Source organism: Eschrichtius robustus, chromosome 20 (assembly GCF_028021215.1).
Source record: "Eschrichtius robustus isolate mEscRob2 chromosome 20, mEscRob2.pri, whole genome shotgun sequence".
In the NCBI taxonomy this organism is placed as follows: domain Eukaryota; kingdom Metazoa; phylum Chordata; class Mammalia; order Artiodactyla; family Eschrichtiidae; genus Eschrichtius; species Eschrichtius robustus.
The window spans coordinates 24,906,036-24,976,220 of NC_090843.1; the positions used below are offsets into that span (position 1 = coordinate 24,906,036).

Below are 70,185 nucleotides of genomic sequence, written 5' to 3' on the forward strand. Positions count from 1 at the left end.
GGGCTGGATTCCCTGAATTATTTGCAGCCCCTGTCCTCAATCCCCCTGCTGCTTGAGTGCCAGGTGCGCGCACGCGTGCATGGGTGTGTGTGTGTGTGTTGACTATGCCCTCACTGCCCTCTGTACTTCCCTTAGCCTGGCACTTACCACACAAGTGGCTGGTCATTGTCTGGACTCTGTTAGCCCACAGGGTCTGCCTAGGTCACCTTGATATCCCCAGGATCTAACACAGAGCAGGGGCTCTACAAATGTTCGTTGGATGGAGAAGTCCAGTTCCTTCTGGGGTTTTCCTTCTCCTCTCCCTCCCGCTCCCCCTTCCACTAGGTGAGTTGAGGCCTTTCCACCCCAAGGAGCTCACTTCTCCCAGGGGAGGACTGGACTGGGGCAGTAGGTGTGGCCTCTCCCAAGGTGAGCAGGGGCTCTCCCTGGGCTGAAGGTGGGCAAAGGGGGCTGTGAAGTGCCTGGCTCCCTCCAGAACTGGGCCAGGAGAGAGTTTGCTGTGAGGATCACTCAGACTTTGATCATTCCCTGTATTAGCATCTTCTGGTTTCACACTGGAGTGTCTGAAAATATGGATATTACTAGAACATTCCAGAGCTAGAACCCGATAGCCAGTTAGTGGTAGAGGAGGATGCAGTGCCTCTCGTTCAGTGCTGGAAGAGTCAGGTGGGAGAGAAGAGAAAGCTGAGCAATCACCCCCTCGGCTCCAGAAGTCATGACATGAACATACCTCACAGCCAAGGCCCAGGTTTCTGTACCAACTTTAATCTCTGGATGCTCATGATATGGGGGATGGTAAGAGCTTGGGGGGCTGCCAGTCAGATTGGTTATAAATATGAGCATTTCTATTCGACAGAGACAGCTGTGAGGAGCTAAACTGCTGGGCTCACCCCACCTATTTGGGGGCATCTCTACCTACACTTGTCCCCATTCTCCCCAAAGTGTTACCCTGCTGGGTTCCAGAGAGTGTGTGCATGTGGATTTGTTTAGGTATTAGGGATAGGAATCAGACTCTTAATAAATACTCATTGAACTAGATGGGTAATTGGATCCATTATCTACTCATAGTGGGTAGACATGGGGAAAAGAGGGGCTTTTTTAGGAAGAGAGTAAAAATTACCCATAGGTGCACAAAACTACTCCATCCCATCTACCTCATAGGATGGTGAGTAGGTGTATCAGTTATGGGGGTAAAAATCAGGAAAAATCAGTGGGTGGGTCTCGATGGTGGTCAACTTGAAGACTCTGGATGTCCACTTCACTTCTGCTTTTACTCACCAGTGGGTTGGGCAGGGCCCAAGGCACACAAAGAGAAAAAACACTCAGTGTTTGTTGCTGGTTGAACCCCAGGCTGTGGTGGGACTGCAGTCCTTTCAAGGAGTGGCAAGACTGGGGGTCCTGGGAAGTCTGAACTCCAGCCAGTGAGTCTCTCTCCAGAGCCTCTGACCAGCTGGAGGGAAGGTGTCCAGTCCTTGGTGGTGGTGGGGGGCAATGGCCAAGGCTGTTTGGGTTATGAGGCAAGGAGGAAAGGACTCCACCCCATCCGTTTTCTCCTCTAGCTCCTCATCCTCCTGAGAAAACCCATCTGGATCTGGCTTCCTCCTGGCCCAGAAGGGGTGCAGGTGGGCTGGGTCCTGCCTGGGCGCTATAGGAGGGCTGGGAGCCTGACCTGCTCTTCCCCAGATTCACATCATCTGAGGTGGAGCCAGGACATCAGGGGAGTGATGCTGATACCAGGCTCCGAAGTTGTTGCCATAGCCACTGGTGGGCAGGGCCCCTGCCTTGGGTAGATCCCAGAGGGATGGAAGGGGTGGGGAACAGGGAGACAGGGAGGGGGACCTCCCAGGGAAGTCCCCTTCCTGTCCCCCAGAGTTCTGCTTCAGGAGCTTCTTGTACTTGGAACGTTTGTTCTGAAACCAGATCTTTACCTATGGGGAGAAAAGGGGAAAGAATGGAAGGTCAGGAGGAGTGTGCCTGTGGAAGGGAGTGACCAAGGGAAAGGGACCCAGCGGGAAGGAGCCGTCCTGGGAGAAGAGCAGAAGTTGGGAACATTTGCTCCAGGCCTCCCTAAGCCCCCGAAGGCCCTGAGTGCCTGCATCTGAGTTAGAATCCAGTTCTCCCAGTCTGGGTACCCTCCTCTACCCCCTGAATCACCCCCCTACCTCCCCCGCACCCCCCACACACCTTTTAACACATTCCCCCAATTTACTGGGGGCCAGCTAGAACTGTGAAAACAGGGCTTGGGGACTCATCAGTCATTCACACCTGCAGGTGAGTTCCCAGAGAACACACTTGGGGAGGGTTAGCATGCAGGAAGGATGGGACTGGCCCCACCTGTGTCTGGGTGAGGCCAAGCTGCGCGGCCAGCTGGGCCCTCTCGGGCAGAGCCAGGTACTGCGTGTGCTGGAAACGCTGGTTCAGGTGCTGCAGCTGCAGACTCGAATAGATGGTCCTCGGCTTCCGGAGCTTCTTGGTCGAGGCCTGCGGGCGCCGCTCTGAGGGCTCCGGGGACAGCGGCGGCTTCTCCGAGTCTGGGGGGCGGCCCGAGACGGTGTGTGCACGCATAGAGGGGCTGACGCGCCGTCTCACGGCTCATCTGCATCTCGTTTGCATTCCGGCCACGGATTAGCAAAAACTCGGGCTTGGGGCTCGGCCCTTCTCTACCTTCCGCTCCACCCTCCTTTCAAACCCCACACGTCCACTGTGTGCCACGTGGGACTAGCCGCAGTTCTTGCCCTCAGGGAGCTCCCACTCTTAACGGTCCTGTGACCCTAAGGGGGACAGCGCCACTGGCCGGAGCGAGGGTCGGGACGGCGCCCAGCGGCGGGATGACAGAGTTCAGCCGCATGCGGTGGCGCCAGCTTGGGGCGGGGCGGGGAAGAAGGGCTGGGTCGAGGGCTGGGCTGAGGCCAGGAGAGCACGGGGGAAGGGCGTTCCGGGCGGGGTGGGGGGAACTCAAAAGCATTGTTCGGAGACCCGAGACAGTGTCTGCGTGGCAGCCTCCCCGCTGCCGGAAGAGGGGTGGTCAGAGGGGCCCGGCAGAGTGGGCCTTGAACGCCAGGATGAGCACCCCTCCCAGCTTCAGAGTATGGAAAGTGCCCCAGGGTTTGTCATCACCTCCCCTATTGTAAGGGCCTCCCTCTCCTGAGGCACATCCTGCAGAAAAGTGACCATCTCTTCCCTCCCCCAAGGCTGGCTGGCTAGAGTAGTCGGCTTTCAGGGGCCCTAGAAGCCCGGTGGTGCAAGGCAGCCCCCTCCTCCGCCCGGCCGCACCCACGGAGGGGTTCCCGGCTAGCACGGAAGGTGACCGGGGTTCGGAGAGCGCGCAGCGCCGGCAGCCCAGGCCCTCTGGGTCGCTGCTGGATCGCGCTCGCGGTGCCGCCGCGGGAGATCTGGCCACCTCCTGCCTCCCGGCCCAGCCTCTCGAGGAATCTCGGTCCGGGAAGAGCTCGGCCCCGGGATGGGGGTGGGCGAGGGGTTCCCCTCTTCCGATCCGGGCGGCCCCAACTACGCCACTCTACGGGGACATCGGGACCATTCGTGTAGAGAGCAGTGTTGGGGAGGACGGAGCGGCCGAAATGCCCGCGGGCTTAGGGTTCGTTGCATTCCTCGCGGGGCTGCCGGCCGACCTCAGCCGACAGAGCGCTGCGCCCGGGTGCCCAGACGCAGCGGGGGTCCGACCGCGTCCCCCACCCCCACCCCCGTCCCCTTCCTCCGGTCGGGCTCACCCCACACTTCAGGTTCCACGCCCTCGACCGGCCGCGGTGACCCTGTGCCTTCACCTCCCCCGCATCCCTCACCCGTGGCCTCAGGCGCTGCGGGCTTCTCAGATCCGCCCCCCTCGACCCCCGCCTCAGCCAATTCCCAGAAAAACCGTTGGGTTTCCGCTCCCGCCCGCGCCTGTCGGGCCTCCCCTGCTTAGACCCGGCTGCTCGCCGCCCCGGCGACCACTCCCGCCTCTCTGGCTGCGTGAAACAATTCGGACCGTGAGGCAGAGCTAGCAGGGAGCCTGCCCCAGCTGCTAAACTCTCAAAGCCCTCCGCGCCCTAACTCTACCAGCAGACCACCCGCCACCCCCCCGCCCTTCCCAGTTCCTTTCCCGACAGCTGCTTTCTCCACACCAGTTGCAGAAGTCACGACTGGATCTGCCCAGGTCTTGATTCAGGAGCCCAAGGGCCTCCCTTGAACCATAGCGGCACCTGCCTGCTCATCAGGGTGGTGGCACGCAGCTCACTTGGAGCCAAACCTCTCCCTGAGGCTGGGGTGGACAAGAGTGGCGGCAAAAGGAAGACCCCCAAGCCCTCTCTCACGTCCCAATCATTTAATCTAGAGTGAGCCCAATCCCCCAGTTTCAGTAGGTAAATGCTATAATCTAATCTAAGGACATGTGTGGTTTTCGTTGGATCCGGGGAAGCTTTGTAAAGAAAAGGAACCCTCCACTCTCTTGTCCTTAAACCAAGAAAAGGGAAGGCAAGAGTGTAGAAGACAGGATTGAAAATACCAACCCCAATTCCAAGAATTCTCTTAAGGACAAAGTTATCTTATTCCCACATTCCCACCCCACTAAACAGACACACACGCACACACAAATGTACCACATTAGCATATACTGAAGAGAAGAGGCCAAGGGATTCGTTTTTTAGAAACTAGATCATTTGTAGAAACACCCCCCCCCCCAACTGCTCCTCTTCCAACCACAGACCCAGAAGCGGGAAAGAGGCAGCCCCAGTTCTAGCACAGAAGGCAGTTAACTTTTGGGGGCTTTGAGGAAGTTCCCTAAAATCCTCTTTTCTGGCTTCATGCAGTGAAAGCCAATTCGCAAGGGCCAAGCCTGGAAAACAGGCTGTGTCCTTGACCCATGCACACCCTTTCTTTGGACCTCAGTTTGCCCATCTGTACATTAAGAAGCTCCTAAATCTCTAGGGTCACTTCTGGCTCTGATGTTTATGAGCTCATGTGTCTCAGCAGAGTAACAAGGGAAGGGAGGGAGACATCTTGGTCCTGGCTGACTCCAGCTAAGTCACCCAGTGGATGTGCATCCTTAGAGGAAACTGTGCCAAGGACAATTGTGGGGGTAATTAGGTGGGGACAGGGAGTGCAGGGGAACTGAGCTCTAAACCCAAGCCACTACAGATGGATGGATGTACTGTGTTGCATGGGTACAGCCTGTGCAAGGCCCAGGAACAGGAAGACAGGCCAGCTCCCTGGCTTCTTTGAGGCCTTCCAGTGAGCACTTTCTTAGGAGCTCAAAGTTGCTCCAGGCAATGTAACTGGGGCCTGAGCTACCCCAAAGGCAAGGGGTGGAGATAACAGGAATGGCCAGTTCCTTTGGCTGGAAGGCTGAGATCTACTATGAGAGACTGCCTGACCCACCTGTGGCTACATTCTTAGAACGATGGGTAGTAGGATTTAGCCCCAGATTCTACCAGGTCAGCTTTTGGTCTCGGTCTGGCACATTCGGGCGCCAACTGGGGAGAGGGGGAGGGGCCCCGAATAAACCCCCACTTCTACTGCCCTCCAGCTGGGACCTGATTTCTACTTATCAGGCTGTGGCTTGAGCACTGATTTCTGAGACTAGAACGTGGAGAGGGGCGACATGGAGGAGAGAAGGAGTGCATGATGGAGAGAATCCTAGGGAAGGGGCTAGGCACCTACACGCACATCTGGATTGTTTCAGTTTTCCGTTATAAGTAGGTACACAAGCCCGCTGCTCCAAGGGGGTGGGGTAGGGAGCCCTGCCACCCGCCTTCACACAACTGCAAATCGAAACCAGGTCGGTCTTGAAAGGAGACCTAGATCAACTCGCCCCCGCCCCTCCCCCCTGTCTCCCGCCCCATCCCTTCGCCCTCCCCCCAACCCCAGATCCCGTGGAATCTGAGTAAGGTCTGAATCCTGCCAGCTGCTCCCAGCCAGGCGAGGGCGAAGTTCAGGGGCTCACTGGAGCAGGACCCCGGAGGTGGGAAGAGCCGCTGCGGCCGGACTTACCTGGCTCCCGCTCTTGATGAGACGGCTGAGACGGCGCCGTGGGTAGCTGGCAGGGCAGGTAGGAGTCTCCGGGGGTCGCCGGCCCAGTGTAGGGATAGGGCAGGACGTGGCCATACGGCCCAGAATAGGGCAAATCGGAGGCGGCTGCGGTTGCAGGGGACAGGCCAAGCTGGTAGGCAGCCACTACCGATGGGACGGGGGCGATGTCCGGGAAGATGGCTTTGGAGGCGTCCGGGCCAGGGAGGGGGCAGGGCAAAGAGGTCATTGCGGCCGGGGCCGGGGCCGAAGGGCCTAGGCCATGGCCCCACACGGGGTCCGCTCCCTCCGCCAACTCTCTCTTTTCGGAGCCTCGGGCGTTGGAGCCGGATGAGCCCCCCAATCAGCCTCCCCCACACTTATCCCGAGGAAAGTGTCTCTCTGCGCCTCATCCAGCGGAGAGCGCGCGCCTGGGAAAGGGGTTCCGGGGGGTGCCCCCCATGGCTTCCCCCCCCTAAATCCATGGGCCCCCCCCTCGGCTCGCTCTTGGCTTCGGTTCCCGGTACCCGACGGGGGTCCCCGCCCACTTAAACGCCGCGGATTGGCTACCACAAGCGGTGACCTCATGGAGGACTGCAGCCGGGGCCCGCCCCTCCAGGGTAGCCCTGGGTAGGGAAATTCAGAACCAGGAGATGGGAGGAGAGCAGTGCGCACGGCCCAGGCCCAGCCATCTCGGGATCCGCTCCGAGAGGGATGCCGGGGTTGCAGGGCGTTTGGGGCAGTCCGATCATAACCGCAGAAACGCAAGGAAGTTGACAGGGCCGCGATGCCTTGGCGGAGGCGCTGCGGCTGCGGGGGCGCAAGGAACCTGCGGTCGCGCTCTCCGACTCTGGGGGATCTGCGCGGCGGTTGTGATCCCGCCGCCACGGACCTGCAGAGGAGTCGAGACCAGCCAGCCAGCCCCGCAGCTTATTCAGCGCGTCGGAATGCGTCGCTGCCGAGCGCTGGCAGTTTGTTGGTAAACAGACGCCGGGTCGGAGGCGGTACCGCCCGGCGCCCAGCCGGCCTGCACGCGCGCGGCGCGCACACCCCCGCGGGGCGCCCTTGGCCTGGCACGCCGCGACCGCCGCGACTGCGCCTCACCGCCCCCGTCCTCGCTTCCGCTTCCGGCAGGGGCCAGGGTTTGGTTGCGACACCGCAGCTCCGCAGGCCCCCGAGGCCGAAGGAGGGGTCCGCCGTCTGGGCTTCTGCCAGTGCGGCGCCCCGCCTTTCCTGGCGCCGCGTGAGGCTGAAGCCTCGCACGAAGCCGGACAAAATCCGAAAGTGGGAGGCAAGTCCAGTTTGATGGCTCCTCGGAGGGCGTAGGAAATACGGCAAGCCGGGCTCCGTGGCCGAATCTTCCAGTCTGTGTGCAGGGCTTTCCTCTAAGATCTTGGTGGGTGGGTGTCTCTGTGGCCACAGATACACAACTACACGGAGACTCCATTCAAATACAACAGATACACTAGCGTTTACCAGCACACAGGTGTCTACAACGATGTTCACATTAGCATCCCTCCATGAACAGAGGTTCATTTATGGATCTGCAAATGCAGAGCATAGACTGTGATGTGTACACACCTACACACCCAAAGATGAATAGCAACACCCCTGAATAAAAGCACTATGGTTGTCTTACACAGACCCACAACAGACCCAAACTGTCGGTGCACACTCTAAAATACAGAAAACCCAACTATATAAACAGTTATGTACTTGTATGCATCTTATGAGACACCAGTCCACACACATTTAGGCTGCTCCATGTTAGCGGAGAGACAGTTACCCCGCCCAGAAACCTGTCAGTCCTCACAGATTCCCCAGCATACTCATATACAAACCCTCTGTCACTTGAATGTGCAGACAATTTATGTTTGTACACACATGTGCTCTCGTTATCAGGGTGCAGAGTGAAGGCAGCAGTCTTAGAATTGGGGAGTAGGAGAGGACAACAATCAGAGAAAGAGGGAAGCTTAGAAGAGTAAGAGAAGGCACTGGGGGGTGGGGGTAGCCAGGAGAGACAGAAAGATTTGAAGGGGTGTGCAGTCAAGTGTCCTGAGGGAAGGAAGAGCAAGTCGGCATCAAATCAGATGCCCTGCTGGCACGTATAGAGATGAATTTTTCCAAGAAAACACTCCTCTGGCACCTGGCTCTGAGTTCTCTCACCTGAAGTCTTGGAGCTTCAGGAGAAGGAACTCTGTGAGGGAGCCCCCTCCCTGGATAGCTGGAACCCACTTCCCTCTCATCCAACAGCGTGTGCAGGGTTTGCATGGTTGAGAAATGCTATTTCCACGTGGGGTCACCTTTCCCCCTTTGTTACCCAACTCTAGCCGTGCCACCACCACCTCCTTAGAGCCGGGGCTAAGAACTTACAGGGATATCACCTTCCAAATCTTCCTTCCTGCCACCACCATTTTCCTCTGGAGAGAGGTAGCCACACAACAGTACCCCGTGATGGGTTTCAAGGACTGCATTTCAGCATGCACCAAAGAAAGAATGCTCTTTGAGGTGGGGTGGGCTGTCAGGGAAGCTTTCACAACAGAGGAGCTTTTGAGGTGGAACTTAAAGTTTGGGTTGCAGGACTCTTCCTCCCAGGGCGATGTACACAGAGTCCTTTCCATGCTAGACCTAGCGAGAAAGGGCAGGGTCGGCTTTTCCAGAGGCCCCTAAAGCAGTGACTTTGGGCATCCTCCAAAGCCAGGCAGCCCATAGTGAGAGCATCTCCTAAGCTCAGGGGGCTTTGCTGAACTCATGCAGGATCTTCACGTCCATGCACCAGTAGGAAACATCCTGCAGCCTTCTAGAATTTATGAAGCACTCACAACATACAAGCCTTGTGTGTCTTCACCAAAAACCTGTGGAGTACTGTTATTATCCCCAGTTTACAGATGAGGAAATCCCTGCTTCCATCACCACCTCCCTCTTCAGGGCTCCCTCTTCCCACATGCTGGAGGGTGTGGGGCTGCGATACCTCTTTGGGAAACTTCGTGGTCTCCTCAGATGCGGAATCCCCAGGGAGGGGTCCCCTCCAACAGGTGCCACATCTCACCAACTTTGGAGCCTGGAGGCACAGTGGGGAAAGGTGGAAGGGATAGGCACGGGGGCTGGGAAGGGCTGTAAATCTGCGTTTGATCAGAAGGAAGGGAGGGCTAGACTGAGAGGCCTGAGGCCTGGGTTCCCATCCCAGCTCAGCCGCGAGCTGGCTGGCTGTGATAGCCTGGGTCAGCCATTTACAGTCTCTCAGACTTATTTTATCCAATAAAATGAGGGAGCTGCGCTTAGGACCTCCAAGCCATTGTCATTTGCTTTAGAATGAATTGCAAAAACCAAAATCCCAAAACGTAATAAAACCAAGATGAAGGAGTTGGAGGAGGGGAGGAAGGAAGGCAGGCAAAACATAGGAACTAACTCTCTCCTGTAACTACCAATACCTCAGCCCACTGCTTGTCACAAAAGCCAGAGGTGGCTCTCCCAGCTCTTTCTCATGCGGGTCATCTCCCTTAGCGAAAGGGGCCAGCTTGGAGAACCCCAGCACCGAAGTGAGGGACTGGGAGCCGACAGCGGGGTCCCGAGTGGGGGACACAGCGCCGCCGAGGTCTGGGGAGTGAGCCGAGGCTCGTGAGTGGACGTGAAAGATCCACGTGGTGCACGGTGGTTTGCAGGCTCTTCGCAGCCGCCCGGCAAACGCAATCCCACCCGATCCGGTATTGATTCTTGGCTCAGAATAAGCGCCCAAGGCGGTGGGACATATGCCTCACTTGCAGTCCCCCCGAATTCGGACTCTGCCCTGAAAACGGGAACTCCATCTGAACGAGTGCCCCTTCCCGACACCCCAAACACCTGGTGGGTGCAGGGCTCACAGCACAGTCCCTGGACTCGGTACCGGACGGACCGCGCGCTTCTGAGCAAAGTGGGGGGCGTTTGCGACGGGAGCCGGGCGTCGGGTGGGTCTGCAACCTGGTGCAGGCTCTCCACGCAGCACCTGTGTGGATCTGCCCTGGGGAGTGGTTTCCATCGCGACCCCGGTCCAAGGCCCTTGGCGGCCATTGCAGGATTATCAGCTCCCTTTCTCCTTCATCCCACCCACTGACCCCCAAAGGAAATTTTAGTTTAGTTTCGTCTGTTCTCCGTGGAATTTAAGTACGATTTGTCGGGGCTTTCGTAGTAACTCGGTTTGGGGAAACTTTGCGAATAATTCGGTTTGGCGGGGATGGGGGGGATGAGGAATCCTCCCTCCGCTGGGCGGGGAGCGAGGTGGTTAAAGACCCACCCTCTGTGAGGCTCGCGAGTCCCGCCACACACATACTCGGATTTGACTCTCCCTGAAATGTGGATGAATTATTGTCTCTTTTCTTCTTCGTGATGGAGCAGTGAATGAGCGCTGGCGCGGGCGGGGCGGCATGCTGGCTCCTAAGGTCACTGCCCGCCCCGCCGCGCTCCGGGTGCGCTCACCTCCACGCTCCCGAGAGTTGTCTCTGCGAGTGTCGTCCCCGCCTCATTTTCCAGATCACCTGGGAGAAGCTCCCAGGAAGGGGGAGGGGGAGGCCTTGGGGTCAGCGCCACCTCGAGATCCGGGCATCGCTGGGCAGGCGGGCTCCACACGAGGGTCTCCGGCTGGCTCGGTCTTCAGCCACTCTCCCCACGTCTTTGCTTTATTTCCAAATTTCACACCTGCTCCGGGAAACGTCTTCAACTGGGGTTTGACTGAGACGTTTAAAGTACACACATATATGAAGTCACTAAACTCATAAAAAACAAAACAAAACCATGAACCACTCTTGGACCAAATAACTCCCTCCCCCCCCCCAAAAAAAGAAAACGGTTAACAAAAAAAAAAAAAAAAAAATGGGGAGGTTTTGAAGATGCGTTAGAGGCGCTGCCCTCAGCGATGAAGGAGCCACGCTCCTGGCTTTGGCCCCGGCCCCGCGCGGGAGCGGGAAACGGCCTGCTGGAGAGAGCGGGAGTTCTGGGCGGATGTCCCAGCCCCGGGCTCGTCGGGCGGACAGACGGCGGGACGGCGCGCCGGATGCCCGCGGGGAGCGCGGAGAGCTGGCGGGAGACCCCAAGGCCAACCCGGCTGCTACGAATTCGCGCGCCCGGAAAGAAGGCAGCTCGGCCGGTTTCTCCAGACCTTTCCAGATCCCTGTACAGAAACTAGGGCGTTCCGCCAGTCTCCGTCACCCGGCCCCGGAGGGAAGCCGCTGGTAGGACGTGGCTGGAGGGGGAACGAGCCTCTAGAGAGCACCGACGAAGAGGGTGCGTGCAGGGGCTCACACGGACACACACTCCCATAACCCAACAGCCGCAGCGCTCACCCCGCGGGCCACCACGCCACACCCGCAACACACACCACATCACGCCCACCACACAGGCACACGCATGTTACTCAGTCCCATCCCTCTGGACCCCCTGGATCTGGCGGAAGGTCTAAGCGGTGGGGTTATTGGTTTCACTTTCTGACTCCGGGACTAGATCCTTTTCAGGTCCGGAGTGTTTTTCTCTCATAAGAAAAGGGTAGGTCCTGTCCCCGCGTCTCATCTGGGCTGCCGAGTCAGGGAGAAGGGGGACAGCCTTACCTCGGCTGGGCCCGGCCTGGGAGAATGAGGGGGATATTGCCTTGGGGGGTGGAGCGGGACCGCCACGCGGTCGCGGCAGTCGCACCCGCACCCCCAAAGTGAGAGAAATAATCACAAGTACCAAAAATACCACCCCCAAACCAAACTCCGCAGCCTGGGTACCACCGCACTAGGCTCCGGGTGTCAGGCCTGGTGTGGGGGGAGGGTGGACGAGGTGGGAGGGTGAGAAGCAGCTCAGTCCCTCCCCCACTCTTCCCGGCTCTTCCAAACCCTGCCCCACCCGCCACAGCTAAGGGGAGCAGGGGCGCGACGCCGAGAGGAGGAGCCCGGCCCACTCCCATCTGTTCAAGGACGGGGAGGGGGCTCGCGCAGCTACTTCCGCCCACATCTACCCTCGTCGTCAATCACCCTCATTAATTCCCGTTGGAAAAGGATCACACACTAGAGACTCATCAACTGCTGCCTGGAAAAGGCCGGAGGACACAGAAGTGGGCAGAGAGGGGGAAGGGTTTGTTCTTGCGGGATGGGGTGGGGGCTGCGCTGGTCGTGGCCTCCAAGGGGAGCTGAACTGAGCTGACTTATCCTTTCCATCTTCTGGGACCAGTTTGCCCCTCCTCTCCCCTCCCCTCCCCTGAAGACTCCTCTCAGCTTGTGATCTGACCAGCACCTGTCCTGGCCCCACCTTGGCTGAAGGGTGGCTCTGAAACTCTGTGGGAGACAAGCCCTCCCCAGCCCAAGTTCTGGTTGGAAAGTGCCCCAGAACTAGTGGGGAGGAGGAAGCTCAGCCCACTCCCCAACTACCCGCCAACCCAATAGGGCACCACTGCCTTAGTTGCTTTCCACTGGAAAGGGGTGGGGGAGGGCCAAGTAGTGGTTTTCTGGCTGTGGGAGACACAGGGGGATCCAGATGGAGGCACTGTTCCTGAAAATGCATCTAAGGAACCTTCCGGAGCCTTTGGGGGATAAGGCGAGCTTGGGTTATCTGAGGCCCTTTATCTTCGGTAACACAATAATGATGATAATAACAGTGAACACTTACGTGTTTTCTTATTCCAGGCACTATGCTAAGCCCTTACATGCATCATTTTATTTATCACACAGATTCTGTGAGGTAAGTATCCATATTATCCCCACTTTACAGAGGAGGAAATTGAGGCACAAAATGGTTGAGTAACTTGTCCAAGCTAGAATTGTAACCCAGGTCAGCTTGTTCCCTTAACTACCATGGAGTTGTCTTACCTGAAGAAGCACCATTCAGCAAGGGCAAGAAGAAGGGCCGAGGAGGGAGAGGGGAATCCAGGAGATGAATGCCCTCTGTGGAATGGTGGTAGGAGAAGTAATAATGTCAATAATGGCTGAGAGTTATTGTGGGCTTGTACACTATGCTTTAACATGCCTTTCCTCATTGAAATCTTCAAACAACCCTGCAAGGGAGTCCTATTACTATCCCTCATTTTACAGAAGAGGAGACTGAGGCACAGAAAAGATATGTGTAGGGTCTACGCCACTTGGTTGGAAGGCAAGGAAGAGATTCCACACTGTGGAGAGCCTCCACCGCCACCAACCAAGAGCTTACGATGGGCCTGTGGACAGAGGGGAGGACCGAGATGGGAGCCGAGGGGCTTCCCAGGAGCAGCTTGGGTATGAAGTAGGCTGGGAAGGGAAGAGTCAGGTGGCAGAGAGCCCATTTAGGAGGCTGTTGCAAATAGGTTGTGTGTGAAGTGAGGAGGGTGGACCCAGAGGCTTGGTGGCAGAGGCGATGGAAAGGAGGGGACGTGTGAGAAGGGTTGCTCTAAGACAAACTTTGCTGGGCCTGGTGACTGTACCGGAAGAGAGTAGAAGCAAGCATGACTGTGAATTTCCAGGCCTGGGCAACCAGAGGAGCCTGGGGAAGAAGCCATGTGTTTAGTTCAGAGATTCAGACATTTGATGGGTTGATGGACCGTGGACCGACATTCTAGGTTTGGGTGCTCCAGTGGGCAGCCAGCCATTCTGGTTTCCCTCCGTGCCCCTGCACAGGTGTATTTCCCCAGGGCCCTGCCAGGGTGCACGGGTGAAACTTGCATATATGCAGATGTATGCAAATGAGAGTAACCCAGCCTGGACCCAGAACCTAGAGCCAGGGGAGGAGGAGGGCTGCCCTAGCCCTGACTCACCCTCTGACATGCTGCCTGGAATGCCACCTCCCCAGCTGGGCTTCCTCCAACTTGGGGAACTTGCTCCTGGAATCATCCTAAGCTCAGGCCCAGAAGATCACAAGCCCAGAAGACTGGGGGTGCTGAGGTTGGGGACTGTCTAAATCAGAGTAAGTCTTTATTCTGAGCCCTCTTTGCCAAATGGCGGCAGGAGGGGAGAAGACAGGAAAAATACCTGGATAATATGACCTTTATAAGCATAAACGCACATGGCAGTCCCTAAAGCATTTTCACATATATAACTTCCTTGGGGCCTCATAGTAACTTGTGAGGTAGGTCGTTTATTAGGCCCATTTTACAGATGAAGACACTGAGGCCCATGTCGTGAAGTGCCTTGCCAGGGAAAACCTGGCTAGTGTGTACAGAGCTGGATTTCCAGTCCAGGCCTCTGACTCAGTGCTCTTTGTACTGCTCAAGGTTTGGTGCTGTGCTGAGGGAAGGGGAAGCTAATTCTGGAGTCTGAGGCTTCTTTGGGGACCTGCTGACCCTCAAGTATCCAGATAGCCTCTAAATCCTCTCAGTCCTCAAGAAGTTCTCATTGAGGAACTAACTCCTTGTTAGTAAGCTTTCGTCTTTAGACCTGAGGTCACACCCCTCCTGTCTGGCTGGACCACGTACCCCACTTCCAGCTCCTGCAATTCAGTACACTCTTTTTAAGCACTTACTAGGTACAGCTCTGGGAAGGGCGTTGTGGGAGGTCAGCCTAGACTCCATCCAATAGTGAATTTGGCAACTTCTGTGTATTAAAATGGTGATTAGAAATACAAAGAAGAGTGAATTAAAATACACATATGCACACAGAGTTAAGGAATACTTACAAACTAGGTACCCAGGTCCAGAAATAGGACTCTGCTAGCTCCCCAGGAACCCCAATGAGTGACCCTTCTGAATTATAATCCTCTCCTCCACCTGGGTATTCCAGGTTTCTTGTTATTCACTTCCCTGCTTTTGCTTAGTTTCATCACCCATATCTGCTTACTTTCACCTGTTTATGAACTTGACATGAATGGAATCACACTGTATATACGAGTCTTGCTTCTCTCAGTTGACAGTTCGTAGATTCTGAGACATCCTCCCGACTTCCCCATACTGTAACCACTCCTCTGGCAGCATTGCACCTCTCAGATGCTCTCGGGTGGGCTTGCTGCATGAGGGCGGGGATGGGGTCTTTTGCCTCCGGGAACACAGTATCCAGCACAGGCCCAGGCACATAATTAATGCTCGGTATGCAGGCACTGAATGAATAAGTGAAGATGAGTGAAATGGTGTACCTCTGTTTACATTAATGAGAAATCCCAGGGGCAGGGATGATATAGGAGGCCATAGGGCAACATTCAGGACATAGGCTCCTGCCAAAAGGCCCCTTGTCCCTCCCTACCCTCCCACTGCTCCTCAGAGATGAGAGGCTGTAAATGGAAGCATCTCCCTAGATCCTGGCCCTTTCTATGGCGCAGCCAGGAAAGCACAGCAGCTTGGGAGCCAGGCAAATCTGAATTCTAATCCTGCCTCCACACCTTATTTACTTGGGCAAATAAAACTTCCCTGTGGGGACTTCCCTGGTGGCGCAGTGGTTAAGAATCTGCCTGCCAATACAGGGGACACGGGTTCGAGCCCTGGTCTGGGAAGATCCCACATGCCGCGGAGCAACTAAGCCCGTGCGCTACGACTACTGAGCCTGCGCTCTAGAGCCCCTGAGCCACAACTACTGAGCCCGCGTGCTGCAACTACAGAAGCCCACGTGCCTAGAGCCCGTGCGCCGCAACAAGAGAAGCCACCGCAATGAGAAGCCCGCGCACCACAATGAAGAGTAGCCCCCACTCGCCACAACTAGAGAAAGCCTGCACGTAGCAACGAAGACCCAACACAGCCAAAAATAAATAAATAAATAAAAATTAAAAAAATAAGAGTACTTGTAAAAAAAAAAAAAAAAAACTTCCCTGTGCCTCAGTTTCTTCACCTGTGAAATGGACATAGTAATAAGCCCACCCTCACAGTGTTTTGAAGATTCAGTAAATTACTCAGACCCATAGTAGGTGTTTCTCATATGTTAGCTCCCCTTCCTCTTTCTGTTGTTTCCTTTAGCTCACCCACTGGGATGCGCCTGTCCCCGTCACTTAACCTACCTGGAAGATACCAGAGCCAACCTGATTATAAAGCTTTTGTTCCCAGAGGACCCGGTGATGGCTGGAGGTGTCAATCCCAGGATAGAAAGCTCCTGCAGGGCAGAGACCCTGCCTTCCTCAGCTCCTCGTCCTCATGGCATCTGGCACAGTGCCCTGCATACAAAAGGTGCTCAGGACAGCTTTCATTCTCCAGCTAATCCCGGAGCCACTCTCAGCTCCTCCTAAGTACAGGGACACGTGTGAGGGTCTGCCCCTCAGCGGCACATGGAATACTTTCCCACTGAGGATCTCAGCTAATCCTCCTCACCTGGTCGGGGGGGGGCAAGTATTGCCATCCCCATTTCACAGACGAAGAAACGAATGCTCAGAGCAGCCCACAGCCATGCCCAACATTGCACAACCAGTACGTGGAAGAGCTGGGATTGGAACCCCCGCCCTCTGACATTGAGGTTCTCTGGGTTTTTCCAAAGCAGAGATGACGGCAATCAAGACTTAGAGAGAATTAAGGCAACCAGCCCCATGGAAAACAGGCAGTGGGACGTAAGAATTGTCTGCAAAAGTGTGAAAGGCTTCAGACTGATTTTTGAGGCCAGAATACCGAGAACCAAATGGAAGTTGGAGGAGTGAATATTTAGGTTCAATAGAAGGAAGACATTTTAGGTAATTAGAGCATTCCGAAGGTGGCACATTCTCCCCCTTTGTCTTAGGCACCGACTCCTTCTGCCTTGTATGGAGCGATTCTTTCAGATCTCATTTCCTCTGTTGGAATAAGGCATTCTGGAGGACAGGCTCACCTCCCTTTGAGTTTTGCCTCCTCCAACCTGTGTGTGTACAGTCCATCCTCAATAAGTATTTGAGAGTCCTCATGGTTGGAGGCCACCAGTCAGAAGCTGCGGGATGCTCTAAGATGTGGTTGAGAGCCTGGGCTCTGGAGCAGGTGGCAGTAGGTTTGAATCCCAGTTCTGCTGCTTGGGGAGCTGGCTTAGAATTTCTGAGACTCGTTTTTCTCAACTGTAAAATGGAATTAGTAATACCAACCATTAAAATTGTAAGGATCAAATGACATCCTGTATATGACTAGCAGAGTGCAGAGCACATGAAAAGCTAATAATGCAGCTTTTTGATGATGTGTATACTTGAGGGGCTGCATCACAGGCTAGAGAAATGGGGCTGGTTCCCACCAATGTCCCTGCAATTTGACAGCATATAATTCTATTCTATAAGCATCAGGAATGGAGCTGAGTAGAAACCCGGAAGCAGATTGACTCAACGGAGGAAACTGGGTTCAAAATAAACAGAACCCCCATTCAGAGTCTCCAGGTACTTGAACTAGGGCTTTTCCTACCTTGCCCTGCCTGTCCCCCTCTTAGGCAAGCCCCCAGGCCTGGGGTTGGGACCTGGTCCTAGAGAACCTGGGCATGATTATCCCTGGAAAAGGTACCAAGAGTCCCCAAACAGCGCAGACCACACTGGAAGCCCAGCCTCAGCCAGGAACAGGGTCCCAAAGTTCTGATTTGGCTGTCACCTGCCCTAACCTTGAGCCCTTCACTGGCCCAAGCCTCTAAACCAGTTAGACGTGGCCACCTCCGGAGGGTGTCTGTGGCTTCTGAATGCTGGGCACCCCGGGCTAGGAGAGGCCCTTGGCAGCCTCTGGAGTAGTTCTTGGCCTCCAGCACTGCTGCTCCTCAAAGTTTCAAAGTCCTTAGAGCTGGAAGGCACCTTAGAAGTCCCCAGAGCCAGTGGGTCTGGAATTCTGGGATCAAGAAGGTCTGGACTGGACCTGGAAATCTGCATATCAATAAAAATAACCCCTCCCCCACTGCCCACCATGAGAAGCTGATTTGGCCCAGCTCCCTTGCCCTTGTGTTACACATGGAGAGGCTGAGCCCAAGGAGGGACTTGACTGGTCCAAGATGACATGCTGGAGCTAGAAGAAAGCCTGGTTCTCTGGACCCTAGTACAGGGTGTTTCTCACCCCAGCTGCCTGTCAAGGCTCACTCCCCCTGAGGCGGGGAGGGGATGCTGACACAGAAGTCTTTCCTGAGTCTGTCCCCCATGCCACCCTCAGAGGTTGTGTCAATTACACGAGAGCCATTCACCCTCCTGGAAACGGCCACTGAGAAGAATGAGATTGAAGAGTCCTGGACTTGCTGGGGGCCTCCCCAAGGCCAAGGCATGGGAGCAAGCTGGTATCCGGGGCTAGATCCATAGAGGGTCACACAGGCACACATTTGGAAACGGCCATCACACTGGTGGGAAATTTTGGTCTGATTTACAATAACCTTTCTCTTCACCAGCACCCAGCACAGCACCTGGGCCGAATGATTCCACCTGGGTGTGTGGAATTAATGGATGAGGTTTAATGCTGATTGGACTCAATCATCTCCAAGGCTACATGCCCATCCCCTCGGTGGCAATGGGTATGGAGACTCAGCAAAGCCTGGAGAATGAAAACAGTGGGTGCTCATAAAAGAGCATGGCCAGGGAGGTACAGCCAAGAGGAGGGAGCGGGTTAAGCTGGCAGCCGTGAATTAGACACTCCCATTCCTACCGCAGCGGCCAGCTCCCACCAGGTCTCAGCCCCAGAGGGTCCGTGAGCACAGTGGGTCTCCGTGACGGAGTTGGCAATGTGGGGATGTGAGCATGTGACTAGTATGTAACTGAGACTGCATGTGTGGGACTCTTTGTGGCTTGGGTGTGGCTCTGCGCTTTGTGCGGGGGCTGTGTGGTTGTGCGCTGCAAGTGACCGTAGTGTGGCTGTGTGTTTGTGTGACTATCTGTGTAGAAATGGACATTGCCTGCGCTATGCTGTGTGTGCCTCTCGGAGGCTGGCTCCAGAGCTCTGGGTGTTGGGTGTGTGCACCTCTGGGAGGAGACAGCTGTCGTGGGTGTATGCGACCATGTGGGACTCTGTGATGTTGTCTCGAGTGTGCCTTCCAGTCTGGCTCTGTGATGGTGCGCGTCTATGCCGGGTGGGTTACGTGCCTTCAACTGTGTGTCATTGTGTGTCCCTCAGGGACTCAGCTGTGTCACTGTGTGTGACTGTGACTGTGTGTGAGACAGCATGCACCTCAAACCACATTTCTTGGGCGGCTTTGATGTGCTTGAGTTTCTAGGGGCTGTAAGGACGCCGGCCTCACTCTTGAGGACTTCAAAAGATGGCTGTCCTTTCTGCTCAGCTGGGGAAAAACCCATTTCCCCCTCACCCTTACCCTCTCCTCCGCCTGGAGGAGGGCCCTGTTTGTTTTCCTATTTTTACTGCCTAGGATGAGTTCATGGCCACAACTGACTCACCACTCTTTCCAAGAGACTTGGGGAAGGAAATAGGGGTTGCTTGGTTGGGGCCTCTGCCCACTAGCCCGGGGACTTTCAGAGCAGGGCCACGGGGGACATCTGGGTCCATTGTGGCTGTGTGGGCACCTCAAGCCATTCACCATCCCCAAACCTGGAAGGTCAAGGAGTCTTCTTTCGAGGTCATTGTCTAGAACCCAGTCTCCTACCCCAAATGAGAGGCCTCTCTCCTTACCTAAAAGTTCTCCCCTCCCTTTGACAAGGTTAATTGAAAAGTAAGATGGAGTTTTGGAGGGGCCTTTGACATCTCCCCCGGATCCGTGTCACTGCAGGTAATCCACGCCTGGTCCAGTTCAAGCAGCAGCAAGGATGCCTCGGCTCAGCAACACTGTTTGGGCGCCCCCTATGGGCAGAGGCTGCCCAGGCTGAAGGAGGCCGAGCTAGAGGCCTGCACAGTTTGATGGGAGAGACACAGTTGCTGTCCGGAAGCCCTCAGTCTCATGGGGGAGTCAGAACCCTCCAATACACAGGCTCTAAGACAAAGGACAAGGAGGATTCAAATTCTCACTCCCGGGGCTGGGAGGAGAGTGATGTTCTGAGTCTGAGGTAGAATCCGAGAAGGCCTCTGGGAGGGGCTACGGGGACTTGGTGCAGGCTGGGAGGGAGAGTGAGTCCTGGAGGCTGGACAGCTGGGAGGACTGGGGTGGAACAAATGCAGGAGGTGAGGCGAAGTGAGGTGGCATAATCCTCATGTGAGATGATGAGGGGGGGACTTGGGCTGGAACCTGTCCACGTGGCGGAGGAACTCTGTGGATAGGAAGTCCCCTCTGGTGTCTACCTGGTGTCCCTCCTGCTGCAGCCTGCATATAGCACCCGAGTCTGGTTGCCCAGGAAGGAGCTCAGAGGCTGGACCTCACCCCCTTCCCCTGCTCTAGCCTAGGGAGCCAACACTCCAACCATACTCCCGGCCAGCTTGCCCAGCCTTCAGGCTGTCCTGTCCCCACATGCCCCTGCCAGACTCTTACCAGCCATGGCTGAAGCCGTGAAAGCTTCCCTCCATTCCTGCCCTCCTGGCCCACTGCCTTGGAGGCTCCTTCTAGCTCTTGTGAATGGCTCACTCAACAGAACCTATCCCTCCACTCTCCTGACCCTGGCCTGAAACTGCCCCCTTTAGGGGTGTTTGGGCCACCCTCCTAGAGGAATTGAGAAGAGCTTCAGACTAAGGAGTCAGGGGGCCGGGCTTTAGGGGACTCACTGGGCAAGGCATTTAGCCTCAGTTTCTCCATCTGCAAAATGGGGCTAAAGGCGCCTGCCCTGCTGGGTTCCCAGGGTGGGTGGGGAAGGCACCAGTGAGCTCATGTGTGTGAAGGCCCTGGTGAGCTGTAAATAGTCCAGTGCTTGTGGGAGGAAGGGAGGGAGGGAAGCTGTGTTATTCCAGCTGGGCCTGGCTGCCTGCATGGAGGGCTTGGCCAGTGGGGGCCTGGGGACTGTGAGGGTCTCTTGCCAAGTACTGGAAACCAGGGAATTCAAGCCCAGCACCCCAATGAGAGCTGGGGGTAAGTAAGGCTCCGCAGAGGCCACATCTGGGACAAGTGCTGGGGTGACAGCAGCAGGGACTGTGATATGAGAGCTTTGGGCAAGTCACTTGGACCAGTGACTCTGGAGAAACTGCTTTCGGGAAGATGGGTGAGAAACCTGAGGTCACCGGTGACATCACTCTCAGCCTCCCTGACATCCCTGCCTCTGCGGGGAGGGGACGGAGATGCCGTCTTCTCTGCCCCTCTGTCCTTAAGCTCTGGGGACAGGAGGCTGAGTATGTTAGCTAGCAGGGATGCAGGAGATTAGCTGTAGCTTTTTCTGATAAGGAAAATTCTCGAGCTGCGGCCAGCTTTTCAGGAGGGTCTTGCTGTACCTTTCTCTAGTCTATCAGAGAGACGTTTCAGACCCTCCTCTTCCAAAGGCAAACCAGGGCCTTCCCCCAGGTACCTTTGTCCCCTCCAACCCGTCTGCCTACTCTGTCCCTCTCCAGACTCACCTGGGCCTTCCCCCTCTGAACCTTTGAGCAGGCTACCCTCCCCCTCGGGAATGTCCTCCTCCAGAAAACACCTTTCTCAGCCTCAGATCAAGTCCTGCCCCTGTCAATTTCTAGCCAGGTGACCCTGGTCAAGTCACCAAACCAATTTGAACCTCAGTCTTGCCACCTGTAAAATGGGGCTAATACTATCTCCCAGGGTGGTGAGAATGAAAAGGTAGCACATAAAGCACTGAGCCAAGTTCCTGTCCCTGGTGAGAAGCTCAGCACTTCCACCTTTCCCAGAATCCCTCCCAGCGCCTCAGTTTGCTTTATACTGATTTGCCTTATTTATTGCTTTGTAGCAAATCAAAAGACAGACATTTGCTGAGCACTTACTATATGTTTAGCACCATAGCGCGCTCGGTTGGGGAGGGATCCAGGAAGGGTTCTCTGCCCACCAGGAAACAGTTGCCAGCCTGGATGGGCAGCTGACATCCACAGACGTGGAGTGTCCAACCACTCCGACAGTGCAGCTATCACGAGGCCAAGGGAGTAGCAGGCGTGTGCAGGAGACAGAGAATGGTCAGGGCAGGAGTGGTTCTGGGGACTTCCTGGAGAAGGAGGTCCTGCGGGACAAGTACAGTAGACAGAGGACGCAGCAGAAAGGTGATCATGGTATACTCACCGGGGACACAGGAGTAAAGAGGAGTGTGGGAAATCTTGGGAGTGAAGGCTGAATTAAGAAGGTCATGCCAGAAGCTAGAGACCCTTAAGAGCCAACCCTTAAGGTAGAGGAACTTAGATCAGACATAGTAGGAAACAGGGAGCAACAGCAGGGGAGTTCTTGAGCAGGGGAGGAAGGTTAGAAGGGAAGGAGTGGGCCTCCCATTTATTAAGCATCAGCTGTCTTCCAGATTGTTGCTAGGTGCTTACTGTCTGTTTTCCTACTTAATCCCCAAGCAACCTGGTGAGATATACATTGTTATCCCCATTTTATAGACGGGGAAACTGAGACTTGGAGAAGTTAAGTAACTTCCTCAAGGTCATAGAATTAAGGAGAAAGTGAGACAACTGAAGTCTGCCTAACTCTAGAGTCCATGTGCTTCCTAGCCAAACCCAGTTTCCCCCAAAGAGGATGGGGCTCAGAATTGGGCAGTGTCCTTCTTCCTCTCCCTGCCCCCACCAAGCCCCTGGTGGAGTTTGTCTCAGAGACTGGGAGTGTTTGGTGCCAGTGTAGGTGAAGCTGCCTTGGCAGATTGATTTTCCAGCTGCTTATAGGGTGCAGAGGACATGGGACCACAGGTCTCTGGTCACCACATAAGGAGGAGGAGTCTGGAGGGCCAGGGGTGAGTGAGAGGGATCAGTCAGAGGTGACTCTGGGTATTTGGGCCTGCTTCCCTGGGAGAAGTGGGAGGTTGTTGACAGAACTGGGGAAGCCAGAGCAAGTTGCAGGAAGGATGAGGAGTCGGGTTTGGAACATGCTGAGCCTGATGCATTGGGTGAAGCAGAAACAGCCCCAGCTTTGGAGACCCAGGCTCAGAGCTCAGTGCAGAGGCCTGACCTTGAGGATTTTACAAGCACTGTTTTCTGTCCCCTCCAGACTGGGGATGCCCAGGGAGTAGGGACTGTTGTATCCCTTTCCTTGGTCTCCCCACTGGCCCTCAGAGTGGGGTCTGGGAGTCATTCTAGGAAGGCACTAAGTGGCAGCTCCACTTACCTTGTCCCCTCCTCCCTCAGCCCTTGATGTGCCCTTTGAGGCCTGGGAGCCAAAGGACCAGCTCCCTCTGCTACACTCCTACACGGCCCACTACCCTGGTCCTTGCTTGTGCTGCCCCGCCAGCACTTGGGTTATCTCTATGTGTGTCTCTCTCTCCCCAGGTCACTCGTTTCATTCAATAGATATCTCCTGAGTACCCACTCTGCCAGGCCTTGTGCTGGACACAGCCATCCTCAGAAAGGACACAGCCATCCTCAGAAAGCTTACATTCTAGTGGGGGAGACAGACAATAACCAAGATATTAAAGAGAAACTCATTTCAGGTAGTAATCGTGCTGTGAAGAAGAATAAAGCTGAGTTGTGGAGATAGAGGGAACAGGGCTGCCAGGAGACACAGGGGCACTATCTTAAATTAGATCATCTAGGAAGGCCTCTAGGAAGAGGTTTTTTGTTTTTTGTTTTTAATACTTTTCTTTTAGTTTTCTTTTATTTATTTCTTTATTCTTTGGCCGTGTTGGGTCTTTGTTGCTGCGCGCAGGCTTTCTCTAGTTGCAGCAAGCAGGGGCTACTCTTCATTGTGGTGCGCGGGTTTCTCATCGCGGTGGCTTCTCTTGTTGTGGAACATGGGCTCTAGGCACACGGGCGTCAGTAGTTGTGGCACACGGGCTCAGTAGTTGTGGCTCAAGAGCTTAGTTGCTCCACGGCATGTGGGATCTTCCTGGAGCGGGGCTTGAACCCGTGTCCCCTGCATTGGCAGGAGGATTCTTAACCACTGCGCCACCAGGGAAGTCCCTAGGAAGAGGTCTTTTGAGCTCTGAATGACAAAAATAAAGAAAGGTGTAGGGAAGAGCATTCTAGTTGGAAGGAATGGCTAATGCAAAGGCTCTGAGGCACAGGTGGGAAGTACACCTGAGGCAGGTGTTTCTGTGTGAGAAACAGCAAGAAGGCTGGTAAGCCTGGAGTGGAATTAATGAGGGGAAAGGGGAAGATGAAGCTCAAGAGGTGAGAAGGGTCCAGGTGGTGTAGGCCTTGTAGAATTTCCATATTATTTTGAACGAGATGAGAGGTCCTTGGAGGGTTTGAAGTGGGGAAAGGAGGGGCTCTGATTTGCATTGATAAAGATTCCTTTGGCTGAGCGGGTGAGCGCTGAGATCAGTCAGGGCCATTTCTCAGCCTTCCCCTCTAGGATCTCGATGCCCCATAGCCCCCAGACACCTCTGCGTATCTGGACACAGGTCCCAGGGAACATTCCAGAGGCGCTGCTTTCACGTATTGCCTCATAATGAAAAAAGTTCTAGGAAAGATTTTGGGAGACCCCAAGGGAGTGACTATCATAGAAGAACTGCCGCATTTGCCCTTTGGGGGTCCTTTTGTCCACAGCCTGTATGGGGGTGCCTCTGGGTCAAGGGCTCCATGAGGAGGGGGGCTCCTGACCAGGGCCCACACTGACGCCCAGACAGAAATCTCAGGTCTGGACAAACTGAGTGAGGAGGGAAGGGAGGCGGGTGGTGGAGCAAGTGGCCCATCAAGTGACCTTTGCCCTCTGCTCCCCCTGCAGATCCTGCTGGAGCCCCTGGCTGCCCAACCAGGGGGGGATGGCCTCTGTCTGGGTGGGGCCTGTGGCATCTGGTGGCCTCCTGGGGGTTGGCCCTGGGAATGGACGCCCAGCAGAATTGGGAAGGGACTGAGTCAGATCCGGAGAGCAGCGCGGGGTTGCCCGGCTGAGGTCACAGTCTGGTGGCTGGAGGTGGCTTCCGACCCAAGTCCTCCACCCCCAGCTGGTGCTCGTCCAGAGGGCCCTCCGACGTGTGCCAGGCGCCTTCCTGCCCTCAGTATAGCACTCCTGGGACGCAAAAAGCTCAGAGCCAAGACCAGGCCGTGGCTGGGCTCCAATCTCTGCCCCACTGTGGGCCCAAATCAACAGAGGCATGACCCTGCCCTCAAGGAGCCCCCAGACACAGGAGAGCGGCATAACCCTGCCCTCACAGAGCCCCCAGATTCAGGGGAGAGGCACGGCCTTGCCCTCAAGAGCCCCCAGTCTGAGAGAAGACCGAAACCCACTTAAAGAACACAAAGATGGAGATCCAAAGGAAACTCCCCAACTGGATCAAGATGAGTGTAGGCAAGAAGACATACAGCTGGCCAAGAAGCACATGAAAAGCTGCTCAACATCACTAATTGTTAGAGAAATACAAATCAAAACTACAATGAGGTATCACCTCACACTGGTTAGAATGGGCATCATCAGAAAATCTACAAACAACAAATGCTGGAGAGGGTGTGGAGAAAAGGGAACCCTCTTGCCCTGTTGGTGGGAATGTAAATTGATACAGCCACTATGGAGAACAGTATGGAGGTTCCTTAAAAAAAAATAAAAATAGAATTACCATATTACCCAGCAATCCCACTACTGGGCATATACCCAGAGAAAACCATAATTCAAAAAGACACATGCACCCCAGTGTTCACTGCAGCACTATTTACAATAGCCAGGTCATGGAAGCAACCTAAATGCCCATCGACAGATGAATGGATAAAGATGTGGTAAAAAAAAAAAAAAAAAGAAGATGTGGTACATATATACAATGGAATATTACTCAGCCATAAAAAGGAATGAAATTGGTTCATTTGTAGAGACGTGGATGGACCTAGAGACTGTCATACAGAGTGAAGTAAGTCAGAAAGAGAAAAACAAATATTGTATATTAATGAATATATGTGGAACCTAAAAAAATGGTACAGCTGAACCAGCAGAAATAGAGACACAGATGTAGAGAACAAACATATGGACACCAAGGAGGGAAAGCGGGGGGGAGGGGGGGATGAACTGGGAGACTGGGATTGACATATATACACTAATATGTATAAAATAGATAACTAATAAGAAACTGCTGTGTAAAAAAATAAATTAATTAAATTAAATTTTTAAAAAATTACTCAGCTAAAAAAGAAAAAAAAAAAAAAGATGAGGTGAGTGAGGGTCGGGGAGAGAAGAAGCACTGCGCACTCACAGCCTAGGCAGTTGTTGTCCTGACTTGAGGGCGCGGGTCAGCTCACTCCTGGCTCCTTCACCCGAAGCTCAGCCCCTGATCCCCTCGTACCCACAGTGCACTGGACAGGGAGTTGGGCAAGGGTCAGGAGGCAGGGCAACAGCCTGGCTGGGGAGGGGAGATTCCTGCCTCCCTCGGACTCCCTGAGGCCTTCCCTCCTGCAGCCTGGCCTGTGTGCAGCAAGCACCCTCCTCTGTGGTTGCTGTCCTCGGCTGTCTGCTCCCTGGCCTGAGGGTCCCCCACAGCCCCCCGTGCCTCCTCCCCCTCACCTTCCTGCTCAAGAACAGCAGCCAGAGGCCTGAGACAGGAGGAAAGCCAGGGGCTAGAGCTGGGCTGGGGCATGGCTGAGTCCCCGAGCCCAAGAGGAGAATCAAGTGTCCCCTGGACAAAGCCTCACACTGGGAAGTTTCCTGCCTGAGACGGGCACCAGTGAGCCCCCAGCAGGTAAGACAGGACTTAGCCCCAGACTCAGAGACACAGAAGGTGGACTCTAGATTTAAGACCATGAAAATCAGAGGGTCCTCGGGAGAGATGTGGGTGAGCAGTTTTATAACAGTCCCAGCCATCTCCAAGTGTAACTTGCTGTGTTGGAAGGGAGTGAGCTACCCATTAGGGAGGCATTCAAGTAGACTGCAGAAGTTAATCATCCTCTCACTGAATACTCATTGACTACCTTCTGTAGATGGCTCAATCCAGGCAGTAAATGGGGAGGTGGGTGTTGAATCACATGGTAAAGTCCCTTCCAGCCCGGAGAGCCAAGGCAGTGTCAATCTGGGCAGGGTTCTCAGAGGACGCGGCAGACAAAAAAGAAGGGGCTTCTAAGAGGGGCTGGGGAGTGGCCAGGCCTGAGGCCCTGGAGCCTGCTGAAGCCTGAGGGGAGCTGCTGCTAGACACCAGTCCCTGTCCCAGGAGGTACACCGGCTTAGGTCCTGGGGGTACAGTGTGGGGAAGGGGAGCCAGACAGTTCCTTAGAAAGTGGCGGGCAGGTGAGCGGGGCTCCCCAGTGATAATTAAGGAACAAAGGTGCCGAGGAGCAGGGAGCCTGAGCAGGCCTCTGGAGCAGGCAGGCTAATGGGAGCCTGGAGGAGAGGTAATAACACGCGGAGAACTGAGCAGACAGCCCGGCGTCACTACACCCACAAGCCACCCCCTCGCCCTCCTGCGCCAGAACGATAACTGAGCACCCAGCTGGGGGTGAAAACATATGGATAATACACAGGCAAGCTGTTCTGGGCAGGCGCTGCAATGAGGTGGCGGCCGAGGATGTGCATCTCGGGGCGAGAGGGCCTGGGGGAAGCAGATGAGCCTGCGGGGGGCCAGAGAGGTCAGGATGAGGGCAGGGATGGGGGCAGAGAACTTAGGCAGGTGGACATTGGCCTGGGGTGGGTGCCTGGGAAGAGATGCTTAAACGGAGCTCTGTCTCCCGCAACGATGTTCTGGTGACTCATCTCTTCAGATGCTGGAGGTGCCCAAGAGAGCTGGACTCAGAGACAGGAAGCCTGGGCCCTGGTTCTGCTTTGGATAGTATTGTAACCCTGGGCAAGGCTCTTAGATCCTGGGCTTCCGCACCTGTTGACATGGAAACAAGAATATGTACCCCGCAGGGTGGTAGGACAGTTCAGTGGGCTGGTGTGCAGAAAAGCCCCTGGCTCATGGCGACCCTCGATACAGGTATCCCCAGACTAGATGGAAATCAGACTCTCACCTGGAGCCACACACCTGGTTAGTCCTCTACCTGAGCCTGCACGCAAGCAAATGAACAAAATTCACTCACAGAGCCTCACACAACATTGGGACTTCCCCAGTCCTTCTGCCTGCATACGTGTACCCCTCCCCACCCCAGACACCCGTGTGTTATACCTGTGACAGCAGAATCCCTGAACTCCCCTTTTCACACACTCTGACAGGGGCATGCAGCTCCCCAGCTGCACCCCCAAATAGAGGCCTGCAAAGCCACCCCAACCCCAAGCCATGCTGCAGTGCACGTTGCTGCTCACTGTACACAGCCGCGTCAATGGAGAGAGTGCTCAGCTGGTACAGACTCATGGTTACCCAAGCGTGCACACACACCCATACAGACTCCTGCACATGCCTAAAGCTTTGGAAACGAGGCTGAGATATTGTTGAGGTCAGCCCCTGATTCAAGAATAGAGACCATTCAACGCTCTCACAACAGATGATTGTCAAATCATTGGAGATTATTGCCCGCACACACATTATATACATGTGCTCACATGCACACACATCTGTTGGTGCATTTGGCTAGTACAGTAGTTGGTCTCCTCCCCTCCACATCCCTCCTTATTCCAATCTGGTCCAGCATAGCGCTGTCTGATTCATCCTCCCAAGACTCAGCTTTCGCTGTGTCTCTCCATTGCTCCAGGTACACTACATGGCTCCCCATTGCCCTCTAAGATGAAGTCCAAGTGCTTCATCTTTCCTCTTGTTGTTTAGTGGCTTCCTCGACTTCATTGGACACCTTAGAAGACATCAGTACTAGAATTCTTCAAAGAATTCAGTCTGTGAATCCCCTTTACAAGTTGTTGTCAAGCCTTCCTTTGTGGTTCCAGTGAGGAAAACTCACTACCTTCTGAGCTAGCCCATTTCATTTCATTACAGACAAGCTGTAGTTATTTGAGCTTAATCTAGTGAAGGCAACCCAGCCCAGTTCAGCTTCTGCTGCCTCCTGGAAGTTTTCTGTAACCTCTTGCTCCGTGATTTTCCCTTGCGCATCCCCTGCCTTCACGCTGGCTGTTGTTTCATGCCTTCTTTTCTTTGCCTCTTGGGCACAGGGTACTTGAAATCGCATAGGTGCTCAGTAATTGGGCATCCGTTCGATGGCACATGCCCACATGCACACCCATGTTCAGCTGAACATGTGCCTACGTGTGTGCAGGCCTGTCCCCGTGCATTCTGGGTACGCACAGCACAGAGACTGCAAGTTCTGACACAGGTGGGCATCAGAGATCATTTCAGGAGGCTCCACTGGCCTGAGATTCAGATGCTCCAAATTCTCCAGTTCTGTTCCCATCTCCCTCCAGGGGAGTGAGCATAGCTGAAGGAGGGATCAGAGGTCCCTTATCTACTCTCCTGGAGCCCCCAAACTGTCACAGCACCAATTAGTTTTGTGACGTAATTGCAGCCACGCTCCTACTCTCTGACTCCCTCCCTGCGTTATTTTTCTCCACAGCACGCATCCCCTTCTACAGGCTACATCACTTGCTTATTGCTTTTAACTACTTTCTGTCCCCCTTTCCTAGAATGTGAGCTCCTTAAGGGCAGGGATTTGGGACTGTTCTGTTCATTTCTGTCTCCCCAGCCTAGAACAGGCCCTGGCACATGGGGATCATCATCTGTTGAATGAATGAAGGTAACAGATTTCTTCTCCATCACCACCCCTGGACAGCAAGCTCCAGGGGGGCAGAGTCCATGCCTGGATCTGTCTGCTCAGTGTCAGGTGCACAAGAGGAGCTCAAGTCCATGTCTGTTGGCCGAATGAACGGGGGTCATCAACAGAGTTCCTGCTCATTCACGGCACATCCAGAGCCACCTGCCAGCACAGCCATGGTGGGATGGGCGAGAGGACCAAGGCTAAGAGGAGGAAACCGGTTCCTTCTCCGGTGGGTCTGCATACACCCAGCTCCCGACAGCCTCGCTGGCTGACCAACCTGCAGTCTTGGGATGTGGACATATGGGGAGGGGTCATGGCAGGGTTCTCAGGGGTTCCAGGAGAAGCAGGAGGAGCCGATGGCCATGGCTAGAGGGACTGGAGATAGGGTGGAACGGCTCGGCTTTGTGTCCTTCTCACGGACTGTGGAGTCAGCCCCTTTGTCACTTTCTAATAGGGTGCTGTTGGGCCTCACTCAGCCTCTCTGACCTCAGTTTTTCCAGCTGGAAGATCATAATAGTACTTGCTTGTAAGCTGAGCCACTAGTACAGAGCAAGCACTGAAATGTTATCTGTTATTGTTGTGAGGATGCTGATGACAAGGATCATGACGATGAAAAAAACAAATAGGTAAAACAAGGGACCCAGCCTCCCACTTCCTAGTCCTGGGGGTCATCTCAGACTCCTCTTCTGGCTGTTGGGTTAAAGGGATCAGGATCCCAGGGGTCTGAGCCTTAGGGGAGCTGAAGGCTAGATAGGGACCCAGGGATCCAGAGAAGAGATGGCTGGGCCCCGGGAGGCAAGGCCCAGGGAGGCCAGGCTCTCCAGTCCATGGGAGAAAGGGGAACTGAGGCGGAACTGAGCCCTTACTGCTCTGCATTACGCACCAGCAGGGGTGGGGCGGGGCACAGAAGATGGCAGCGTCAGGAAATCCTCCCACGGGGCCTGCTACCATGCTGGGGACATGGGACATGGGCTCCATCGGCTCTGGGCAGAGAACATCCTTGTCCTGGAGCTCCCAGGGATAGTGAGAGAGCCCCCTGGGCGAGGAGTCGGGAAACGCAATCTTCAGCCCGGACTCTGCCTCTCACTCACCTTGGGAGAAGTCACTCCCCCTCTCTGAGCCCCAGTTTCCTCCTCTGTCAAATGGGAGGATTGACTGGATGGTCTCTAATGCCTCCCTGATGGACAGGCTGTGGTTCTCTAGGGAAAGTGAGGTGAAGCACATCAGCACGGTGCCTGGCACATAGTAGGTTCTCAATAAATGTTGGGGCTCCAACACGTTTGAAGCCGTCCTCTGAGGAGATTGAAGGCAGGGCTCCCCTCATACTCCACTTGCCCCCACCCCCCAACTTCTGCCAACAAGACAATCCTCCCCCAGGGAGCCAGAGACGATGATGAAGCTATCAGTCAGCCTCCTTGGCTGGCCCTGCGTCTTTCCAGCCTCCATCCTACCCCCCATTCTGGCTACCTCCCAGCTTCCTGCCTCCCGTTTCCCTCGCTCACCCCATAGCTACAGGGCAGCTGGCAGGGGTCGAGGGACGGCAATGGGGCTTCCTGCCAACCTCCTCACAGACCTCGAGTCTCTGGGTCCTACTCAGGCAGTTGAGACCTGGGCAAAGACCAAGGTCTCAGCTAGTTGTCCCTAGAACTTCTAGTTTTTTCAGGGTCCAAGTCCTATAGACTTCAGAGGTATCAAAGCCTCCATGGTCCCAGCACTGAATCAGAACTGAGCTCTGATCTCCCTTCCACCGAGGCCACTGCCTACTGCCAGAGCTCCGCCCCTCCCTGCCTGTGAGAAGGTCCTGATCCACGGGGGAGGCAGCCTACAAGCCTCACCTCACGGTGGAAGAAGTGCCTTAACAGATGCTTCCCTTGGGGCATCCGCAAGGGCACCCATCTGCCTGCTGGGGTCAGGGGCGGGCACGTGTGGGCTAAGACTAAAAGTATGGGTGGGCACGGGGAGGAGAGGTCATCTCAGGCACGGCGCAGGCACAGCAGGTTCTGGGAACGCCCCCGACCAGGGCTGCAGGAAGACATCCAGCAGATGGGCCTGGAAAAGCAGGCAGAGGCCAAGTTGCGGAGGCCTCTGTGGGCCAGGCCGAGGAGTCCAGCGGGAAGCGGGCAGCGATGAAGCTGGCCACCCCAAAATGTGCAGGGCCCAGGACAAGAGTCCAAATGGAGGCCCACAAATCGAGATAGCAAACTGCTAAATAAAATATGTTCTCCTTGCCTTCCTTGACAATAAGCCTTCATAACAATAAAAGTTTTAAATGTGTATAAAGCCATGGGTTTTACATGGATGAGTATTAATTGACTAAAATATTCTAATATAACAATTAAAATTAAAAGGCGAAATACAAATCATAGCTAATGAACATCAAGACAGTAAATCAGAATTATTGATGTAAATCTAAATGTTTAATTTAAAATTTTGTAAACATAACTATGTATGAGGAGATTTTTTTTTTTAATTAATTAATTTATTTATACGTTGGCTGCATTGGGTCTTTGTTGCTGCGCACGGGCTTTCTTTTTAGTTGCAGGGAGTGCGGGCTTCTCATTGTGGTGGCCTCTCTCATTGCTGAGCACTGGCTCTAGGCACGCAGGCTTCACAACCAGGCACGCCACAACTTCAGTAGTTGTGGCACTCAGGCTCAGCAGCCGTGGCTCGTGGGCTCTAGAGCGTAGGCCCAGCGGCCGTGGCGCAGGGGCCCAGCTGCTCCGCGGCATGTGGGATCCTCCCGGACTGGGGCCCGAACCCATGTCCCCTGCATTGGCAGGCGGACTCTCAACCACCGCGCCACCAGGGAAGTCCCTGAGGAGGTATTTTTATAAAGTATAATGCTTTGTAATTCCAGCATTCAATGCCCATCGAATTGCCAATACAAAGATTTGTTGTCAAATTTCATGTACGGTGCATCTAGACTTACATTTCTACAAATTGTTATATGAATGATTTAGTAGAGTAAAATGTTTCTCACCTGCAATGTGCATCTATCTTGAATACTATGCTAATTTGTGTGTACTTCCCGAACTCGAGGAGAAGCAGGAACATGGATCCTTGATAGTACCAGGAAATTTTATTATATAAGAATCCATTGAAAAAAAAAAAAAAGAATCCATTGCATTATTCTTGATTTTTTTTAAATAACCTATTACATGTATGCCAGCTGGGAGGAAGGATTTAACAAGTATATCCATTTATTTTTTATTTCACCCAAAAGTACTTGTACAGTGTTTATTGATGTCACTGGCAGAGGCACACTGGGACGGCAAACAGACACAGTTGCTTTTTGTTTCACAAACTTAGAGCAAGTCCATCCCGGCATGATCAGTGTTAACCACAAGAGCAGATGTTTAAAGTTCTGGGTTATGCCATGCAGCACTCAGTACCAGATCCTGCATGACCCAGGCATCCAAGGGTGCTTCAACGAATGTAGCACCAGTGCTGTATTCATGCTTTGAGGGGCCTGGAGAAGGGGCCCCTCTTGATGGTTGTAAGGGCAATGTTGCATTGAAGGGTGTTGAGCAGAGACGTGACAGGGTTAGATCCTCACATTAGCAAGACCACCGTGGAAGCTCTGGGGAATGGACTGGAGGGAAAGGAGGAGTCTGGGGGACTTTTAGGGGGGACAGTTGAAATAATTTCTGGGTGAGAAAAGATGGAATCCTGTACAGAGACGTGGGTGAGGGTATAGGATGGTGAAGAAAGGTTAAGAGAGATATTTAGGAAGCAAGAAGGTTTTTTTCTTCTTTTCTCCACGATCTCTAGAACCTTCTTACCAAGGTGGAGTAGGGGGACACCGGACAAATAATCATACAGCTAAAGTAAGAGAAATTCAGAATCAAGGGCAAAAGGTGACCAAGATCGACCCAGTCCTGAGCTGTTTGATGTTCTCCAGCAGTTAGTTAGTGACGAACCAGAGGCCGAGGCTAGCCGACGGTCCCCATGGAGTGCAGTACCTGTAAACGTGCGAAGAGATGGATCGGAGTTAGATTTCAGGAAGCACTGCTCGGGATAGGCGCAAGCTGGAAGAAAGGCTGGGGCCAGGGAGGAGCATCCCCAGGCAGGGCCTGCTTGGTTTGGGGCCGAGGGCGGGGAGGCATCAGGCTGGACAACATAACCTCATGGGGAAGCCTTCAAACTCCAGGCTCTCTGCCCTGATCCCAAGGGCTAAAACTCCGTCTGCATCCTCCGCACTCCACCATGTCTACACCTGGCAGCCTTCGCAGATGGTTATCTCCCCTCCCCCCACCCCACGCCTCCACCCACCTGTCCCTCTGCCAATAGCCCCACTCCTGGCCTTTCATCTCGTGCCACGGCAGCTGGCCACGATGCTGCAATCCCCCACCCCCCAGGCTGTCCAGCTCCACAGCTTCTCCCGGGCTTGGGGCCCACAGGGCCGGAGACCCAGGTCCCCCAGGGCTGTAGCCTCCTGCTGCAGACCCTGCCCAGTGTGGCCTAGGGGGCCTGCCCCTCCTCGCCCTGTAGGCAGGAGCACATACCCGAGGCACATCCTGACTGCCCTCTCCTCCCCCGGCAACCTCCCCTCCATCAGTCCTCTCCCCAAGAAACTTCCTGTCTCCAGGGCCCTTGTCCTGCCCCGTCCTCTCTGACCTGAAGGACCAGGAAGCCAGGAGGAGGCCGTGAGACTGCGGGAAAAGGCTCGACAATGGGAAGAACAGACGTTGGAAGGATGGCCGCCATTTTCTTCACCCAAATCTTCTTTTTTTCCTGAGATTGGCGGAGGCAGGCACAGAGCTGAGGCGGGGAGATGGGTGAACTGACCGGTGGCAGGTCAGGACGGTCAGCTCCTCAGGTGATCGGTTGCCACTGCAGGCATCGGCCCCCTTCCAGCCCCAGCCCCATCCGTTCCCAGGACCTTGGGGGAAAGTATGGGGTGAGGACAACCGACATAGGTGGGGTAGGATAAGTCCTCTGTGGTACTGGTGGGGGGCAGCAGCCTGCCAGGAGGCTGGGAGGGAAGCAGGAGATGCTTTGATGGGGGCAGGTAGGCTGACATAATAGGTCCAAGTTGACCTCTAGGCCTTGCTGTATCCCAAGCTTTTCAGTCTGGATGAGACTGAAAAGCTTGGGATACGGCCTCCTCCTCTGGCTGGGGTGACTCGAGGCCAAGGCGTATCTTGGCCATCAGAAAAGAACAGAAGCCACATCTGGCAGAGGGAGAGCAGGGACTTTGTCCAGAATCCCCCCTCCCTCAGCCTTGAGCACCCTCTGGGCAGTCAGGTGGGCCTGGCCTGAGCTCTATGGGCCACGGTCATCCAGGAGCCAGGCCAGGATGTGTGGGTGCCTCCTGCAGAGGCTGGGGGTGCCCTGAGGTCAAACACTGGGTCTTCTGTACCTTCCTACCTGCTCTCCCACAGTACTGGGGGCCACTGCCCACCGCCAATTACATCCAGGTGACTTTCCTGAAGCCTGCTTCGCCTCTTCCTTAACAGCCTCATTACCTGCTGTTTCCTGATCTCCAGGAGCTGGGCAGGGAGCAGCAGGGTGTGGGGGGCTCTGTCATCCCCCCGACAGTTCGCCAGTCAAGTTGATTGGACAGTGAGAGGAAGGCCCACGCCTGTGGGCTAGGAGCTCCTCAAAGTCGCCCAGAAGCAGCATGGCTTGAGCAGAGATTCCAGGGACCAGCAGGAATTGGAGAGAAGAGCATTCACTGCAGCAGGGGAGAGAGGTAGGCAAGAACCACTGTCTGTTGAGAAGGGGCAGGAAGAAAGTGCCTGTGCACAGAGCGGGCAGAAGAATTACCCTTGGGGGGGGGGGGTGAAGGGACATCATTATTTTACTGTTTATTTTCTAACACTGTTGAAACTCATGCAAGAATGCACTCATCTATTACTCGTGAAATTAAAAAAATATAATAAACGGTGAAGTCTGAAAAAAGTGTTGGGTTTAGTTAACAGAAATGTACCAGTGTTTAATTCTTCACTGGGACAAAGTTACCCGAGTGATATAGGTTGTTAACAACAAGAGGAACGGGGGTGTATGGGAACTTTCTGTTTTATCTTTGCAACTTTTCTATACATCTAAAATTATTCTCAAACAAACAAAAAAGTAGGTATTAAAAATATAATAAAGACCAAAAAGAAAAAAAAAAGCCTCACTCAGACAAAGTGCTGCCGCTAAGAAAGTCCATTTGTCACCCTGCCACACTGGTGGTCGACACTGGCCTGACTGGGAGGCGGTGGCGCGGGGCCGGTGGGGGGGAGGGGGCCGACTGCAGGAGAGGTCTGGGGTCATTTCACAGAGCACAGCTGGTTGGGGAGGCTCTGAATGCTTGACCAGTGGGCGTCAGGAAGGTTTGTCTTGATGGGTCAAGGAACTTCTAGATTAATGGCAAGCCAGACAGATGGGTTATGGTGGCAAAATACAGGAGCTGTGGGAGCATGAAAACAAACTCTTGGAAGGAGGTAACATCTCATGCCTAAAGGATAAGTGGGAGATAGGGGGAGAGGGGAGGAGAGCTTTCTAAACAGAGCGTGTGGCTCCTCTGGCTGGGGTGTGCGGGGGAGGGGAATGGCAGCTCAGGGCCACAGCCAGAACGTGGAGTCCAGTCTGGAGTCCAAACTCCTTACTCACTGTGTCCCTGGGCAAGTCACTTAAACTCTTGGGGCCTCAGTTTCCTCATCCATAATATGGAAATTATCACTCTATCTGCCCCGCTTGCCTCCCGGAGTCATCGTGTCGTAAGCATCGCATGAGACACTCCCGTGGAGAGGCCTGCAGTGAAGCACAGTCACTGCGGAAAAATGAGCACTGAGTCCATAGTGAGTGGAAGGGTGGCCGGCACCCCCTCTCCGCCAGCACTAAAGTCAGTCTAGCCACACCCAGCCCTGGATGCAGGCCTTGGAGGAGCCCCCCCCACCCCCACAGGACCCTCCCCAAGAGCGGGTGTCCTCCCCATGCTTGCTGGGGGCAGATGCCAGCCCTCCGGGGGGCCCTGAGGGAATAGCCAGAGTCCCCCACGGTGGGCGGGGGCGGGCGGCGGGGGCCTGGGCAAGCGGGCCGCCGGGGCTAGGAGGACGCTGAGGTGGAGATGGAGGTATCTGTGAGGGCCCAAGCCCAGGGGGGAAAAAATTCTTGCTGGAGCTGTATAATTAAAATCCTATTAAGCGGCGCCTGGCAGTCTCCCATCAACCCCCACGGAGGCTCCACGCTGAACCCTCACGGCAGCTGCAGCACCCTGCTCTCTGGGCACCGGCTGCGGCTGGCTCCGCTTGGGGAGAGCTCAGGGCCAGGATACGGCTGGCCTTGGGCAGAGCCAGGGTGGGCCAGGATGGGCACAGGGGAGGGGGAGTGCGGTCAGGGCTCTGGGCCAGGCCTGCCTCTGGGCCCCTGCACCTCCGCCATCCTTCACTCTGCCCTGTGAGGACTCAGCGCCCTCCCTCCACCCCCTCAGCCCCTCTGCCTGGGACCAAGGGAACATCTTCCTGGCTCCCCATCCTCCCTCCTCCTCTTCATTCCTAGGCTCTCTGCGTTTCTCCGGGTAGCTCCATGGAGCGGTCCTCCCTCAGCTCCACCCTTCTCAGCTCAGGGCTCTCATCCCCCGGCGCTCTCCCCTCCTAAGCTGATCGCCTGTCTGAGGCAACATCCCTTTCTCCTATCCTCCTGTTCCAGGCTCCTTTTTTCCATGCAGTCTGCCGGGATTCCCGACCCAGGTTCTATTTACCCTTTTCTCTGTGCCCCAGCCCTTCAATATTCATTTCATCTACACTCTGCTATCTTTCCCTGCCTCTACATCCTGAGTACATTGGTGTCTTACCTCCCCCATCAGACTGATTACTGTCTCTCCCATCACTCTGGAGGGCTCCCTGCAAGCAGAATGCAAACCCTGTGAGTTTGATATGCTCGGGGATTGGTTGTTCTCCCTTCAGGAGGGGCTCCATCCAGAGAGCCATGGTGTCCAGTCAAAGCAACAGAGTCCTGAGCAAGAGGAGAGGGGCTCGGACCTCGGGGCTCCCCACCCATCCCTTCTGAGCGGCCTAGAGAAGAGGTCCATAAGCAGGGCCAATGAAATGGGGGTGGGGGTATGGGACAGAGAACCTGGCTGGGCCCAGCCTCCTCCCCTGAAGAATGCATCCCAGCACCTTTCCAGACCCACACCTCTAGTTGCAGAGCCTGCCCGTAGCTTTCCCCCTTGGGCCACCAGTGGGAGTGAATGCTCTAAGCCCCTCAGAGGGGGTGGGGGCCTGAAGTAACCCAATCTCCCAGCCCTCCCCCAGGTGCCAGCCCTGGATGACCTTGAGAAGAGGCAGGCAGCCTGGAATGCCAGCTGTTGGAGGTGGGCCCTGTGTGCCCCGTGTTTCCTGGACTCCCTCCTGGATCACAGGTCTGGAGACGTTCTGAGTGGTCCCCTGCCACCACACTACGCTGCTCTCACCAGGCTTCCCCTGATTCTCCAAGACCTCTAGGGCAGAGGATTTCACTCCTTTCAGAACCCCCTTTGGATCCCAAAGGAATGGCAGGACCAGAGCATGCGGCCCTTTGACCGTTCCAACTGAATTCTGAGTCTTTCACAGGCAGGTCTCTGGCTCCTTGTGAACTCAGCTCCTCTTCCAGTCTGAGAGGAGGTAACACAGGAAAGGGAGAGCCCCCCACCCAGCCCCCTCCCTCCAAGTCCTACCTCTAAACTTCTCAGCATCAGCCTAGGAGTCAAGGGTTCAAGTCCGAGCTCTGCCACCAACCAGCTGTACGACCTTGGGCAGTCGTCACTCCCCCTGCCACCGACCCCAACCCCATTTCAGCCCCTTGATGAATCTAGGGATGTAGACATTGCCTCACGTCCTTCCCTGATGCTGCCTATCACTCCCCCACCTCAGTCAGCCCCTCCCCATACGGTCCCCTCCTGCCTCCCCCTTCCCACAAGGTACCCACCCAGCTCCTCTTCTCAGCCCTTTCACTTCAACAAGCATTTATAGGGCACATACTATGTCACAGGCCCTGTGCCAGGTGATGCGGTCACAGAGACAAGACATGGTCTCTGTCCATTGTACCCACCCCTTGTTCATGTCATTTAGGAGAAAGATGAAACCAGAGACTGACGCAAAGGCAGGTCAACAGAAAAACATAGACACTGTTAGGTGCTCCATGCAGCTTTATGCAAACAAGCATGCAAATGAATGAAAGAAGGATGGGGTAGTTGGTGGGACCAAATGAGTGTCTGAGCATAGATTTTGATGCAACGTTCTAACTGGACAGGACATTGGAGATGATATGGTGAAAGGGAGGCCCAGGGAGGGGAAATGCCTCAACTGAAGGCCTGTGGCACATAGGTTGGCATCGGGACCAGGGCCAGAGCTCTGTGCACCAGCCCAAATGGAAGAAGCTGGGCCTGCAGGGGGGAAGTCTCTGAATTCCCCCGTGGTGGGGACAGCTAAGAGAGTTGTGGCAGCTCAGGCTGCATGAGACTCAGCCTCTGACACATCTACACCTGAGCCAGCCAATCAGTGCCAGAGAAGCTGGTCCCTGCCTTAAAGGCCTTATATTCTAGGAAGGGAGGTGGGCAGTAGCCCACTGACAGTAATCTAAGGCACATAAGCTCTGTCCCAGGGAAAGCTTGAGCTTCTGCTGATGAGGGCCGAGGAGGGAGAGGCTTTCCCCAGGGGAGGGGACACAGAGGCTGGAAGCAGGCCCACTGTGGACCCCACCCTTGATTTACCTGCAGCTAGTCTGTTTAGCTCTGTCTCCCGAGTTGTCCTTCTATGCAGGTTTGGACAAGGTGGAATCCCTTACCCCTGTCAAAGCCACTGTCCAGGTCCAAGCCCTTCATTTGAAAACAGAGGAGACTGAGCTCAGTAAAGGGCTGTGACATGCCCACTGAGGCTCACAGAGCCAGATGCCCTGATCTCTCTCCTCTCCAAGTCACATTCTCTGGCCTTCGCCACTGACAAGGAGTCACCAGGCCAAAAGGACCCTGAGGAGACACATCTTGTGCTGGGAAGTCCTGTTAGGAAGACAGGGTGGGGACAGACGGGAGGAGTGGGGAGCCAGGCTCTTCGATTCTGGCTCCTTCTGCTTTCTGACTCTGCCTCTCCCCACAGCTCCCCCCACGAGACCTCAGCTGAGACCCTCGCAGCTGCAGGGGCGAAGGCTCAGCCAGGGCCAGCCACACACCTGGTCCAAAGCTGTGGTGACATCACCTCTAGTTTTGCTGGACGTGGGACTTTCCATGATGACAGACAAAGTCCACAGGCCTTTCATTCCGTGGTGAGGACAGTGTGGAGGGGGGCGCCTAGGGAGTAGATACCAAAGGCAGCCCCCCACCCCACCCCACAGAGGGATCCAGGGTACCAGACAGGGCCAAATGCCAGCTCCTGTGTTAGTTAGGCACTTATCTCAGAGGCCCTCATCCACAAAAGCACAAAGTTCTTCCTGAAGTCTGCCCTCCATCTCTCTTGCTGCAGTTTAAACCCCTGTGCATTCCTGGAGTCATCAGCACTGAAAAACTCAGCTAGTGAGTAGGTAAGTATTTATCTTGTGCCATAGGCCCAGCATGCCGTCTGTCCATAGGAGCCATGGAAGGAATTTACCATAAATCCCAGCGCTTGAGAAGCTTACAGCTTCATGAGCAACACGCTCCCCCCATACAGCCTCCACACCCCTCACCCGCTCCCCACTCCCGGCCTTCGCTTTTCCCTCAGGAGCCCTGATTTCGTGAACGGCATTCTCCACAGTCTCTGCTCTTCCCTCTGTGCTGTGTGATCCCGGTTGGACAAATCACTCCGCTCTCTGGACCTCAGTCTCCCTGTCTATAAAAAGGAGGGCCTTTTCCCCCTTTTGTTGGGGGTGTCTCAAAGATCTCACAGCCCACTCAGCCCCAGTTGGCTGAGTCAAATGGGGTCCAGGAGCTGGCTGTGCTCCCAGACCGCAGAGGGAGCCTCTGCCTTCCCCAGGAGGGCTGAGATGCAGGCTTTCTCTCTCATCCCTGAGGGCAGCGCCATCCTCGCTGACAGCATCAGCTCGGTGCCCTCTGAAGTCCTGCCAGTGTCAGCACTCTCCCCCTGCCCACCCCACCTCATCCCACCCAGCCCCACCCAGCCAACTCCACTCAGGCTGACAGCATCACCAGCCTCTTCCCATAGTGGGGGCTTCTGGCAAGCTGATGAGCAGGAGGGGGGGGTCCCTCTGCTCCCTAAGTCCTATTACCTAAAGTACCCCCGCCCTGACTCTATACTAATTGGGGGGCTCATTTGCATTTTGCCTTTGTGAGATTTCAAAGAGGCTTCCTGCCCACCCCATCCCAGGGGCTCCACAGCTGTCTGCTCAAACCCACAGCTGGCTTCAGGGGAAGGAGAGCAGGGCTGGGGGAAAGGCAGGAAGTGGGAGCTAGAATGGGCACTGGGCCACCGGCTTCTCCAAGGAAGGGGAGTCTTGGCAAGGTCCCCAGACCTTGTGCCAGTCCTGACACAAGGGCCAGGGTGGGGATGGAGGGGGTGACGTCCTCCACCTCCCCAGTCTCGGTTTCCTCATCTGTAAACTGGGGCTAATGACACTTAACAAGCGAGGGGGGTGGGGGGCATGTAATTGGCCCCTGCTGGCTCTGGGCTTTGAAGTGGGGTGGAGGAGGGAGCCTGTTGGCCTGGTGCAGGCAGGACAGAGTTGGAGGCCTGAGTGCACTGGCCTGCAGAGGGGGAAGGTACAAATCCCAGGGACCCTCTCCCATCTGAAGGAACTCAAAAAGCTGAGATCATACACCTAAGGGAGGCCCTGGAGGGCATGGGGTAGACAAGCAGATCCAAGGCCTGGGGGCACAGAGAGGCCCCAGTGTGAAAAAGAATGCCCCAGTCACCTGAGAAAGGTGCCCCATCACCCCCTAATAGGTAGGAGAGGGGGCCTGGGATCCAGACCAGGAGCTCTCAAGCTGTGCTTCTTTTATTTCATGAGCCACATGGCCGAGCACATACCCAGACACACAAGGCATGTGTCCACAGGGAAAGGCAACAGCCCTGGGCACATGGGCTCATGAGAAACTCACGAGGAGGTGAGAGAGGGTAGGGATGGTGGGAGGGAAGGCGGCTATGTGGACTGAGCCCAGGGAGGTGAGGACAGGAGGGAGGGAGCCGCCACCTCCCACGCCCTCGGCCTTTCCGCTCGCCCCATGACGTCAGGGCTGAGTCACTGGGAGAGGCCGCTGTCCAGCAGGGGTGGGAGGACCCTGGGGACCAAGTCTGGACACTATCCCAGGCCAGGCAATGCGTGGGGCACCTTTGAGCCGGTTGGCGCACACCAAGGATGCAGGCTAGAGCCAACCATCCACAGTCCTGCCACCCACGCCTGGTGGGCAGAGCCTTGGCTGGGCCTGGGAGGCCCCAAAGGACCATCTGGGAGGATCAAGAAGTCATCTCTGCAATCCCCCTGCCTCTGGACAGGTCAACAACGGAAACATCCAAGATTCACCAAAATATATTGAGAAGGCCTTCTTGATATCAAACCATGAGTCTTCTTGCTACAAGCTACACCCATTGAGCCTTCAGCAGGGGTAAAGCCCAGGTGGTCACTGCTCTTCCTGGGACTCCTCTCTGCCCCACCATGCTTTCTCCCTCTAGCTCCTTTTATGTTTCCAATAGGGGGTACATGGAGACAGTTGGACTTAGCCAATGGATGGAGCATATGTGCAAAGCCTCAGACCCCAGGATTAACCACCCAATGATTTGTTTGGTGGAGCCTCAGAGCCATAAAATTCAAGGGTTAATTTGGTCTCCTGAATAGAAAGAAGACTAGTTCATTCATTCCACAAATATTTATTGATACCTACTAGGTACCGAGCACTGTTCTAGGCATGGGGATACAGCAGGGATTCGGGGGCTGCTTCTAGAAGAGGCCTCAGAGGGAGAGGAGGATTTAGGCTGTCCAGGGAAACTCTGGGTAGAGACTCCACCCACCATAAATCCTGGAGACCGATAAATCCCAGAGGCTCCCTCAGCCGGGGCCACCACTTTCCCACTGGCCTTCTGTGGTCCTGTCTGAGCCTGGGACTCGCCGGCTGGAACATCTGGAAGAACTGATGTAGTGTTTCACCCACTCATCTCCACCCACCGAGTGCGTGTTGGGGAGGGTGGCAGGTGAGATTTATGGGATGCTGGCTGTGCAGCTTGGTAAACCTCCTTGAAATGCAGGGTTTTTCTGTTTCCTGGGTCGACAGTCCCCAGATGTCCACGGCGAGAGGAAGCTTCCTCAGGTACTCAGGAGCCCACCCAGAAGCTGAGACCTGGGGACCACCCCCCACCACTCCTGCCAATGCTCACCTCCATCCCACTCAGGAGCTTGCCCTCTTGGCCTGCTGTCACTCAGCTCTGTCACTGTTTGTCTCCTCTGCATGTAGCTCAGTGACCTCCTGGGTTCCTGTGGCCTGTAGGGGGAAAAAATCCTGGAAAGGATGTTATTAGCTCAACTGAATTCAGTCTAATCAAAATTGGAACATGGATATATGGATGGTAGATTAGATAAAATATTGAATTGATGCAAAATTATAAAATTGATAACTGTACTGTGGTTAAGGAAGAGAATATCCCTATTCTTAGGAAATACATGCTGAACTATTTAGGGGTAAAGGGCCATGATATGTGTAACTTACCCTCAAATTGTTCAGGGAAAAACATATACATAGAGAGAGAGAGAGAAAGAGAGATTAAATGGGATTAAATATTAAATATTAACAATAGGTTAATCTGAGTGAAATGTGTAAGGGTGTGCTCTTTGTACTTTTTTTTTTTTTTTTTCTTTTTTGGCTGCACCGCATGGCTTGTGGGACCTTAGATCCCTGACCAGGGATCGAACCTGGGCCCACAGCAGTGAAAGTGTCAAGTCTAAACCACTGGACCACTGGGGAATTCTCTGTACTATTTTTATCTGTGAAATTTTTTCTAAGTTTGAAATTATTTCCAGGGACTTCCCTGGTGGTGCAGTGGTTGAGAATCTGCCTTCCAAGGCAAGGGACGCAGGTTCCATCCCTGGTCGGGGAACTAAGATCCCACATGCCTCAGGGCAACTAAGCCCATGCGCTGCAACTAGAGAGCTTGCGTGCCACAACAACTGAGCCCACACACTCTGGAGCCCGCGCACCACAACTACAGAGAAGCCCACGGGCCACAACGAAGATCCCACGTGCCACAACTAAGACCTGACGCAGCCAAAGAAATAAATAATAATTTTTTTTTGAAAAAAGAAAGAAATTATTTCCAGCGACAGAGCTAAAAAGAACAGCTCTAGCTCTCCCTTATCCCTGCACTCCTCCCATATAGACCTGGGATGGGGGCTCCCCATGTCTCATTCACTCATTCCTAGAACAGGACCTGGCGCATAGACACTCAGAAGTAAATATGGCTGATACGCTAGATGCGCTCCTGTCTTTCTGTCTTTGCATTTGTCCCAACATCTCCATTCATTTATTCACTTACGAGTAAACACTCTGCATCACTCAGCACACAGCCTCTTGCTTTCCCTAGACAAGTGTGGGAGACAGGAGGACCCACTTACAGAGCCCACCTTGGTGGGTCTTTGTGGTTCTGAGTGAGTCTCAGGCCTGTATCTCGATGCCCCCACCGGACGTTGAACTCCTTGGGGTGTCACCATCCTCGGGCCTCTCTGTGGGATGGGGGATGGGAGGTACTGGGTGGAGTTTTTAGAGGCTGGGCCCTGCCCACAGGGCTTTGGCGACTCCTTCCTCCCTGCCTCCGTCCACCTGCTGCCCTTCTCCTCTCCTCCCTTGGAGGGTATATGTGCTCCCAAACCCAAGGCAATGGCTGTGGTCCTGAGGGTCCAGCCTCCTCTTTCCCACTTTCCGACCCCTTCTAGTCATGCCTGGGCCTGGCCACCGCACCCGCCACCCTTGGGCTCCTGAGGTGACATCACCAGGGCTCCCCCCGCGTACACACCCCACGGCAGCAGCGACTCCCAGCACCATCTCACCATCTCGCCATCTCTCCTCTGGAACATCAAAGGCCCAGGCAGCAGCGTCCCCCTCCTCCCGGCCCCGGGGGGTAATAAGAGCCCGCGTATGTAAATGCTGCACCTTTCAAATAAATAAATAAATACTGGAACACGCTGGGCCTCCTATACTGCTGCCCGGTGCCCTGGGCTGGGACCTAGGCACAAGGCCAGCCCCTGACGAGGTCTTGGGGACCACCTGGAGCCCGAGGTGTATCTAAAGAGTCTCACGTGGGCTGAGGCCCGGCTTATCCTCACTGGCATCAAAAAGACTGCATGGGCTTCCCTGGTGGCCCAGTGGTTGAGAATCTGCCTGCCAATGCAGGGGACATGGGTTCGAGCCCTGGTCTGGGAAGATCCCACATGCCGCGGAGTAACTAAGCCCATGAGCCACAATTACTGAGCCTTCGCGTCTGGAGCCTGTGCTCCTCAACAAGAGAGGCCGCGATGGTGAGAGGCCCGCGCACCGCGATGAAGAGTGGCCCCCGCTTGCCAAAACTAGAGAAAGCCCTCGCACAGAAACGAAGACCCAACACAGCCATAAATAAATAAATAAATAAATAAATAAATAAATAAATAAAGCATGGCACAAATTAAGCAATGTGAATACCATCAAGCTTTCATCATCATAAAAAAAAAATATTTAAAAAAAAAAAGACTGCATATTGGGGGGGCCAGGGAAGTTGTGTAGGGAGGGAAGGTCCCTCAGCAGGTGCCCTCCATCTCTCACAACCCCACCTGTTCTACCTCATGCACAAGCCACTCTTCCTTCAACATCTTTGACTCCAAAGCCAGCCTGCCTCTTCCAACAAGTCCAGATTGCATCCTTCAACGGGGGAAAGAAGAAGACACAGGTGGTGATAAGCGTCATTGGAAGGGAACACTTGACAGGCCAGGACCCTGCCGATTCCTATAGCAGAGGGCCGTGGGTGGGCTGCATCGAGCATCTGAGGTCAGGAAGAGGAGGAGAGGGAGAATGAAGTAGCCTATATCGTGCTAAAGGCTAAAAGGAGAGGGAGCCCCTGCACCTCAGGCCAGGGAAGAAGCTGTCCATCCCCGGTGGCCAGGGGACATGCCGGGAGGAAGGCACGTCCGTCACTTAGCATCTTTGAGTCTCAGTTTTATCACCTGTAAAACAGCCTCTCCCACAGGGGAGCAGAAAGGATCATTGAAGATGACCCAAAGGAGGCACTCTATAAACTCTAAAGTGCAGTGCCCCCATTAGGCTTGCTTCCACTGCTAGAAAGGGGGATACCTTGATGAGGGTGGGGGAGTCCCTGTGTGTCTTCAACTCCCCCACAGGGCCTGGCACAGAATAGGCACCAAAAACATGTCTGAATAATTTAATTTTTACAAAATGAATGAACACATTCCAGACTTGATTTCTTCAACTACTTAAAGTTTTTGGCCATGTTCTCATCTTTTTGGCTCAGGACCCCTTGGGGAACCTGATGAAAGCAATAGACCCTCACCCCAGACAAAAGTACATGCACATTTGAATATAATTTCCAGGATTCACACCCCAGGCTCTGGCTTCAGTGGGGGGGGGGGGGGTGCATCCTGACTCCTTCACTGTTAACAGTGACTTGCGAAGCATGTTCTTCATGTAGGAGCTTTATGCGAGTGTTATTGTTCCCTTTTACAGATAAAGAAACTGAGGCCCAGAGACATAAAGAGACTTGCAGGGATCAACAGCGAGGGTGTGCTGGAGCCAGGATTTGTTCAGCATCTCTGACTCCAAAGGGCTTCAAGGTCTGGGCTTTCTCCAGGTTTTGTTCCCTGGAAATTAAGTTTCTGTCTCTGGCTTTTGAACCCCAACACAAGACAGCACAACATCTTTCTGGAGGGGGTGGCGAGTGGGTGGCCCACGGGCTGGGGCAGACAGAGGCCGGCTGAGAAGTAAAGAGGGCAAATTAGAACATGAGGCTCAGAGAGAACGTTCTATTGAGCTCTGACACCACACATGGGAGAGGTGACAGAGGGCAGAGGGTGGGCCGCAGGGGTGGGGCAGTTTGGGAAGGGAGAGGAGCACAGGGAAACTCTGAGAACAGAGCAGGATGTCCTCTCTGGGAGAGCTCCCCAGGGTAAGGTGGACACAGGTTAGATACCCTGGAGCGGGTCGGAGAAGGCTGGTGGAGGGAGGTTGTAAATACTAGTGCCTAGTCACATAGCGCCCATGTGCCTGTGAGGTGCTCACTACGTGCCCAACACTGTGCTAAGCAATTTAAGCACTTTGTCTTGCTTAGTCCTCCCAAGTCTCTGAAGTAGGAAAGAATTATCACTGGCCCCACTTTACAGATAAATAAGCCACTTGCCCAAAGTAAGTGGTAGTACAGAGTAGGTGTGCAATAAATATTTGTCAAATCAATGGATGAATGGTGGGATGGATGGATGGACAGATGGATAAATGGGTGGGTGGTTGGATGGATAGATGGATGGATGGGTGGGTGGGTGGTTGGGTGGGTAGATGGATGGATGGATGGATGGATGAATGGATGGATGGACAGATGAATAGATGATTAGGTGGGTGGATGGATGGATGAGTAAACCTAGGTCTGTCTGATCCCCAAATTTATCTCTTAACTTCTCCCTAATCCTGGGAGGCAGTAAGGAAGAGGGGATTGCTAGAGCCTTTCCGGGGCCCCAAAGGAGATGCACCCTGGCTGTTTTCCTTACCCTATCTCACTCTGAATAAAATCCAGAGTCATTGCCACAAGGCCCTGTGTGATCCGATTCCAGCCTCATCTCTTACCATCCTCCCCTCCCCTCACTCCGCTCCAGCCTCAGTGGGCTCCTTGCTATTCTCTCAACATGCCAAGCTCTCCCCACCTCAGGGCTTTTGCACTTAATGTTCGCCCTGCCTGAGATATCTTCCCCAGCTGTCCACTTGGCTCTCTGCTCAGGTGTCACCTCCTCAGAGAGGCCTGCTGAGCTCCAAATCTAAACTGTCACCTGGTCACTCCCTATTCCCTTATCCATTTTAATTTTTCTCCTAAACAGGAGAGTTCTCCTAACCAACTACCATCTTACCTATATGTTTGTGTCTGTCTCCCTCACCCACAGTCAGGAGTATGAACTCTGTGAAAACGGGGACTTTGTTTTGTTTACACCTGTGTCCGCAACACCTAAAATGGTACCTCGTACAGTCAACATCAAGAAATATTTGCTAAATAAATAAATGACTGGCTCTGATCAGTCCTGACAAGAAGGGCAGGACTTGCTCATGGTCACTGCTGGGCTTAAACATGTGCTAAATCCATGTGAGAAATTGTCCCTCCACCAAAAACCCTCCTGAATTTATACCTTTTTCAGCAAAAAAACAAAACCCCCAGTGTTGAGCTCTCCTTGCTGCATCCGATGGGACATAGTGCCTCCCTCCTGCCCTCTGGCTTCCCACCCTGCTCGCCCCTCCCTGTGATCATTCCAGGTGAGAGGAAGGGGGAAGAGGGCCGGGCTCTGGGGTGCCCGCCCAGCCAGCCTACAGCACTGGAGCCCCAGCCAGGCGGCAGGAGGAGGTGCCCTGGGCTTAAGGCATGAATGGAGCGGGAGGCGGATAAAAGACAGCCAGCGCTCCTGGCCTAACGTACAAAGGGGACCAGAGCAGGTGTGAGGGAGGCCTGGGGCCGGCTAAGAGGAGAAACTGGATCTGGATCTGGAGATCAGTTTCACTCGCAGCACTGCAGGTTTCCATTAGCTTTCTGTGACTGTCACTCATGCTTTGGGGACAAAGCTACGGCTGGAGGTTAAGGAGAGGAAAAAGTCTGGGGGTGGGGGCTCCTTTCTCCCCGGGGCAGTTGCTTCTCCACTTCCCAGGAGGCAGCTGCATGAGGCCAGTGGGAGCTTAGGGAAGATGGGCCGAAACATTGTCATTTTATAGATGGGACCAGTGAAGGCTCCAGGTGCAGTGACTCACCGCGGTCACACAGCTACTTGCAGAGCTGGGACCTGAATCCAGGAGTCCGCACGGTGGGGTCAGCTCTTAGGAACTGATTCTTATATACAACCTGTTCTGTCTCCTGGGGGCCTATCGTGTGATTGGGGCCGGGAAGTCTCCACAGGGCAGCTAAGTTTGGGCTGGGTCTGGATGGCACATGGAGGGGGCAGGCCTAGGGCAAGGACCAGACAGCGTGGCTCCCCAGAGTGCCACAGGCAGACGAGTTGGGCAGGCAGGGCTGGGCTTCCCTGAGCAGAGGCCCAGCTCCAAAGAGCACCATCAGGTAGAGGGACACCTTGCTCCTGTAGAACTGCCCAAAGCCATCCTGACCTCACCCCTGCAACAGCTGCACTGCCTCAGGATATGGAGGGGCCTCTGAAGGGGGCAGGGAAAGGTCTGTGGTCTGGGTGGGGGCAGGGTGGGAGGGGGAGGAGGAGGAGGAGGACAAAGCCAGCCTGTGTGGCACCTGGGACATTCCCAGTCTCTGTCCTGTCCCTCCCTGATTCTGCTAGGACCAGGTGGGAACAATGCCCCCATTGACGTCCATACCCCCAGGGATAACATCTCTGTGTCCCCTGGGACAGGAGCCAAGCAGGTGAGCTTGGTGGGGGCTGGGAGCCTGCTCTACAGCAAGAGAGGCAGGACCTGAGGGATGGAGCGAGGGGTCCAGAGGGCAGAGGTCTCCTTTGGAGACCACAGCACAGAGATGGTGGTGGCCACAGCAGGAGGGACTGGGGTCAGACTTCTGGGTGGGGCAGGGGACTCACTTCCCAGTCTGGATGGAGCCCTTCTCTGCTCTGAGAGGGAGCACAGGAGTACCAAAGACCCAGCCCCTGATCACAGGAGCTGATGGTGTGGGAAAAAAGACCCAAGAGATGAGGACTAACCCTCTCCTTTAGGAGACAAGCAACAGAGGAAGTGGGTGGAGGACAAGAGTGACCCTGACCTTGGTTTCATCCAGAAAGTAACAAGTCAACCTTGAAATGTCTTTCCATGTCAGAAACAGAAATGGCTCATTACCTAGTTGGGGCATCTACAGGATTTCCAATCAATAAGACCTCAAATAAAATAAGAAGCTGCATTTGCTATCATTTTAAGAAGAAATTCAGCTGGAGAGGGTGTGGAGAAAAGGGAGCCCTCCTACACTGTTGGTGGGAATGTAAATTGGTTCAGCCACTATGGAAAACAGGATGGAGGTTCCTTAAAAAACTAAAAATAGAGTTACCATATGATCCATCAATCCCACTCCTGGGCATATACCTGGAAAAGACGAAAACTCTAATTTGAAAAGATACATGCATCCCACGGGCTTCCCTGGTGGCGCAGTGGTTGGGAGTCCGCCTGCCAGTGCAGGGGACACGGGTTCGAGCCCTGGTCTGGGAAGATCCCACGTGCCGCGGAGGAACTAAGCCCGTGCACCACAACTACTGAGCCTGCGCTCTAGAGCCTGTGAGCCACAACTACTGAGCCCGAGTGCCACAACTATTGAAGCCCGTACGCCTAGAGCCCGTGTTCTGCAACAAGAGAAGCCACCCAATGAGAAGCCCGCGCACTGCAACGAAGAGTAGCCCCCGCTCGCCGCAACTACAGAAAAGCCCGCATGTAGCAACAAAGACCCAACGCAGCCAAAAATAAAAATAAATAAAATAAATAAATTTATTAAAAAAAAGATACATGCATCCCAATATTCATAGAAGCACTACTTACAATAGCCAAGACATGAAAGCAGCCTAAGTGTCCATCAACAGATGAATGGATAAGGAAGATGTCACACACACACACACACACACACACACACACACACAATGGAATATTACTTGGCCATTAAAAGAATGAAATATTGCCATTTGCAGCTGGACCTAGAGATTATTACACTAATTGAAGTAAATCAGACAGAGAAAGACAAATATCATATGATATCACTTATATGTGGAATCTAAAAAAACGATACAGGGACTTCTGTGGTGGTGCAGTGGATAAGACTCCGCACTCCCAATGCAGGGGGCCCGGGTTCGATCCCTGGTCAGGGAACTAGATCCCACGGGCATGCCGCAACTAAGAGTTTGCCTGCCGCAACTAAGGAGCCTGCCTGCCGCAACTAAGACCCAGCTCAACCAAATAAATAAATATTTTTTAAAATGATACAAATGAATCTATATATAAAATAGAAATAGACTCACAGACATAGAAAACAAACTTGTGGTTACCAAAGGGGAAAGAGGTGGGAGGGATAAATTAGGAGTATGGGATTAACAGATACACACCACTTTACCTGAAATAGACAAACAACAAGGATTTACTGTATAGCAGAGGGAACTGTATTCGATATCTTATAATAACCTAAAATGGAAAAGAATCAGAAGAAACATATTTATATCTATATCTCTCTCTATATATCAATATATAACTGAATCACTTTGCTGTATACCTGAAGCTAACACAATATTGTAAATCAACTATATTCAATAAAAAAAGGAAGAAGAAGAAAGTCAATGCGGTAGACTCATCCCTCTATGGAACACCCATCGGAGCTGGGCTGTCCTGGGCTGGGCCAAAGGACTCCTGCTGAGCCACAGGGGGAAAGGGGCAGCCTGGGGCCAGCCCAGCCCCACCCTCTGGCTGGGTGACCCAGCAGGAGAATCACCTTCTCTGGGCTCAGTAACTTAGCTCTGAAGTGGGGCCAGAAGACACAGTGGCCTGACCTCAGCGGTTTGGTTCACATCTGCCTCCCTCACAGGAATACGTGGCTCCCCAGCCAGGAGCCCCAGCCTGGAACAGTGCCTGGCACGTGCTAGCCTTAGGAGTTCAGGAACTGTCTGCTGAATTAATTTTGAACAGGGTGTGGGTGAAAGTTTTTTAAATTAGAGGTTATATCAACATGATTACCAATCCAACAACAGGAAGGAAGACTCGGGTCCTGCCCTCGAGAAGCCTGCTGTTCCGTGAGCAAATAGATGATGAGAAGGCGGCTCAGGGAAGAGCGGAACTTCCCAGGTGAGGGCCCCAGGGACGGCGTTAAGGACGGGGAGGCACTGAGATGCTCCCGAAGGATGGGAAATGTTCTGACAAGCAAGGATGGGAAGATGGGAGGTCCTCAAAGCAGAAGGGTAAGGAGTCATTCACTCACTGACTCATTCAGACTGTTGGTTAACTTTTGTTGAGCCCGTACTGGGCGCTGGGGATACAAACATGAAAAGGGGTGGCCCTGCCCTCAGGAAACCATCACAGCAATTCGACCACTGCCTTGGTGGGGACGCCAGCCAGAGTCTTCATCAAGGAGGCAGTTTCTCAACCTAGACTAAGAGTGAGTTCGTGAGTAAGGTGCGACGAGCACACGCCATGTGTAAAAGTGGGAGAGCCTGGGGCCAACTGGCAGACGGTTGTTTTTCTGTAGGTAAAGGGGAGCCATGGAAGGCTTTTGAGCAAGGGAAGTCCACATTTTCAGCAAGGTCCTTTGGAAATAGCCCCAGCTGCTGCAAAGAGGCCAGGCTAGAGGTAGGGAGACAAGGGAGGGCAGGGACATAAAAGTCTACCTCAGCTATGGTGCGGCCAGTCTGAGCAAGGAGGAGGGGTGAGTTGGAGGTGGCAGGGAAGGAGAACGGAAAAAGGGGTGATGCAACTGGCTTGAGGGGAAAAGCCATGAGCTCCAGGCCCTCAGAGGGCAGAACTGGGGTGGAGGACCTCACAGCATTCCAAGCAAGAAGGACATCTTGGAGGAGAGTTAAGAGAGCCCCCATCCTGTGCAAGACTTCTTCTTGCAATAACTGCTCACAGAACTTCAGTGAAGGGAAGCTCCCTCCCTGTCATTAGCCTGTCCTATGGTAGTACAGCTCCAGCAGCTGTGGGAAGGGTTTCTGTGGGTCCTGTTTAAATAGAAAGTGGGTCAATGGATGGATGGGTGGATGGATGCAGAAGAACACACACACATTGAGGCAGAGGGTTAAAAGAGCAGGTCTCCATTATCCTCTGTGCCCACCCTTGCAGCTCCAGCCCTGATCTTTCCTACCCTCTCCTGCAGGAAGCCTGCCCTTACTTCCCCATCCTTGCAGCTTTCCCCTCCATCTCCCCTGTTTCCCCAGCTCAGACTAGTTGGGTTAGATGTCACTCTAGGTCTGTAGCCTGGGAGCTGCGGGGGCAGGGATAGAGCTGGGGTTCCTGTCCCCTGGGGCAACACTGCACATCCCCTGGTGTCCACAGGGAACCTGTCTCCAGGGGACCTCAGGATAGGAATGGTGGCAGGGAAGTAACCAGACTTGGTCCTCTGGCCCCCACCGCAGGCATCAGCACACGTTGCAGGCAGCCCTGAGCACCCACCTCACAGGCTTCCTCCCCTTGTCCTCAGTCTCAAAGCCCCTCCTCTGGAGGGTGGGGCACCTGCGTTAAGCAGGTCCCAGCTAGGACCTCAGGTAGAGGTGTCTGCCCTCACACTTTACAAAGCTGTAAAAGGGGCTAATGACCCCCTCCACTGGCCCCCAGCTGACAGGAGGGGCAGAGGAATGCTGGCCAGGGCTCTGCAGGTTCTACATGAAAGGGCACAGAAACCTGTGAGGAATTTTTATCCTCCTGGGGAGGGGGGTGGGAAGGGAGGAATGTCACCTGGAAACCATCCACCCTTTCCTCCCCTCTCAGGAATCCTCGGCCTTGAAAAATTAGGAAATCTAGGCACCCCTCCCTAAAAATCAACCATGTCCTTTTTGTAGACTTCCACATATTTGATGGCCCCTCTTTTAAAATAGTCCTCTCTTGATTCTCCAGCTAATAGTAATAGCAATAGCACTTACTGTGTGCCAGGCACTGTTCCAAACTTTGCAAACTCTTCCCAACTCAATCCACTCATTAGCCCTATGAGCCTGGTATTTGGATTTCCTCAGCACTGAGGCACAGAGAAGTTAAGTAATTTGCCCAAGGTCCCGCAGCAAGCAAGTAGCAGGATGTGAGCCCGCACCCTTATCCACTTTCCAAACACCATGAGTCATTTCCTTCTGACCCTGGAGGGAGCTGAAACCCCAGCTGATGACAAGGGTGAGCAGAGAGGAAACTGGATTCACAACTTCTCTGATTCCTCCTGCAGCCCCGCACCCTGGGCTGGGAGAGATGGCCTCATTTCTTAGAGGCAGAGCCCCAGGCCCCTCCTTCTCAGGCAGTTGAGAGGAGGCCAGAGGGCAGGCAAGAGAGAAGCTTTGCCCTTCCATCCACCTGGACCCCAATTAGGGGAGACGAGAGTCACACACGCAGCAATTTTATCACCAAAGGGAGTGGTAGAGAGCCTAAGAGAGAGGATTCTGGATATAAATCTCACCTCCACTGCTTACAGCTGTGTGATCTTTATACATTCCTTCACCTTCCTGAGGCTTAGTTTCCTCATCTGTAAAATGGAGAAAGTAACAGGACCTATCTCATCCGGCTCTTACGAGGATTAAACATGTCATCTGCTAAAATGCTTAGCCCAGTGCCTAAAACGTAGGAGGCCCTCAGTCAAGGTCAGTCAGGACTACTGCCAGCCAGCAGAAAAGCTGCAATTTTCACAAGAAGTGGGAAGTGGCCTGTACTGGGGGTGCTCTCTGCCCTGCCTCCCGGGGAGGGACCCAGTCAACACTGCAGTTCCTTTGTGGGCAAACCCATGGGCCAGGGAGGGAGTGGGAGTTGGAGGGGGTGCAAAATACACCAGTTGGGCACAGACCCCTAGCACCTTGAAGCCAGAAGAGAGCCAGACCAACCGGCACGCAGGCTTTTACCTCGATGGCACTTTGGGCAAGTGTCTGCACCTGCCGGTGTGTCTCCCTCCGCAAAGTGAGGGTATTCCCACTTGCCCGGAGGCTAGCACTGGGTGTTGATTTTTTCTCCTCTATCCAGCCTCCTCGGGTGCCCGCGAAGGCAGCACTGTCTCCTTAGTGGGGAGGGAAGAGGTCTGTAGGCTCCATACCTTTGGGGGAACAAGGACAGGCGCTCCTAGGAGAAAAGCAAGTGTTTAACTCCAGCTCTCTGCTGTTAATCAGCCCTGGGGGAGAGCAGCAAAGGCCCTTCCCCTAGGGGTTCAGCCTGCGAGTGGCTGAAAGTGGCCTCCAGCCTGGAGAAGAGGGCTAAGTAGCTGGGAGAGGGGATGAGAAACAGGAGGCTTTCTCAGAGGGCCATGGGGCACAGCCTTCTCTGCCCCTTGGGGTCTGAGTCCATGGGCTGGCAGAGGAAGGGAATGCAGCCAGACCAGACTCCTTTCCTCTGTCCTGCCCCTCTGGGTCCCTCCAATCCTCTATTCTCAAAGAAGATCATCTCCCTCCAAGTGCCCACTGGCTGTCTGGAATGGCCATGCCTCCTAAACATCTCTTCTCCTCCTCCCCCTCTTCTGCCTTCTCTTACCCATCCTCCTCCTCCAGGAAGCTTTCCAGGACCCAGAAGAGGACAGAAGACTGTTGTTTTCACAGCTCCCGGCTAGGATCCACCCCTCCCACCTGCTGCTTCCCCATCAAGGATGCTGAGTCATGACTTGATGTTGGACTCAGTGATGTCGGACTTGGTGACTGGCTGAATTATGGACCCTGTGAAAGCAGGGTTTAGAGTCACAAAAGCTGCAGTGAAGCAGGTAAACGAGCAGGCTCTGCAGTCGGACAGACCTGGGCTGGGCTGCCTGTCCCAAGGCTCTCGGGGATGAACAAACTTACCCCCTCTGTGCCTCAGTTCCCTCACTGTGGAGCAGTAAATGAGACCATGCATGAAAAGTTTTGTAACAGTGCCTGGCGCTATTATTATGATGGCAATTATTCCAATCCCAGTATCTCAGGACCACATCAGCTCAGGATTTTAGAATCTTAGGATCATAGGACCACAGTCTTAGCTCAGAAGGAGCCTTGGAAATCATGTGGGGCAACTCACCTTCTCACCTTCTGGGTCTCCTCCCCCAGCCTACCCTTTCTAAAAGCATCAGACATGAGTTCCCGAGATCACGGACTCCTCTGTGATGGTCGTTGCCATGGCACCTACCCATGGGTACTTTAATGACAAGAATGACCCAGGTGGATGAGTAAGCCTCTTCCTGTCCCACTCTATCTCCCAAAAGTTTCATCCCTGGTCCCAGGGAAGTATTTGAACCAGGAGAGTCACCCCCAACCCCATGCTGAGCCTGTCAGCTGGGGCCCAGGGCCTGTAGAGGCCTCAGCCTCAGGACCCTCTCCCTCCTGCTGAAAGCTCTGCTCTCTAGGACCCTAGGGCTGAGCAGAGTAGGATAAAACAGGATACTGCCTCTTTCAGGCCTGGCCCATGATGGGGGCTGGAGGCCAAGACCCGTGGGTGTCTGGCTCTCCCCTTCCCAATCCCTGCCCAACCTGGTGGGTTTCCTACAAGAAGTGGGCTTGGGAAAAGCTTGTTTATGGTCTGAGTGGTATGCAGCATATGCAGAAGCCAGTCTGGGCTCTAAGGAGGTGGGGGCACGGCAATGGGCAGTCTGCAGTGGGAGGGATGCGGAGGGAAGGGGGCAGGAGAGACACCCTCAGAGGGCCTCTGGTGGAGCCCTCAGCCTGGACGAGGATAGAGTCCTGTTGGTATCTGGCTGCTAATGCAGAATGTGGTGTCCAGGAAGCCTCCAGTCCCTGCCCCCCGGGAGAGGATGTGTCCAGTGGGTCCCAGACCTGGGGGTCAGGGATGTTCCTTGAGCCTGGCCAGCTCTCGGGACAGGGGTGGCCCAGCCCTAACCACTCAGGTCACTCTGGGCAGTCACCACCCCTTGTTGGGCTCCCTCGTTCTTTTCCTATGGCATTCCTGCCCTGTGACCCACTGGCACGAGCACGGGACATGCCAGGGGGGTGAGTGAGGTGGCCTGGGTGGGTGCGTTCAGCAGCTGCTCGGGCCAGGGGAGGAGGTGAGAGGGGACAGGCAGAGCTGGCAAGTTGCCCCCCCCCCCGCCCCGTCTGTGCCCAAAGCCCACTTGTAGATCTCATCCCACTTGCCAGATCAGAGCCCTCTCTGTGTAGGCCTTTGAGGGGCTTTGGGCTCTGGAGGAGGGGTTGGGGCCCCAAGGGAGTGTCAGAGAGGACTGGGAAGAAACCCTACCTGACAGCCCTGCTCCTCTGGTGGAAACACCTGGTGCAGCCCCTCTGCCCTCCCTCCCTGCTTGGCCTCACCCTCTTCTTTCCTTCCTTTCCAGGGCGGCTCTTCGACTTCCTCTTCGGGCACCCTTACAGATTCCTCTTCCCTCTGGCCAGGCTCAGCTCTCCATCTTGCCCCCAAGTGTGTACGTGTCAGGTGCCCATAACAGGTACCTGGAACTGTGGGCTTTGCCCTATCCCTGGCTGCCCACTAAGGACCTCTAGAAAGTAAAACAGAAACATGCAGCTCTGCCAGGTGTGGAGCAAGCGGGTATGTCCCTGGGCATCAGGCCTGGCAAACAACCTTCCACTGCTGCTGCTGGAAGCAAAGGAAACAAGCCAAGCTCCCTGCACCTGGTGCCCAGAGCCCTCAGGAAAAAGAATAGGAAGGGGCCAAGGGGAGCACACTCCCTAGGGGCAATAGGCATTCCCTCCCAAACATCGGGGGCTGCACCAGGCTCTGCCACCAACCTGCCTTCCCAGGAGACATGCCACCCACCAACTGGGCAAACAGCCGCTTGCCCCAAGCCACTTCTCCGGCTGCAGCCCGCGGGCAGGGCATGTTCATCTTATAGAGACCGTCCTCCTTCCTGGCTCCTGCCTCTCCGTCCCCTGACCTTCCCCCCCAGGAGGCAGAGACACCCTCTCCTTTTTCCAGTATTGCTCCCTTCACTCCTTCTTAACCCTGCTTGCTCCACATTCCCCTCCTTCGAGAAGTCCACCGGGGTTTCTCCCCTGCTCCACGCTGTTGGCTGCTTAACTCCTCCCCCATCCCATCCCCAGCACGCTGGATTTCCAGCACAAGCACACCTGTGTACGAATGATCTCTCACGGTGAAGAGTAGGGAGTTGGGGGAGTTATTCTTGGTATTTATTATTCCTCCGACGGTTTACAGTTTTCATAACACTTTCCCTTACATTGGCTCAAATCATCTTTAACATTACTAAGAGAGGTAGGCAGAAAGAGTAAAATATCTGTATTTTTGTAGAGGACACTGGGGCCCAGAGAAAGGAGGAGATTTGATCAAGGTCACCGAGCCTATTAGAGGACTCAACCCAGATCTCCTGACCCTCTGTGACTCCGGGACACCCAGACTGTCAGCGTTTGTCAGTCTGGGAGGGCCTCCTGGAGGAAGTGTACGCGTGCGCTGCCCGAGGAGGGGAGGCAGAGACCCAGGTGGAGAAGGGGCGCGGGCCTCGGCCTGCTGGGCGGCGTGGGAACAGAACGGCCGGAGCGCAGGGAGGGGGCGCCGCGCTCACCGCAAGGCTCCGCCCCTCGGCGGGCGCAGACAAAGGGGTCGCTGTGCCCGGCCGCCCCCTCCCCTTGCTAGGCGCCCCGCGCCCGCCCCCTCTCCCCAAAGCTGCTTTCAATTTAAACGCCTCCAACCAGCGGGCGCTGCCCCGGGGGGCGCGACCGCAGCGCCGAGCGCCCCTGTAATTTCCGCGGGGAGCTGACCGGCTCAAACACGGCCCCGCGGTGCCCCGACCGCAGGCCCAGAGACCGGAGACGGCGCCCAGACGGCCTTGCCCGGGTCGTGGGAGCGCCGCTGGGGCGGCCTCCTCCGCGCACCCAGCCCGGCCCCGCCGCCTCCTCCAGGCAGCCCAACGCCACCAGGGAGCCTGCGTGCCTTCCCCAACCGCTGCTGCCTCGCGGTCCCTCGCACCTCTAAAAGCCCAGCTCCCTTTTGGAGAAGGAGGGACTCAGTAGGAGACCGGGTCGGGAGTGTCCATTTTGTTTGTATGTTGCGTCTCCCTCATCAGACTAGAGGCTCCCTGAGGGCAGGTATTGGTTCTCTTCAGACTAGAGGCTTGTGAGGGGAGGTATTGGGTCGGGGCTTCCCCCCATCAGACTGGGGAGATCTCAGATGGCAGGGGTTGGGGTCTCCCTAAAAGACAGAGAGCCAGTGAAAGAATGTTTGTAAAGCATGGAAGCCTGGTACTCAGACCTGCAGTAAATGTTTGTGTTTTAATTGTTAGCTAATACGACTACTGGTTACATGATAGTTTCCCCAAAGCTGGGGTCACAGGAAGCAGTCATGTCCCGCCTTTCTTCTCTTTCCCCCAGTCCACAAGGGCCTACTCCAGAACAGTCAGGAAAGAGAGGACACTTTTCACATGCTGCCCCCTCTCCAGGGGCCTTCTTGGAGGGTGAGTCTGAGTGCCCCGAGCTGTAGTTCCTACTTGCCTGGTGAGGAAGTGGGAGGGAGGGTCCTGCCCCCAGGTTAGAGAGGAGGGGACCCCAGCCTCTTGGCCTCCAGAGAAGGCCCTAGCATGGATTGTCTCAAAAGGAGTGAGTGGGTGAGGGCCATGGACATGGCAAATCTATCTGCAGATCCTTAGCTTAGCACAGATCAGGCAGAAAGGGCAGCTGGACACGGGGAAGAACTTTTTGAGTCCTGGCAGGGAGCTCTGGGGACTTCTCCAGGTTGGGCCCTGTGTTGGGATGGTGGCCATGCCTGCCAAAGCTCCCTTCTGGCCTGAAGGGCTTATTCTGTTTCCTGCTCCCCTCTGCCTAGAAGCTCTGCCCACCCACCCTCCCTTGCAAGAAATCTGGAGGGGGCATTTTGAGTTAATACATATGGGTGAGTTGTCTAAAGTGCCTGATGTCCCTGGATCATTGCTACTCTCAGTAGATGGGGCTCCATTGGAATATTCCAGATCATGGTGTGTGTCTGTGTGTGTGTGTGTGTGTGTGTGTGTGTGTGTGTGTTGAGCTGTGGGGAGGGAACACAGCTGGGGGCCCTGCTTGTCCTGAGTGCTCTGCTCTACCTTGTCCCCTCCCCCATGTCCCAAACACCCCTCTTTCCAGCCTGGCTTTTGTGGCGAAGCTAATCAGAAGTAATTATGGGGGAAGGAGGGATCCTTAGAGGGACCCCACAGAGACCACCTCCTCCGCCCAGGCCCAGCCGTGGTGGCCCTGGCCCCCAGGGCCTAGGCCCAGCTCAGCTCCTCCTGGTGAGGGGGAAGCCACCAACGCCAACCCTGCCCACTGCTCTCCCCTCTCCCTGCTGACCCAAGCCCCGAAGCCGCAGGTAAGCTCACACATCCGAGTTTGCCTCAGTTGGCCCCCAGCTGTTCCATCCTCAGTCATTCATCCCACATTTATTGGGCACCTTCTCTGAGCCAGGGCCCGTGCTGGGCACTGGAAGCGACTGGTCCCTGCCCTGGGACGTGGGTCAGTGTAGACACTGCAGAGGGGAAGGCAGAGGACCCCCTCCAGGATCACAGGCCACTTCAGGGAGGCCCTCCCTGGCCACCATCTTGCCGCTGCTGCGGGGACTGGGGGGACAGAGCCCACCGGCTCCAGAAGCCTGTGAGGACTTCCTGACTTCTGCACTCCTGACCCGGCAGGCCGCCCAATCCCGCCTCCCACCCGCTGTTGACAGGTGTCAGGCCAACCCTGCTCTATCTCCCTGTCCTGGCCCCCTGCCCTCCTCTGGCAGCCTCCTCCATCCACTTCTGTTCTCCCTGCTTCTTTGCTCAGGGATCCCTCAGCCGTGCAGAGACCCTCAGTTGGCACCTCACAGTCACCTCCCTGGGGTTCAAGGCCCCAAGCGGGAGAGCCTTAGAGACAGCTCTCCTCTCTTTCATGCACAAGGAAACTGAGGCCAGGACGGGTGGCGGGGAGAATGCAGGCAGTCAGGGCAGCAGAACTAAACCCTGGTCTTCTGACTCCTGGTCCAGTGCTCTTTCTGGGGAGTCCTCCCTGACCTGCACCTGAGGGCAGTTCGGGTCTGTCCTTTCTCAGTCCCCTTACTGTGCCCAGGAGAACCGAGGAGCAAACAGGGGTCTCCACCATCTTGCCTCCTGCCCTGCCCCAGTAGCCTGGGCCCAGAGACTGGGTGGTGGGGTGGGAAGGACCAGAGTGGGTCTCAGTTGAGGGTCTCTCATTTGCTCCTGCCCCTTGATGTCCAGAAGAAAACAGGCCTTCTGTGCCCAAGAGACTTCCAAGCAGAAGTGGAGGTCAGTGCCCCCCACCCAGCCCCAGAGGTGCCAAGGTGGTAATTAGGCTTGGGGGTGGGTCCTGGAAGGATGGGGGTGGGGCGGCCATTATCCCTGGGAGCTGAGCCTGGCAGAGGAGCTGTGTGGTCCGGGCAAATGGGTGGTTTGTAGGTGGTCTGGGGAATGAATGAGTGAGTGTTTGGGAGGGAAGCTGGTGCGGAGGGAGCAGAGAGAGGGGGGGAGCAGAGAGAGGGGGGGAGCAGGCGGATTGGAGAGCAAAGCTGGGTAGTCTCTCCCTGGACTCACTGGTCTGGGGCCCTGCCCATGTTCTGAGGCATCACCAAGGAGAGGCCCGTGAGGCACCTGGGGGGTCTCAGGGATGCTTGCCCTAGGCCTGCAGCAGTGGGACGCCTGGGCCACCACACAGGGCAGGGCAGGAGTGGGGGCACCAAGCTCTCCGCTGAGGTCATGGCTCTGGGGAGCCACCATCTCTCCGCCTGCTCCCTCAGCTTCAGGAGGGGTGAGGTGAGGAGGTGGGCGGAGGTTGGTCAGTGCAGGGTCCCCGGCATGCTGTGGGGTGCTGGCCTGCGGCCCCTCTGTCCCCACCCCCAGCCCATGTCTAATCCCTCTCACTGTAGGGAAAAATTCCTTCTTGGGCTGGGAAGGGTCCTCTGATTGAATCCCTGCCCCTGTCTCAACCTCACAGGAGCTGAGGATCCAAGAGAAGACCTCTTTCTCTGACCCTCAGGATCTCCCATCCACTGCTTCTCCACGTAGGGGCTGCACAAGGTAAATTCTATCAGTGACTTCATCGCCCTGAGCTTTGGTTTCCCTACCTGTAAAATGGCAGTAATACAGTATTTAACTATGAGGATTAAATAAGCCAGCCCAGGGTCCGTGTTCCTAAAATGGCAGTTGTGGCAATGACTAATGCCCCACAAGATGTCCCTTGTGTCTGGAGGCTAATTCTCCGCCCAGAATGGCTACCTGGAGCCCAGGACCTGGCTGTGACTCCTGGCATAGGGACCAGGATTGTGATAGGCAGGAAGTGAGGTGAGCAGGTCACTGGGAAGGGGTGGGGTTACTGGACTGTCCAGTGGCATCTGCCTGAGCCTGGGGCACATTCCTCCTCCCCTGCTCTCCCCACCTGCCAGCTGCCACCTGTGCTGCCAGCGCCACGGCTCACCTGGCCTCTGCAGCTGCTCTGAGGGAAGGACTGAACTGAGGGAGCAGCCCAATCTGTAGAGCCGGCTGGGGCATCTTAGCAGCTGGCCCTCATGGAGGGGCTAAGCGTCTCTATCCCGGTTTCATCCTGTGACCCTCAGCACCCTGGGAGTACCCTCACAACAGGGGCTGGATCTCCACTCTCAGACTGGGGTCTCCCTGAGGCAGGGGTTGGGCCCTCACCATCAGACCAAAGGATTCCTGAAGGGGGAGCTTTCCCAAAGAACCTGGCCCAAGGGGACTGGGCTGGGATTCGATGGGTCAGCCTGGAACCTTCATGGGTTCAACCGCCTTACCCCACTCCTTGTTCACATCCAAAATTTTCCACTGCTGGGAAAGTCTGCAGGGAAGCTGGAGAGAACTAGAAAACCTGGGAGATTGTCTGCTGCCCTGTGATCTGGAATGGCTGAGGTAGGGGGAAGAGCAGTTTTGTATGGAGAGGCAGCCTCTAGGGTCATTCCCAAATCAGTCTCCCTCCTCCTCCCTTCCCTCATCAAAGCCAGGCAGGCTAACCCCTTCTCCCCCTCTGTGCCCTGCCCCCAAGGAGTTAGAGCGGGAAGGGACTGCTTGGCATTTAGTGGTGGGGGTGAGACCAAGGGGAAGAAGGCACCTTTATCCCCCAGACCTGCAGTCAGGCTGGCACTGCAGCCTGCAGGGCGTGCTCCTGGGTGGCTGAGGCCTTGGGGGTGGGGGATGGTAAAGCCCAGATTTGAAGCTGATGACACCCATAGCTCCTAATGTCAGCACCCACTCTCCCAGCAGGAAAAAGAGCCCCTTCCCCACCATTCCACACTCAATCCAAATAGGAATCATCTAGGGTTAGGGGATGAAGGTGGAGGGGGAGCTGGGCTAAATGGAATGCTCTTTCCTAGGAACTGGGAGGATTCTGAGGCACGTTGGGAAGTATCGGTTGGGAGTCATTTAGACAGAGAGAGGACAGAGCTTTGGAGAGAGGGGACGACTAGGAGCCCATCGTGCCCACCCCTCCCTTCCATGCCAAGCCTCACTTAAGTCCTCTCAGAGAATGTCTCCTGTTTTCAGGTCTACCTCCAGATGCACTCAACGCAGAAGTCTCCACATCCTCACTTCAAAAATAAAAACACTTTCATTGAAGGCCTGCCATGTTCCAGGCCTACAGTGTGCTGAAGGGTGGTGTTCTAAGCATGAATGAGCGACACGCCCCTCCCTCACTTGCTCACAGTCTAGGGGCTGCAACACACAAGGCAGATTCCAGTTCAAGACAGAAGGAAATACAAGCTAGGCAGAGACGCCAAGAAATCTGGGTGTGCAGACAGGGAAATTCGTCCTGACAAAAGATCAAAGATAACCTCCCCAAACATCCAAAGGGTAATGCAAAAAGTAACTTGGATCCAATACCCTGAAGTGCCTCTTCTGCGTAGAAGCCTTCTCTGAGTCCCCAGCCTAAATCTGTCCCACCCCCATTATAAGTTCTCCTTGAGTTCCTAAAGACACCCTGAACTTATCACAGTTTGTAAGGATATATTTATTTATGGGATTATGTGATTAATTCTTCTCCCCCACAGCACCGTAAGTGCCAGGAACAAGCTTGTCTGTGAGTTAAAGTGGTGGGCCGTGAAAGCATGCGGCAGGACTACGGTGAAACAAGCCACTGGATATGGCTGGAGTTGAACGGGGTGAAGTATATAGTGGCGGCCCAGGCTGGCAAGGGAAGTTGGCACCAGATCAGGGCAGGCTGTAAATGCCAGGCAACGTTGGGACTTTATTCTGCTGGCAGTGGGGAGCCATCAAAGGTTTCTGAGCATGAGAGTGGCATGTTCCAACCTGTGTTCTGAGATCCCAGGATCTCTAGTACGATGCGGAGGAGGGATTGGGGGGGTTGGGGTGTGCCCCCCTGGAGCCAGGGGGACCAGGCCTTGTTGCAATAGTCTCAGGGACTGGTTTAAAAAGGCCTCAGTTGAGGGACTTCCCCGGTGGCGCAGTGGTTAGGAATCCGCCTGCCAATGCAGGGGACACGGGTTTGATCCCTGGTCCAGGAAGATCCCACATGCCGCGGAGCGACTAAGCCTGTGCACCACAACTCCTGAGCCTGTGCTCTAGAGCCCGCGAGCCACAACTACTGAACCCATGTGCCACAACTACTGAAGCCCGCGTGCCTAAAGCCTGAGCTCCGCAACAAGAGAAACCACCGCAATGAGAAGCCCACGCACCGCAACGAAGAGTAGCCCCCACTCAATGCAACTAGAGAAAGCCCGTGTGCAGCAATGAAGACCCAACGCAACCAAATTAATTAATTAATTAATAATTTTTTAAAAAGGCCTCAGTTGAATCCAGAGCAATCAGAGTGGGAAGAAAAGTGGGCACTACTAATGCTGCTAATGCTCGAACTACTAATGCTGCTGAAAGGATGGGGATTGGTGACCAGTTGGGTGGTGAAGGGAGTGGACCTTAAGGATGACTTGCAAATTCTAGTCACACTGCCTTGGAAAAGGTGATGCCTTCACGCTGGATAAGACATACCCAAAGTACCAGTTTTTGAGGGAGATGAGCTATATTTGGACACATAGTCCGTCCTGATGTCTACTCTCCAATTCTCCTACTATAGCCAAAGCCGATGTTCTCTTACCCCTCCGTGCAAGCTTCAGGGTGGCGTAGCTTCCCCCAGGGTGATGGTGCTCAGAAACACCACGGGGAGTGGGGGGTGGGAGGGTGGGGGTTGGAGCTGGGCGCCGGGCCTCCTCACTTCTCGCCCCCACTTGGCACAGCCTCCTGACTGGACCTCTGACTTCCTGCCCCTCTTGGAGCTCCCACCCCTCCTAGGTGGCGAGGAAGCTCCCCAGGGAGGCTGGATAAGATGGGGAAGAGATCTGGGAGGAGAGATCTGAACTCTGAGGCAGGTTTAGCTCCTAGAGGTTTGCCCTCCTCACCCCTGCCCACCAGATACCCCTGTGCACACCTGGACTCTTGGAACTCTTAGCACAAGAGAAAAGGGGTGGGTGTCTGAGAAACACATAGGGTTGTGGGGAGGCATTGGGTCCAGCAACATGTGGAGTATAGAGTGGGAGTGCAGCCCCAGGACATGGACCCTGAGCGATAAACACAAGGTCTATGGAGGGCTCAGGACACAGCCCCCAGACCCTGGAAGTGGGAGCCCAGACCTCAGGGCATCACGGAATACCCCACAGTGAGCCCTGTACACAGAGCAAATGCCTAGTTGGCAAGGCCCCCAATGCACAGAGATGCCTCTGCATCACCCAGCAGATGCAGACAAAAGGAAGCGAAAGCTGTCAGAGCCAAAAAGGATCTCACACCTTACCTGGATCTCAGAGCTTTCCAAACCGCATTCCCTGGAATCCTCCCTAGGTGTTCTCATGAGATGGATGGGAGGGAAAGGAGACCTCACCCCCTACTCCAACCAGAAACTCTCCACTTTGTTTGATTTATATACTAGGCATCTGCCTGAGACTCTGCTTGGGGGAGAAATGTAGATTGCTACTAAAACAGATACAAATAAATAACCCCACATTTTGAATTACCGACCTTGTAATTCTGCACACTGGAGAAACTCAGAGCCCACTTTCCCTTAGTCTAACAGCTGAGCTGACCCTCTCAGCTCTTCAGATGTATGCACTGCATGAATATATGAAATCCTGGACTCTCGGTCCAGTGCTCAAGAGCTACAGCGACTTTCCAGGAGAGGGCACAGCAGCCTGGGAGGTTGGCCCGCCCCGCGTAGAGTCCTTGTGGGGGAAGGGGGAAGAGGCATCATCTGTTATTGGGAGACCTGTCTCTTAGGTGTGTCAGCCCTAGAACCAAAGAGGCCTGAGGCCAGCGGGGTTGGCGGGGTTGGCGGGGAGGTGGGGGGGAAGGAGCGGGGGACCCCCCTCCAGCGTCCGCACGCCCACTCATTAGCCGGCGCGCCCAGCCTCCGCTCCAGCCTCCCGCCCCTCTGCCCCTCGTGGTTGGCGACCACCCGGCAGCTGGCGGCAGCGAGGGGGTGCGGCCAAGAAAGGGTTAATCTGCAGAGCCTTTCATCAGCAGCTTGGCGGGCTCCCAAGGCCCACAGGCTGGGTACCTGGGCGCCTACCTCCGTCGGTGGGGCGGAGACGTGACCACAGGGCAGCCCTGCCGTCTGCATTCCTCCCGCGTGAGTGCGTGAGTGACAGCCGCCGCCGCGCCTGAGCCCCTCGCCGGCCCGCCCCACCCGCCCGCTGCGCGGGGCAGAGGTGGGGGCCGGCCCCCGGGGAGGGGAGGGCCTTGCCCCCCTCACCCCCCACACCCCTCCACACATACACCCCCACACACACCCGCACCCGCGCCTGCTCTTTTCTCTCCTCTCCTCTTGCTGTGACCCGTGCTCTGGGGGGGAGTCCCAGGCCGGGAGGGAGACCAGGAAAACCCTGCTGGGGACACAGAGGAGGAGCAGGGCTCAGCCTCTGCCATGAGGTCAGGATCCAGGGATGGAGAGGTGACCTGGGCTTCCTGGAGGAGGGGGCAGGACAGGACAGGCACAGCCAGACCACGGCCGGGGTCCCTTGGAATTCTGCCTCTGTTCCCTTTATCCTCCTCATGCCCCAGCTCTCCACATAAATTTCAACCCTCCCATTACACAGTGGCGGTACAGGCCAGCCTCAGTTCCTCTTCCCTGAACTCAGGGCTCTTGCCTTTGATCTCCCCTGAGGCCTGTTGGTGGAAACAGGAAGTTGCCTTTGGCTTGAAGCAAACTCAGACAGGGTGTAAACAGGCAAGCACCCCATCTTTCAGGCTTTCCCCAGGTGGAGACCAAGTATCAGGACAGTGAGGCGCATCTTCGCTCTGACACAGTGGCGGCAATGCGCTCCCCCCACCACTAGCGCTGGGGGTTCTCCACAAAGGCCAATGGAATTAGAGAGGGGCTTCACAGAGGGGTCCTCGTCTTAGGGAAGAGCCTGTCCCCAAAGTGGAGCTCAGCCCAAGGCCCAGCACCACTCCACTCCACCAGACTAGTGTACAAGGCGCCGCTCCTGGGAGAGGAACTCCCCCCAGGGGACAGCTTGCCCACCCAAGCCCTCTGGGAAAGGGGCCCTTAGGGCTGCCCAGAAAAAGGAACTGGGCAACCTAGCCCTAAACTACAGCTCCCCAAATGCCTCAGTAGCCCCAGAGTCATCAGACCCAGGAAACCAGCAGAGAATCCTCCTGAGAATTTTCCACCTCCCCCTTCAAATTGGCACTTCAAGCACAGTTTGAAGCGCAAGCTCAGCTCTTGCTTCCAGCCTCTCTCTGTTTGAGCTCCAAGGGCCCTGCGCTTGTGAGCAGAGGAGAGGGAGGGAGGGACTCAGGGGGGAAGAGGCATGTGGGGGAGAGGTGGGTCAGGGCAGGAGCAGGTGGGGACCAGCCCCAGGGCAGCCCTACTTCAGGACCACAGAAGCACCGCTCTGCCCACTGGTCTCCAGGCGCTCAGCCATCTCCTTTACATCTTGGCTTCTTCCGGTTCTGTCTCTGGGATGCCAGTTGCTAGTGTGAGAGCAGGTAGAAGTCTGGTCCGATATCTAGATTTTCACAAGTCTTCTCTGCCTTTGGAATCCTGCCAGGGTGACCTCCTCCCGCTCTCTGTCCTCAGTTAATTATGTAATTAATGTCTGGGGAGTGGGGTTGAGGCCACTTTCAGGGGAGGAGCAACCGACTCCCCGACTTGGGGCAGAGGGCTTATTCCTGACCTCAAGAAAACAGCCGTCTTTGCCTGAACAGGAGATGGGGTGAGGGGGCAGATATCCAGGAGACCTTGCTTCGCTCTCCCCCAACTCAGCCCTGGGGCCAATGACTCCATCTCAGTTCTCGCATCTCTGAAATGGGATCATAACTCCAGAAACCACACACAGGGGGTGTTCTGAAGGTTCCTCTGTTAATTAGAGATGGGTGTTGGGTGGTCGGTACCCTGGGAGAGCAGGCCATCTTGGCTGCTGTGATCGTACCCCAAGCCTGTGGTCCTCAGCGTGAATGAGATGAATGACTAAGCTATGCACCGCCTGCCCCAGTGCCCCCCCCCCCAAGTCAGGGTATCCTTCCAACACCCCAGGCACTACCTTGAAAAGGAGGCTGAGGAACTCACAGATAATAATAAGGCATCAGGCAAAATCAGGTAAGGACGAAATAAAATCAAATGAGAAATCAGGCAGCAGATCTCAGAAGAACTGGTTTCTTCTCCATCTCTCTGCCTGGTCTCTGTGGCTTGTGCTTAGGTAGGGTGATCAGCTGGCCCAGTCTGCCCAGGACTATTCTGGCTTTGGCACTGAAAGGCCACATCCCTGGAGACCTCTTAGTCTGGGGAAAACTGGGACAGTTGGTCACCCTTTCTCAGGGGGATTTGGAGGTTGGAGACATCACAGATGTCTGATTCCCTTCACTCCTCCTGATTTTCTTTAGGTATCCATGTAGCAATGAAAAAATGCAGGAGGCCTGAGAAGCTTCCTCTGCCAACCTCCCAAACTATATGACATCACGATGGAAAGCAGTCCTCCCCCACGCTGCCGGCTAGGACCCATTTCCCCAGTCATCTTTCTTCCAGGAGAATTCTCATCCAAGGACTGAGGTCCTGGGCCCCTGCCCCCCTTCGCCCACTCCAGGCAACAACAGAGCTCTGGTGCTGCTCCTGGCAACCAGGGAGAACCTTTGAGGAGACAAGCCCCAGGTTGCCATCTGGTGGTAATTCCCCAGGGAAGAGATTTGCCCAGGTGACCTCTAGGTCAGGCTCCTTTAAATAGCCCCAAATTGCCTTTGACACAGGCAACCTGGGGTCACTGCTGGGGGAGGAAGACCCAAGACTTTGAAGGCCATACCCCCCAATGGTACTACCTTGAAGCCACTTGTAGGGCGAGCCTTCCAGCTGCACAACAGCCATCCACAGGCATTCCTGAGGGGTAGCTGCAGCAGCCGTCTCTGCGACGGGCAGGGAAGGGGTGAAGGAAGTGGGGGCAGGCCCTCCCTTATACACGCCCAGCTGTTTTCTTTTAGGAAACACCAGACCCCTGCCTCCCCCACCACACACACACACACAAACACACACACACACACACACAAATCTCTGTTGATCTCAAAGCATAACCATCACTGCACAAGATGAGAAACCAAGGTCCAAGGGAGACCTGGTGGAAAGCTTAGAGAATGCTGCTCCCCAGGCCCCACCCAGCTGTTCATCTACACGCACACACACAGAGCAGAGATACGGGGCATACGGGTGACTGGACCCTGTTTGGAGCATGGCATCCCCCATGGAAGCAGGTTAAGGGGGTGGTGGGCAAGCAGCCTAGCCTTGGGCCTCTCACTCAGAGCCAGGCCCCCCAGGCTGGCCAGGGAGCTGTCAAATCCCCCACTACAGAGACAAATGGAGCCGTCAGAGAAAATAGCTTCTAATGGGGAGCAGGAGCCAGGCTGGGCTGGGGGTGGGGGGAGGACTCTGCTGGCCAGATGTGAATTCTTCACTAATCACACCAAATTGGCCCAATTTGTTCACTGACACGTGGGGGGACCGGCCTCATCTTTCTCCCACCGAGCAGGCTCCCTCCCTCCCGCATGGAAGTGCTTTTGCTCTAGGGATGGGGCTGGCCAGCTGACAGCAGGCTGGGGGGAAGGGGATGAGTCCAGATTTACACACACCCCTCCCTGTGGGAGCCCAGAAGTTGGCTTGGGCCTGCCTCCCCTCCATCTCTGCCAGCCCACTAGGCCCTAGGTGCTGAGGGCCACAGAGTTTAGGGACCCTGGGGAAGGGGGTGAGGAAGAGAAGGGGGCTAAGGCATCTGCTCCCCTTGGAAACGGGTACCATAGGCAGGAATTAGGGAATTAGAGATATTCTTGGGAAGAGTGGGGAGGGGTCTTGGGAAAGGCTAGGGGATCACTTCAGGCAAGATGAAGTCACTTCTTGGAAGCAGTGGAGTTTACCAGGTCCCATTAGGGCCACAGACTCTGAGCCTGCTGGTTGCGGGGGTGGGGGCAAAGGAGGGCCCTTCCCCCTCTCTCCAACTCTGAGGAAAACTGACCCCTTAAATGCTTCTACAAAAATCATGTACTGAAGGTAGGCCTAGCAGGAAGGCTGCCAGTGAGACTCTGAGAAGAACTTTCTCACCTTCCACTTCACGTGCGCCTCTCTTTCTCCATTGCAGATCAAAAGGCAATAATGAGATGGGCATCTACTGGGGTTTGGGGGTTCCAGGAGGTAGGATAGGGGTGATGATGGGGGCTCAGCCAGGGCAGGAGCATAAATGGAGGCCCCAGCCTCTGGACTATCTCTCTTCTCTGCCCTGCGCCAGGAAAGGGAGCCACGCACGTGGGTCTGGGTGCCCTAGCCCACCATCCGAGGTCCAGCCTCCCCCTGCCCCCTGACCACACCCCCCCACCCAAACAGCCACCCTGGGGCCTCGGAGTTTCAGTGGGCCTGGCCTAGGGAAGATGGAGTGAAGGGGAAAGCCTGTGTAGACCCGGACAGCAGGCTCAGGGCTGCTCGGGCAGGGGATTCTGAGGTTCTGTGGTCTAGAAGGAATTGTGCCGAGTCTTCCCCTTAATTTCATGGAGTCCTTACTCTTGGGGAGGGGAATCTGGCTGGAAGAGGGCCAGAACAGGGCTAGTAACCTTGGGGCCTAAGGCAGGGACCCCCCATGCCCAGCCCAAGAGTAATACTGCTGCCAGCACTTACTTCCTGCCTGAGGGCTGGGGAGAAGGTGAAGGGCATCCGGGTGCCCCAGCCCAGCTAGCTCTGGG

The 70,185-nt window shown here is 55.1% G+C and overlaps 1 protein-coding gene across 1 annotated transcript; it reads right to left on the reverse strand.

Annotated features, from left to right (window-relative positions):
- Positions 1-749: 749 nt before the first annotated feature.
- DLX4 (distal-less homeobox 4) lies at positions 750-7,027 on the reverse strand. Its single transcript, XM_068530609.1, has 3 exons — positions 5,986-7,027; positions 2,335-2,531; positions 750-1,928 (listed from the first exon to the last, which is right to left on the reverse strand). The coding sequence occupies exons 1-3, from the start codon at positions 6,248-6,250 to the stop codon at positions 1,686-1,688; spliced, it is 705 nt and encodes a 234-aa protein (XP_068386710.1). The 5' UTR covers positions 6,251-7,027; the 3' UTR covers positions 750-1,685.
- Between the last annotated feature and the right edge of the window lie 63,158 nt (positions 7,028-70,185).

What these genes read in the sequence shown, in the direction of transcription:
- DLX4 (XM_068530609.1), bottom strand. Translation starts at nt 6,250, where the DNA reads ATGACCTCTTTGCCCTGCCCCCTCCCTGGCCCGGACGCCTCCAAAGCC. An exon ending in TCATCAAGAGCGGGAGCCAG is followed by an intron (nt 2,532 to 5,985) that starts GTAAGTCCGGCC and finishes GCCGCCCCCCAG; the next exon opens with ACTCGGAGAAGCCGCCGCTG. An exon ending in TTGGCCTCACCCAGACACAG is followed by an intron (nt 1,929 to 2,334) that starts GTGGGGCCAGTC and finishes TTCTCCCCATAG; the next exon opens with GTAAAGATCTGGTTTCAGAA.